The sequence below is a fragment of the Pelophylax lessonae genome, assembly GCF_965119305.1.
Source record: "Pelophylax lessonae genome assembly, chromosome: 7".
Classification (NCBI taxonomy): domain Eukaryota; kingdom Metazoa; phylum Chordata; class Amphibia; order Anura; family Ranidae; genus Pelophylax; species Pelophylax lessonae.
The window spans coordinates 94,763,756-94,835,844 of record NC_138774.1 but is presented as its reverse complement, the minus strand read 5'-3'; the positions used below and the strand labels follow the sequence as shown (position 1 = coordinate 94,835,844).

General features: G+C 44.4%; 1 protein-coding gene across 1 annotated transcript; it reads right to left on the bottom strand.

Annotated features, from left to right (window-relative positions):
* Positions 1 to 35,572: 35,572 nt before the first annotated feature.
* LOC309560980 (uncharacterized protein) lies at positions 35,573 to 68,362 on the bottom strand (the record flags this gene model as incomplete). The annotated part of the gene is made up of 4 exons (XM_082264685.1): positions 35,573 to 35,648; positions 49,587 to 49,668; positions 65,821 to 66,354; positions 68,314 to 68,362. The coding sequence occupies 3 exons, from the start codon at positions 68,360 to 68,362 to the stop codon at positions 49,610 to 49,612; spliced, it is 642 nt and encodes a 213-aa protein (XP_082120811.1). The 3' UTR covers positions 35,573 to 35,648; positions 49,587 to 49,609.
* Between the last annotated feature and the right edge of the window lie 3,727 nt (positions 68,363 to 72,089).

Sequence of the window (72,089 nt, the reverse complement as noted above, 5' to 3'; positions counted from 1 at the left end):
GGAGGCAATGCACATGATGTGGAAAACTCAAACTCAGATGTGGGCTCAGATGTGGGCTCAGAGGAACTAAAGATTGCTAAAGCAGGAGATACAGTAACATCAATCAGAAGGATGTGTTAATATTATAACAGTAAACAAGTGAATTACAAAAGCATCCTTGCTGATGAATTGTAATAGGGGTCTGCAACTTTTTTCCCGTTGTGTCATTCTTACAAGCATTAGACAACTGTTGTGCTAGTAAACAATAGCGCACCCAAGTTACATAGTTACATAGTAGATGAGGTTGACTAAAGACATCAGTCCATCCAGTTCAACCTGTATAGGTGTGTGTGTGTGTGTGTGTGTGCGTGTCAGTGGCCTGCTCATTTCCCATAACCCTGAATGTTATGATCTGTGAGATGCACGTCCAAAAGTCTTTTAAAAGTAGCCATACTCCCTGCAGCTACCACCATTTGTGGAAGAGAGTTCCACAATCTCACTGCCCTTACAGTGAAAAACCCCTTACGCAGCATAAGGTTAAACCGCCTCTCCTCTAATCTCATTGTGTGGCCACGTGTCTTCTTGCACTCCTTGAGACTAAATAGTTTTCTACCTACGCTAGGATCTCCATTGATGTATTTGTAGATCGCTATCATGTCCCCTCTCAGGCATCTCCTCTCCAAGGAGAATAAATTAAGTGCTTGTAATCGCTCCTCATAATTAAGGTCCTCCAATTCCCTAATTAGTTTAGTTGCCCTTCTTTGTACTCTTTCCAGTTCCAGCACATCCTTTCTCAGGATTGGCGACCAGAACTGGACAGAATACTCTGTGTTATTTATCACCATCCTTTGGACACACCCATGTAACCAGTTTTCTATCCAAGAACAGACCCTGAGGTCGATGCCTGCAGACCTTAGCTTTTATATTAAGCGTTTGTGGGGAACAGTGTTGAATGCCTTAGCGAAATCCAGATACACGACATTCACAGGTCTCCCCTATCTAGCTCACAGCTCACCTCCTCGTAAAATGTTAGCAGATTGGTTTGGCAAGAACGTCCTTTTGTGAATCCGTGCTCATTATTGCTGATGATCCTGTTGTCCTTAGCAAAATTTTGGATGTAGTCCCTTATCAACCCTTCTAGTAATGTACATACAATTGATGTCAGGCTGACCAGCCTATAGTTTCCCTGGATATACCTCCTCCCTTTTTTGAATATTGGTATCACATTAGCTTTCCTCCAGTCACCCGGTACATTTCCTGTCAATATACTGTCTGGGAAGATTAGGAACAACCGTCTAGATAAAACTCAACTGAGTTCCTTGAGTACTCTCGGGTGCAAGCCATCCGGTCCATGCGATTTAGTAGTATTAATGCTATCAAGTCTTTCCTTGATTTCGCCCTCTGATAGCCACTGCGGCAAGTCTTGCGGTGTTGTGCTAACCAGACAGTCCTTGTCTGTATACCCTTCCTTTTCGTGTGTAAAAACCGAGGAGAAGAAAGTATTTAGCACAGTTGCCTTCTCTGTGTTCTCTGTAACCATCCTCCCATCATTCTTAATTATGTGTGCAACGTGCTCTGACCTCGCTTTCTTGCTATTAATGTATTTAAAGAATTTCTTAGGGTTTTTTTTTACTCTCCTCTGCTATGTGTCTTACGAAATCATTTTTTAGCCGTCCTGATTCAGTTTTTACATTTCTTGTTAGATTCCTTGTATTGGTGAAAAGCTGATAATGTCCCCTCCAATTTGTGTTTCCTAAAGGCCATTTTTTTCTCTCTAATAAGCAATTTTACATTACTGTTTAACCACCCTGGTTTGACCTTGGCTCTTCTAAATTTATTTCCCATTGGAATGCACTGTGCGATATTTTTGTTTAATATGTTCCTAAATCATTCCCATTTTTCTTCCGTGTTCAGTGTTCCTAGGGTTTGGTCCCAGTCTATGTTCTCAATTATTGAGCACAATTTAGGAAAGTTTGCCTTTGAAGTTTAGAGTCCTTATATGCCCCTCGTGTCTTATTATTCTATTTTTTACTTTAAATGTAATCATCCTGTGATCACTAGAGCCCAAGTTGTCCCGTATTTCTACATCTGAAATTAGGCCTTAATCGTTCGTAATTGATAGATCTAGCAATGCATTCTTTCTAGTAGGGGAATCTACCATCTGTGACATGTAGTTGTCCTGTAAGACATTCATGAAATGCCTGGCCTTTACAGAGTTAGCTGTCCCCTCTTACCAGTTAATGTCGGGGTAATCTAAGTCCCCCATTACAATGACTTGTCCCTGATTAGCTGCTAATCCCAACTGTGAAAGAAATTCCAGTTCTACCTCCTCGCTTTGGTTAGGGGGCCTATACCATACCCCCACTATTACTTTCCCCCTTCTTTCTTCCTTATGAAGTTCTACCCACACGGATTCCACCTCCACACTCATCCCTTCTATTATGTCACCCCTCTCTACCACCCTTACGTTATTTTTGATATAGAGACATACCCCTCCCCCACTTTTGCCATCCCTGTCCTTCCTATACACAGAATACCCATCAATATTTGCCAGCCAGTCGCGTGACGGCTTAAACCAAGTTTCTGTTATTCCTCTCAGATCTATGTCCTCCTCATGTAGTAACAGTTCCAATTCCTCCATTTTATTTAGTAGGCTCCTGGCATTTGTGTATACCCCTCCTAATGATGTTGGAGTTGATATTGATTTATCATTACACTTATTCCTACTTGGTTTGTGGTTTGTCCGCTCATTCCCCCCACTAGTTGTCATTGTGGTTATATAGTCACTACTGCCCCCCATAGTAGCATCTGTATTTTGTTCTCTACTTTGTTTTTGTTCACTGCTTTGGAGCCCTCCCCCCCCTACACCTATTTTCAAAGCCCCTCCAACTGTGTGGCCATCTTTCTTACCAAAAGGGCTATACCGTCCCCATTAAAGTGCAGCCTGCCCTTGCTAAAGAGCCGGTAACCGACTGAGAAGTCAGCTCAGTTCTCCAGGAACCCAAACCCCTCCTTCCTACACCAGTTCCTCAGCCACCTGTTCAGCTCCCTAAGCTCCTTCTGCCTCTCTGGTGTGGCTCGAGGTACAGGCAGTATTTTAGAGAAAACCACCCTGGAGGTCCTTTTCCTCAATCTATTCCCTAAGTCCCTCGAAATCATTTTTCAGGATCCTCCACCTTCCTCTTACTTGGTCATTAGTGTCTACATGCACCATGACCGCTGGGTCCTCCCCAACCCCGCCCAACAATCTGCCTACCCGCTCTGCAAACAACATACTGTTTGGCGCTCGCGGTCCTTTTGACAGATTGCCCTCTCTGTCCTCTTAATATTTGAATCCCCTACTACCATGACCAGTCTAACTTTTCTTGAGTCATTGTCCCCCTCCCTGCCGGTGCCGTCTCTCCCCTGGCAGCTGAGGAGGGCGACTGCTCCAGTACTGGGACTCCTGAGCTGATATCCCCAACATCATGCAACCTGGAATATTTGTTGGGGTGTACCAGCTCAGGGCTGGCCTCCCTAGCACTCTTCCCTCTACCCCTCCTTCTAACTCTCACCCAGCTGCCTACCTCCATTGCCTGCGTCTCCACATCTCCATCCTCTTCTATGCTGGCCCCTGCCAGCACCTGCTGGGTAATGTCCAAGCTCCTCTCCAGGTTGGTAATGCTGCGCAGTGTTGCGACCTTTCTAGATCTAGGATCAGCGCTTCCAGAGAAACAAGTTGCTCACATCTCGCACAGCAGTATTCACCCTCGATTGATTCATCATCGATTGGCGATATAGCTTGTTTTAAATTTCTGCACTCATTATAGTTATTCTGCTATTGGTACCTTAAACCCATTAATTATTATTCTATTAACTGGTACACATACAAAACATGTTTCAATTTAGACCTCAAATCAGCCCTGGGGGGGGGGGGGGAGGGAATGTGACGCCGAATGTGACATTACTTCCGGTTACTTTACTGGAAGTGGTGCAGACCATAAGGGAAAGAACATTCTGCCACTATGCCTGTGCTTCATGTATGTTTGGATGTCAAATTACAGAGACATGTGTGAACACTCCTGTCCTTGATGCTCAGTGTTGGGAACATATTGCTGAGTGTCTATTATAGTTACATAGTTAATCTGGTTGAAAAAAAAAACTGAAAATTGAATATCAAATACTTACTGCAATTTTCCTTTCCGGACAAGCTCCATGTCAGCCTAACACTGGGTCTGCTCCGTCATACTCCCCACCTGCAGAACCTAACTCAGAAATGTGAATCCCTCCATAACTCGATTTCCCCACCTGAGTGGTAGTTTGTGCTGACATGGAGCTTGTCAGGAAAGGAAAATTGAGGAAAGTATTTGATAATCAGTTTTCCGTTTTCCTGACAGCTCCATGTCAGCCTACCACTGAGAATTAACTAGCTAACCAGGGTGGGATAATGCGGAAACAAAATAGGGTTCATTTATGGCCTCCGGCTAATGAGATCAAAAAATGGTTGCTCATGTTGCATAATCCCCTAAGTGCCACATCCCAGAAAGTCAATACAAAACCAAAAGGAGTTCCCCTTGGGTGGGACTTTATAGGCACCAAGTTAGCACACAGAAAAAAGATATATAAAAAATAGAATCTTTATTAAGTTACACAAAATGAGTAAAAGCAGTTAAGGCAAGCTATAGAATACTTCACATATAGCAGTAGAACTTAGACCACACGGCCCCCGGGTTGTAACCCGACGCGTTTCGGAGTGTAAAATTAATCTCCTTCTTCAGGGGTGCCCTTGGAGGGTGGTCTGTAGATAATTGATATATAGCAAAGTAATTTAAACATTTTCCAACAAGTAACTATACAGTACATTGTAGGTAAAGCATACACAAGCAACTTACATAGTTCACTGTAGTGATAGGTATGGATAGCCTGCCTGGGAATTAAAAACAAATGGTCAGCATACCAATGTTGTCCATCAGGGTTGCCGTCTGGTTGTCCTAGAGAATGTTGGGATCTTGAACAGAATCCTGGATGCAAGGTGACAGAATTTGCATGCTAACTAGTCTCAATTTAGAGGCTAGGTGGGAGCAGCTGAAATCTCAAGTAACAGCAAATCTGCTGAACGGAAAATCAAACAATTGCTAAAGCACAGATTCAAGCAGGGACTATACAATATATGCCCAAATTGCTCAAATGGATCTATAAAATAACAATTTTATATATATAGAGATGTATGAAGCCAAATATTAGATTATAGTGCCAGTAATGTGGCCAGGATTATAAAAAACCGTCGAGGTTGCAATACAGGTAACAAGAATGAGTGCAAACACATCTAATTAAGTGCGGTTTGCATATCTAATACTAATATAGCTGATGGCTATTAACCTGTGTTGAGTTAGCCGTACTGATCAAATATAGTCCGTGGAAAATCTTTATTTTCTTACCTACAACTTCAGCAGTCTGTTATTCCCCAGAGAACATTGGAGCCTTGAGGGTCCTGTGTGTCCGGCAAGAGAGCAAGCAGCTCTGATGCCAGACATGCAGGGCTTAAAAGGTGTAGTCATCAGCTGAAATAGCGGTTAACGGTTCCCACTACCTCCAGGTACATGGAGTAGCGATGGGCACTTGTTGTGCCCCATCCTACGCCAATTTGTACCTGGGGGAGTGGGAACATGCTCTTCTCAACGATGATGCAACCTCGATGTACACAGACCACATTATTATGTGGGTCCGATACATCGATGATGTTTTCATGCTCTGGCATGGATCAGCAGACCTTTTGGATAGATGGATGGACAGGATGAACAAAAATGAATTTAACTTTTGTGAATTTAACTTTAATGAATTTTACTATGAACTGTGATGTACATCATGTCACCTTCTTGGATGTGGAGGTCTACAAGGGCGAGGATGGTGTTCTCCACAGTGGGCTCTATCGGAAGCCCACTGCTGGAAACACCATACTACACGCCTCGAGCTTCCACCCACAAAACTTGGTCCGCTCAATTCCATACGGCCAATATCTCCGGGCCAGGCGGAACTGCACTGACCTAGTCAGCTTTCAAAAAGCTGCTGATGATTTGCGATGCAGACTCCTCTGTAGAGGATACACCAAATCTACCCTGAAAAAAGCATACAAAAGAGCCTTGACCAGTGACAGAGCACAATTATTGGCCCCAAAAACTTCTAAGCCTGTGGACAACAGCCTTAGAATTATCACAAAATACTCGGAACAACATCCTGAAATCAAGAGAATTGTAACGAGATACTGGCACATGCTTTCCCTCGACCCGATCCTGGGCAAGCATGTTTCGGCATATCCCCAATTTACTTATAAAAAAGTACCTGCCCTTAAAGATCAACTCGTACAGAGCGAATTTGTAGCTCATAGAGGGAAAGATCACTGTAAATTTAAAGGGACTTACATATGCGGGACATGCAAGTACTGTAGATACATGCACACTAGCAAAAATCCAACATTACCAAACGGACAGATTTTTAGACCACAACATTTCGCCAATTGCCGCACTCACGGGGTGGTATACTTACTCCTCTGTGAGTGCGGCTGCTTCTACGTTGGTAAGACCAAACTTGAATTTACGAAACGTGCGTGTAGACACATAAAAAGCATAAGAACATGCGACCCAGACTTTCCGTTGGGACGCCATGCCACCTTAGTTCACCCAGGCAGATTCCCAAAGATCAAATTTTTGATCCTAGATAGGATCCATCCAAACCCCAGAGGAGGGGATTGGAACAAGACCCTCCTCCAAATGGAGTTACGCTGGATCTATCGCTTGAAAGCGACCGAACCACCAGGACTAAACGATCTTATATCATTTAGACCATTCCTCGAGGGCTTCACGTCCGGAGGCATGGAAAAATAAACCAAGTCTTGGATGTGGTTGTTGAGGGTTTTTACCATCATATGTCCTGGGGTGAATTTTGCCGCATCTATTGTGATATATATTAGATCAATAACCAAATCTGTCAAGAAATGGGCCCTATTCCCTCATGCTTTTTTCCTTGCCATATTCATTTCCTTTCCTAGTTCCATTTCCCCTTTTCCCTCCCCCCCTCCACCACTTCTTCCTGCCTTTCCCCCCTTTTTTGCTATTTGTATTTTGCTTCAATATTCCTGCACTATATTGTACACAAATGTTACAGCATACCTTTATGGTGTCACATCAGGTGCTAAGCCCGGCTATTATCATTTGTCTGTGATATATCCATGCACTAATATTTTTGTATCCACTGCTTATTTACAAATGCTGTGCAACCCTGGGCAACTTTGCATCCAGTGGAATATTAATTATACAGTCCCATACTACCATATTTAGTGCTTTATTTGTTCCAGCTATGATGCTGCACATCAGATCTTATTGGACAGTGTTCAGTCTTTGTTTCCAGAGATATTTCCATCTCTGGACATGCTTCGGGACCAGCCTGGCACGAAAAGCGGACGCCACCTTGTGGCGCCCGCTCTCACGGCATTCACCATTCCATCCTGATCTCTGTCCGAGGTCGGCGGCGCATGCCCAGTACACTCTGTCTGCGGTTGGAGCCAGAGTAGGGGGGTGGTACCTAGGAGGATAAGCTGCTCTGTTGGTCCATCGCCCTGCCACCTTCTTTACCCGCCCACCAATGTGTAAACGCTGACTGTTTTCTCTATGCATGGAACAACGGGGCGGAGCCCTGCATATCGACCCCACCCTTCCGGACATCAGAGTTTCAATTAGAAAGCTCCACTCATGGAATCACAAACACTCTCATTGCGGCTGTATGCCATGCTGGCTTGGGACTGTTGGGACTCAAGGTATGCTACTCCACAAGTGATGGACAATGGAGGGGAGGGAAGGATGTAGAGAGGAAGGGCGTGCGCTGCTAGAGCGCCTATCTATCCTATAGGTAGCGCTGGCCCTGACAGTGCCCCTGTTGCCGATGGCACCCTGTGCGGCCGCACAGCTCGCACACCCCAAAGGCCAGCCCTGACTGGTATCTTCTCTAGCAGCAAAGAAAGGCTTACTTTTAACCATGATTAGTTGAGCTTCTAATTACAGAAGGACTGTGTAGAGGTCAGATGACCCTGTTCTTTATTCGGTAACTACCAGCATTTATCTTGAGGCAGGAGCCAGACTGTCCACAATCACAGAACCTTACTGTCAATTTAAGCTTCAGCTTCTATGAACAAATGTAGTGAATGAATACTTCCTTGAAGGCCACATCATCTTTTAATGGTAAAGTAATGTACTTGACCAATCCCATAAGGGACACACCTACCAAATGGGGTGACTCCAAAAGCTGGCCACCTTCTTCTTCACAAGGGCATAACTTTGACATTTGCTGTGAAAACATGTTTTTTGCTCCATTCTTCTAGCATAAGCTGTAGGAAAACTGCATAGTGGTCTTTGGAGGCACTTGGAGTGCTTCCACTGCTAGTACTTCCACTGCTTTCCTTCTGTCTTAAAGTGGAGTTCCACCCTATTTTTATACTTACCTCCATCTTCTCGCTCCGGGTCACCTGAAAAAGAAATGGATAATCGCATATTTTTTTTTTTTTTTACTTACCTCGTAGCGAAGAAAAAATACTTACCTTACTTCCTTCTTCCTCCTTCCTCGGCCGCGGCCCGTCGTCACTTCCTGGCTCTGCAATGATTCCTGGGAGCTGGACGTCATAGCTCCCAGGAATCATTGCGCCTGCACCGGCCCCGACGTCAGTTCCGGGTCGCGCGCGTCATCCCCTTCTAAACAGCTTCTGGGCATGCCCAGAAGCTGTAGAGGGATGACGCGCGCGACCCGGAAGTGACGTCGGGGCCGGCGCAGAGCATCGTGGGACCAAAGAAGGCGGAAGAAGACGCCGAAGAGGATCTCGCTGGCTTCAAGCTGCCCACATCTGAGATGGCAGCGCTGGACAAGACGTTTGCAAGGTAAGTATTTGTCCTAACAGGTAAGTGCAACCCGGGACAGATCAGAGGCTAGCCATTGTGGAATGCACTAGCCCTGACTGTCCCGGGGGTATTAAAAAAAAAAAAAAAAAATCCAGGGTGGAACTCCGCTTTAAGGACAAAGGTCATCCTGATCTGCATCTTCTTTTGTGGAAGCGTCTAAAGAAGGTTGGTTGGTCTGAGAAAGCTTTTGAGACCAGTTACTGGCTTTGGAAGGAAAACTGGACCTTCTTTAGACTCTTCCAAAAAAGAAGATGCAGATCAGGATGACCTTTATCCAGTTTGAGCCCTCCTTTGTAACTCTAGTGAGATGCCTTAAGACAGAAGGAAAGCAGTGGAAAAATAGATGACTCAAACCACTCATTTAGAGTGTTTTGACCCATATGCTTAATCAATTGTGACAACCTTCTTGTCCTCGTCATCTTCATCATTGACCGCTTGAACCAAGCAGGATTCATACAGTCATGTTCATCCGCTTCTCCCTCTTTGGAAGAGTTTGAAAAGGGCTGTTTGCCCAGAAAGCAGATGGACACTGTCCTCTACCTTCTTTGGTAGCTGTGGTCTTTATTTGGGTTTGGCATTTGTTTTTCTGAAGAAGCAGAAGGCAGGCAAAAAAATTGAGCTTGTTCGATTACTATTAAGCAGCAGTGCAGTGCCTCAACCATGAAGAAGCTCAGTATCTCCATAATACATAGTTACATAGTTAGTGAGGTTGAAAAAAGACATCAGTCCATCCAGTTCAACCTATGATGTGTGTGTGTGTGTTTGCTTTTAACCGTACATTGTATACCCCTGTATGTTGTGGTCTTTAAGGTGCCCATCTAATAGTTTTTTGAAACTATCAATGCTCCCTGCTGATACGACTGCTTGTGGAAGAGAATTCCACATCCTTACCGCCCTTACAGTGAAGAACCCCTTACGCATTTTAAGGTTAAACCGCCTTTCCTCTAGTTTTAGTGAGTGGCCACGTGTCTTATTGTATTTCCTTACTCTGAATAGTTTGTTCCTTATGCTAGGGTCGCCAGTACAGTATTTGTACATTGATATCATATCCCCCCTCAAACGTCTCTTCTCTAGGGAGAATAGGTTCAGTGCTTGTAGTCTTTCCTCATAGCTGATGTCCTCCATTCCCCTAATTATTTTTGTTACCCTTCTCTGGACTTTCTCCAGTTCCAGCACATCCTTCCTGAGAACCGGTGCCCAGAACTGGACAGCATACTCCAGATGTGGCCGGACCAGAGTCTTGTAGAGCGGGAGAATAATCTCTTTATTTCTGGAGTGAATCCCCTTTTTTATACATCCCAGTATTCTGTTGGCTTTGCTTGCAGCTGCTTGGCATTGCATGCCACTGCCAAGCCTGTTGTCTACCAGTACCCCCAAGTCTTTTTCCATCCTAGTCTCCCCCAGAGGTTCCCCCCCTAGTGAGTAGCTTGCTTTCTGGTTTCTGGCCCCCAAGTACATTACTTTACATTTATCAACATTAAACCTCATCTGCCATGTAGTTGCCCACCCCGTTATTTTGTTCAGGTCCGCTTGTAAGGTTTCCACATCCTGCATAGAAGATATTGGCATGCTTAGTTTAGTATCATCCGCAAATACTGAGATTGTACTAGATATCCCCTCCTCTAGATCATTTATGAATAAATTTAATTAATAATAATAAAAATAATAAAAATTAAAATAATACTAAGGCAAGTCTCCACTCCAGCCATAATATTGCACTGCTTCCCTATTAAAAGTGATTCACACCTCATATGCAGCCCCAGAGACCAGCAGAGGGGCTCCCTGATAGACGATGCATTTAGCATGTGGACTCCGGGGCCACATCCCAGCGAAGCAGGATGGACAGCCCGAACTTTATACAATCCAGGTAGGAGACATGTACCAATTTCCTGGATCCTGGTGAGCGGAAACAACACCTTTAGAGTGTACTAGCCACGTGTTTAATGAATGTGACAGCCTGTTAGGTGGTGTCATCTTTATCCTTGGTTGCTTGAATCAGGCAAGATTCATATAGTCATTTTCATCTGTATCTTCTCTTTGAAAGAGTCTGAAGAGGACTGTTTTCCTGGGAAGGCTTGGAGACTGCTCATTGCCAGAATAGGTAGCCCCTTCACAGGGTGAGTAGAAACACTTCTTAAGAGTGTATGGTCCACATACAGGGCTTGCCTGCCAATCTAGAGAGTGGCACAGGCCCAATTTAGGCGGCGCATGATGCCCGTCAATCCAGAGGGACTCACTGGCAAGAGCCTATAGTTCGCATCTCATACACCTGAAAGAAAAATTCCTACCTTTGCAGGAAAACCGGCAGTATGAAATACTGTACAAGGAGATAATAGTACACAGTTTTACTGCTTGCTGTACAAGGATTTATCTCAGTAAAAATCAGTCCCTGACAAGCAGGAATACTGAGCAAGTCTAAAGAAGAACTCAACATTAAGAATAATATAACATGTACAATGCAACACAAGTCATCGGTAAGTTAAAGAGGTTGTAAACCCTCGAAAGTTTTTTTTTTTTTCTGAAACCAGAAAGAGAAACCCATAACCCATAAATGAGCTAGTATGCATCGCATACTAGCTCATTATGAAATACTTACCTAAGAACGAGCCCCCGCCGTGCCACCCGCTTAGATGGATGTCGCCCGTCTTCCGGGATCGCGGCATCCGGCCATCTGATTGGCCAGAGCCGCGGTGACATCACTCCCACGCACGCGCGCGGGAGCCGACGGTCACGGCATGGGGCTCTGAAGAAACGGCACCAGCGGCCGTTCCTTCAGAGCGCATGCGCCAGTGATGTCACTGGCTGCATGTAAGGTAAATATCTCCTAAACGGTACATGTTTAGGAGATATTTACAGTACCTATAGGTAAGCCTTAATATAGGCTTACCTATAGGTAAAAGTGTCAGAGGAGGGTTTACTTCCTCTTTAAGATAACTAAGATATTTTAAAGTTACCCATCTACTTCAAATTACAGCCCTGCAGACTACAAAAAGCAGTACAAAAACAAATTTAATGCAATAGGGGTGCCTCCCAGACCAGCTCAGACATTTCACCAGGTGATTCATTAATCAAAACCCAGTCATGCCAGAAGCAGGACAATGAAAAAGTTTTATAAAATACAGTTGTGTAAATCAGCACAACTCCAATTCGAACCCAAATCCTACAAGAAGCTGCAATCACTACAAAATGCTTTCACTGCATAAAAAAATCAAAACTCCGCCACTTATAATATTCTACAAGTGAAAAAAAAATGTATACATAAATTCAAGTATATAGAATGAAAAAAAAATAAATAAAATCAACGCAACCTCCTGAATGTGAATATCGTGAGTGAATATATAATGTATGATAATATAAATATATAATGTATTAATCATGCTTTATCATCACACCACAATATATTGAAATGTTAAAACAGTGCTGTGCCAGATCAAAACAGTGACAGGAAATATAATGGGAAATTCATAAAACTAAGCATTAAAATAAAGTGCCTCTGTGAAATAAATAAATCATGTGCAAAATACAAATATAAATAAAAGTCCATAGGCAAAGAGTCCAATCCAATTGACTAATAAAATCCACCATCTGTGTATAGGAACATAATGAGTGCTCTGTGCTCATCCACCACCGGAGCTTTCCAGCCTCTCACCTCACATTCTGACCCCTGTTTCACCAGCGGGTCAGAATCAGCAGTTCCCCTCTTGGATAATAGCAATCTGGTGGGGCTTTCTGATGGTGTACATAAAATCTTCTGTTTATTGTAAAAATGCATAAAACAACTCGCAAAAATGGCACTATAAAGGAGTGCGGGCTGACAAGGCATGCTGTGTATCTCTCGTAATAGCCGCGATGATGCTAACCAACCTACTGTAGAAGTCAACGTCTGATGCAACGCGTTTAGGGGTGGAGCCTTTTATCCAACGTCACTCTGCGGCCATCCATCGTTGGAACTTGATGTGCTTTGTATGTAAGTGTGTTTTACCTTGGTTCTCAAAAAAAATTCAAAACAGAGAGCACTAGATTCTGTCCTTTCTCTTCCCTATATCTGTACCGGGAGAAATCGGAGGTGCACTGAACACTTTTTTCTGGATTTACATGCGTCTACTGACATCAGGATTGCCTTTTATCCCCAGAGGGGAATTGCTGGTTCTGACCCGCTGGTGATTCAGGGGTCAGAACAGGAGGTGAGCGGCCATCCTTTTATGGTGGTGGAGAGCACAAGCACTTTATTATTTGCACATTTTGAATTATTGTACATTTTGAATTATTGCACATTTTTGTCACTTTGCATATTTTTTCTGGGGGAGTTTTAATGGACCTATTTATTGGTCACAGATGTATTTTTTCACTTTATTATATGTATTATTGATTGTCACATATCATTACAGTTTAGGTTATTTATACTATATACTTGAATTTATGTATCTATATTTTTTTCACTTGTATATTATTATAAGTGGCGCAGCACTGTTATTTGTAGAATGAAACATTTTGTTTAGGACAGAAACAAAAAGGTTGGGACTCTATAACAGATTATAATAATATTCTGCAATGTACACAGTTTACCCAAGGGAATTGTAAATATCATCATTGAACATTTAACAAAAGTGGAGTACACTGCAATAGCCCATAAGCATGGGGCTTTTATTCAACCCCAAGTTGCTGTGGAGCTCAAAAAGCATCCCAGTTGCCATATAGGGAACCATTTAATCTAGAGAAACATCACTGAGTAAAGGAAGAAGCAGCGTGCATCACAGAGACAAAAAAATGCAATAAAATCAGGCAAAATTACATACCAGATAGCTGCACAGCCATGGTACCACCCTTGAGAGCAGCCGTGCATTTAGCAGGTCAACAATCCCAATGGCAGCCATAACACCCATGGAAGAAGCCTAGTTATGGGTCTATACAGTGGGGTCTGCACCTGGGGAGCAATAGGTGGACAGCTAGAAGTTTATTGCAGCCAGGTAAGGGGTGCTGCTTGGTCCGACGAGGTGAAGTGGAAAAGAAAGTAATGCCGGCCAGCTCTTACTGTGAAGAAGCCTTTCCATATTTGGAGGTTAAATCTCTTTTCCTACAGATGTAAAGAGTACTCCCCTTCACCTCTGTGATGACCTTAAAGTTAATAACTCAACACCAAGTTCACTATTAGTTCTGCACCCCTTTGACCAGTTTTCAGCCAACAGCAGGCTAAAGTCTACTGTCAGCTGACATCACAGAGCTGGTCCAGGCTCTAAAAAGATCCCAGCCATATGGTCAGAATCCACCCAGAAGCCTGGACTGACAGCATGCTCAGTCTCTCAGCAAACCACTGAGAGCCTAAGCCAACCGCTCCTGCCCCCTCCACATGCCAGCACTCCATTGAGCACTGGAGGGGCAGAGCAGAGAGCTGGTGACTGACAGGCACCAGCTCCCTGCAAGCTGAGAGCTGACTGATCAGTGGTGTTTGATCGGTCATTTATCGGTCTTAGATGTGACGGGGGGACAGATGTAGCTGGGATAGGTGCTGCAGTCACCTGGGTGAGTAAGATTTTTTGGTTTTTCATTAATAAAAAAAAAAAAAACACACAACAACCTGGCAGATAATCCTCCCTTACTCTATCCAAAATGAAAATAAAAGTTTTTTTATACCCAAACTCCTCATTTATTCAGTTAAGTGTGAGTACCTTATGCCCCACATATTGGTGACTGTATAGTGCATCTGGGATGTCTGAACGATTGGTGTAAGAATTGGTCGATGTTTCTAACTATGAAGATAGTCCTTGTAGGAATTTTCATGGGCATTATCATACAATTGCAATATCCATGTTATTGCATCTATTGGGTAGGCTTATTACTTATATTGGAATTGTGAGTTCTGGGGGGGGGGGGGGTGTATTAGGTTGAATGTATCTATATAAAAATATTTTCTAGACCTGATAATATAATTCAAGTAACTAGATGGTGACGATGTTTTATCCCCCAAAGCGATGATCTGTGCCTCTAAATCATTATCGTTTGAGCTATGATTGGGCCACATCCTAGTCAATCGATTACCTCCCTCCCCCTACTGCTTGGACCCTATATCACTAAGAGGTACTTTTTTTTTTATTTTCCCCTTCCCAGTTGTTCAAACACTATTATTATTTTGTCTGCAATGCAAGTATGATGTTGGTAATATCTTGCTATTTTTTAAAAGAAAAATAAATATACTGTATATGCTCTATTTCACATTGCTGTATTATTATTATCTTGATAGCTAAACATTGGTTGCATTTATAATGTGAATCCTGAGGAAGCAAGTCTACTGCCAAATGTGTTGATCCATTATTCCATTTTGGAAGCTCTATATTTACACCAATCTATTATGATCACAAAAAAACAACTGTGTTGTGGTTTTTATGATGTTTTTTTATTTGTGTAATAAAGATTATTGAAGATGTTTTATTGATACTTTAGTGTATATTAATAGGGCATTTGACTTTCTCCTCTGAACATCTTTTACTTCTGGCAGAAGGGAGCAGTTTAAAAAAAACGTGCTAAAAGCCACATAATGCACATCAAGTGTTTTTGCATTAATGGATTCCATTGGCCAGAATGTTCATTTATTCTTGCCTTTGGAATGAATGAACCCTCAAGCGCTAAATATGTCTAGCATTCAGGCGCGTTTACACGCATCTAGTGTTTTTTTCTGCTCAAAAGCCCTTTTCCTGAACATGCTGATGATGTTTTTTTTTTCATCCTGTAAATGCTCCTTTTCTAATATGCCTTTGTGTGCATAGAAAAAGACAGAGTAGTCCATTGAGTCTTTATTTTTCCGGGTTTTTTTCCCGCTAAATTTTTTGTCAGAGTATAGATCTATGTTTTTCCCAAGCATGTTTTTTTTTTTTTTCAATTACTTTCTTTATTATAATTAATTACAAATTTTACAATCATCACCACATTTATCATCAACAAGGAAAAAAAATTATAATACAAATTACCCTTTCATCTACTTGGATCTGTTCTATCTCAACCATTTTTTTATCCTAGATGATTGTTTATATCAGAATACGCTATGGCCTCCATTTTTCTTTTATATATATGGAACAAAATTCACATCAAATCATAAAGACAGACTTATAACAAAACTAAACGAGACATGACAAACAAACATGTTTTGAAGCCATTTACTGTTGACTGACTGTCTCTCTACCCCTGCTGGAGATTCAATGTCACATAGGCTAACATACAGTAGAGGTGCTTTTACAGGCTGAAAAAACAATTTAAAACACCTGTGTGCATGAACCCTAATGGAGTTAGTTGGATATCTTGCTCTGAAAGTAAAACCGCTCTGTGAATGGCTAAATCAGTAAAATAAATTGTGAAGTAAATTTATAGCGGAGTTCCGGTCACAAAAAAAAAATTTCAATGAACATCTTCCCGGGACAGTCAGGGCTAGTACATTCCACAATGGCTAGCCCCTGATCTGTCCCGGTTCGCACTTACCTTTTAGAAGAAATACTTACTTTTAAAATTTCTTCTCCAGCGCTGCCATCTCAGGTGTGGGCAGCTTGAAGCCAGCACGATCCTCTTCCGCGTCCTCTTCGGTCCCACGATGCACTGCGCCAGCCCCGCCGTCACTTCCGGGTCTGCAGCGTCATCCCTGCCCAGAAGCTGTTTAGCGCTTACACCGGAACTGATGTCAGGGCCGGTGCAGACGCATTGATTCCTGGGAGCGATGACGTTCAGCTCCCAGGAATCATTGCAAAGCGGAAGTGACGGTGCCGGCCGTGCGGCCGAGGGAGGAAGTGGAATAGAGGTGAGTATTTTTTTTTTCTGCAATTACAAGGTAAGTAAAAAAAAAAAAATCCTAACTACCCATTTCTGTTTCAGGTGACCTATAGCAAGCGGATGGCCCAAAATCGACTATGTCGATTTTGTGGCCGGAACTCCGCTTTATGGAGGGAGAAGGAAAAACATACAGATGGTACACTACTACTTTGGAAAACATTCTACTCTGCCTTCTATAGTAAGTATAAGTGCAGCGCTATTGATTATGATTGGACAATCTAATGTCTCAAATAAAAACTAAATACATAAAAAAAAAATGTGAGGTGATCAAAATATAAAAATAATCCAAAAACAAGTCCCAATATATGTATAGTAATGATAAGTTCATTGGCTGGTCTACCATAAGATAAAGCAATTCCTTCTGTGACAAACAGAGGTTGCCAATCCACTCACCAGACATATAAACAAACATCAACCGTAAGATATCAATCGTGAAACACCTTTGTGTGTTATAAAGGTTTCTTCGTTGTGCTCTCCCTTCACCATTCAAATGCACTCACCAGAAGCTGGAATAAAACAAGCCCTGCATTGATGTCAATCATGATGTTATGAACATGGCCTGTGATACCGGTCCTATGGTCACCGATCATGTGGGGTGCGCTGCATTAAAAAGCTCACCACCGGGAGCCACAATAATAGTAATATAGTGTAGTATTTATTTAAAAACAGGGTACATGTACAAGTAAAAAACTTTGGCGAGAAAAACTCATGTGAAAGACATGAAAGACTGCCGCTCCTGTCACAAAAATGCAGCGGTTTGAGGCGTCAGCGTGTAGGCCCCTTCCCGATGTGTTTCATGTTCAAACACATTGTCAGCGGCATTCGCCTATTTTGATGAGCGGATCCCTATGACAACGTGTTTGAACATGAAGGGGCCTACACGCTGACGTCTCGACTGCCGCATCCTTGTGACCGGAGCGGCGGTCTTTCATGTGAGTTTTTCTGGCCAAATTATTTTACTTGTACATGTACCCTGATTTTAAATAAATACTACACTATATTACTATTATTGTAGCTCCCGGTGGTGAGCTTTTTAATGCAGCGCACCCCACATGATCGGTGATCATAGGACCGGTATCACAGGCCATGTTCATAACATCATGATTGACATCAATACAGAGCTTGTTTTATTCCAGCTTCTGGTGAGTGCATTTGAATGGTGAAGGGAGACCACAATGAAGAAACCTTTATAACACACAAAGGTGTTTCACGATTGATATCTTACAGTTGTTGTTTCTTTATATGTCTGGTGAGTTGATTGGCACCCTCTGTTTGTCACAGAAGGAATTGATCAATCTTGTGGTAGACCACCCAATGGATTTACGATTACTACACATATATTGAGACTTGTTTTTGGATTATTTTTATATTTTGATAATTTCACGTTTTTGTTATGTATTTAACTTTTTTTATGTATTAAGTTTTTATTTGAGACATTAGATTGTCCAATCATAATCAAAAGGGCTGCACTTATATTTATTATACACTGCTATTAGGAGGTTGTTTATTCATTTATTTTTTTTTTGTGCTAGCTGCTATCTATAATATTTACATCTAGCGCTCACTTCACATTTATATATTGTATCCAGCTCTGCCTATCTAACAAGAGCCATGCGTCATCTCTCCTTTCTCTGCAGTCAACATGTAGCAAGTTCACGTTAGATATTAGTAATTAGCAGGGCTTTTTTTCAGCGGGAATGCAGGGGAACGCAGTTCCGGCACCTTCAGTACTGAATGGTACTGTATTTAATGGCAAAGGGTGCAGGGGTGTGCTGGATGGTCTATTGATACTGGCTGCTGGGGGATCTATTGTTGCTGGTGGGGATCTATTTTTGCATGGTTGTTTATTGTTTCTGGGGAGGTCAATTGTTTCTGGTTTGCTGGAGGGGGTCTTATGATGCTGGGGAGTCAATTGTTGCCGGATAGGACCTGCTGTTGAGGAAAGGGTCTGTTGATGCTGGCTGCTGGGCGTTCTGTAGTTGCTGAGGAGGGTTTATTGGATGCAGGGGATCTATTTTACTGCTTTTCTTGCTATCATTACCAAATTCCATACAAATTACTTAGCACCACAAAATGATACTTGGCTCTGTATTCTGTAAAGGGGGTGGCACTAAGAGGTAGTGGGGGGGGGGGGAGGGGGGGTTGAATCAAAAAAGCTCAGAGGTGGGTAGGGGGCATAGACAAGAATTGACCCAGAAAGGGGGAGTTCCTACACCTATTCTCTGAGAAAAAAAGCCCTGGTAATTAGACTCTTAAACCCCATACACACGTACTGATTGTCGGCCGAACGATCGGCCGTCTTTTGTCCGGTGCTGTCCTGTCGGTTGAAAAGTGCTAAAGACTGCATACGAATTTTGTCGGCCAACAACAGCCGACTGCAGAAGTGATGTCATGTGATGGTTAACTTTCCGTGTTTTTTTTTCTTCTCTGAGCATGCCCAGTCTTGCTAATCTGCTGTTTGCCGGCCGAATTCTGTACTGACTGGCGAACAATCGGCCTTTCTGGTGAAGGCCAATAAAAATTTTAAAGTCTGCACACCAGATTCTGTTCGGCCGAAAAGTCGCAGTCGGTTGTCGGAAGCATCATACTAACAAGCCGACAATCGGCCGATCGGACGGTGGCCGAATATTTACGGCCGACAATCGCTACGTGTGTACGGGCCTTTAGTGGCCTAGATTTGTTCCCTGACTGTACAGGCTTTTTGTTTTTTTTGTAATCATTGTGAAAGCCAAGACTCACAATAACAATGTGATAATGTTTCACAAGCTGGTGTCAAGATGTGTTGCAATACTAATTCCAGGCGTTGTTCATTGTGTCATAATCTGAAGTATTAAAACTTAAATTAGATGTTCATCTCCCTTTTTATTATTATTATTATTATTACTAATAATAATATTAGGAGCCTTTGGCACAACCTATATATCACACTATATAAAGAGCACTTCCCAATGTTAGCTGTTCAATTAGGGCTCGTTTAGACTTTTGGTTGGGTGGGGACAGTAAAATTGCGGTTGAGATGTGTTGTTACTAGTACTACCCCCCTAAATGCACCCCTCAAGCTGCAGAGGCAGCCAACTGGATTGTTCTCATACCACGGCTGCAGCAAATATGATCTCCCTGTTGCGTTCAGCAGCCGGTAGCACTGTTGAATGCGACCCATTTTAGAATGGCACAGTGGTGTGGCATTTTCAAGATCAAAATGGGCAGAAAGGAGGCAACATATCTCCTCCTCACTGCCTGTCAAATGCCTCTGAAAACCAATCTGAATATGGATTGCTTTTCAGAGGCACAGCCATCTTGTGAAATTAGCTTTTAACTAGTGATCGACCGGTATCATTTTTTTGATGCCGATACCGATATTTTGGTCATCGGATATCGGTATCGGCTGATATTGGCCGATATTTTCAGTTATGTAAAAACACAGGTACTCCTTGTGGAGGGATCTGGGGTTCTAAAAGACCCCAAACCCCTCCTCAGCACTGAAAAGCATTCAAAATGCTAAGTTTGACTGTTTTTTTAATTTGGCGCCGTGTACCTGGAAGTGATGTCATGACATCACTTCTGGGTTTTTACATGAGACTCGATCAGAGCCGAATGCGGCTTTGATCGGGTCATCGGCTGCCATGCAGGTAGGATGCCTGGGTCTCCCGGTGGGACGGGAGACCCGGGCGAGCCACGGAAGCTTCTCTAGCTGCAGGCATCATTCCGGTACAGCACTTTCCCGAAATATTGGCAATTTCGGTAACCTCAGGGGCCGATTCTGATAAATCGGGGAAAGTGCATATCGCCCCCGATATATTGGCTTTGCCGATAATCGGTCGATCCCTACTTTTAACACCCATCAAGTACACACTAAATACAGCATGTACACACTAAACGGTCAATTCACTCCACAATTTCTGTGTTCCGGTTGCATTTCTGCATGGATGTTCTTGATTTTTGATACATTGTGGAATGTTTTAGAAGCGTTTTGCCACAAGTCGTTCTCCATTATTTCCAATGAGTACCATTCATATCTGTGCGACTTGAAGTCGCACCGACTTCAAAGTAGTCCCTGTACTTTGGCACGATTTTGAAGTGTTTTAAGGCCAAAGACATTCAAGCCCAGTCAAACTTGCATCAAAATCACGTCAAAATCGCTGCAAAATCGTGGTAAAATTGCACGACTTCGAAGTCGCACAAGTGTGAAAGGGGCCTTAAACATTCCCAATAAAAACAAAATGTAATGTAGCATTATTTCCAGGCATTGGGCCTGATGTGGGTCTGCCATGGTTACCATTACCATCAACAGCACATTTAAGCTTGGTCCTCAGCACACCTGGATCCTTCTCTGCAGCTCAGCTCAGCCCTGTATCCACTCAGGCAAGCCACCTGGGACACCCGATTCTTCCTGACAGGAGGAGAGACAGCCGTCACCTCCCTCATGAGACTCTGCTTCCCTCCAAAGACAATCTGTCATGTGCTCCCCACAGACTTATACCCTCTCCCAGAATGCTGTGCGGCAGAATCTGCCCTTCCAGGATGGATACAAGCCCTGGTGTGCTATTGGTCAAGTTTCCTCCACTGCCCAATGAGAGCCCTCATTGGGATACAATGGGGAGACTCCCCAACACAACAGGAACACCTGGGAACACATGCCAGCCTAGCTGAAAAACATGGCCTTGCTGATAAGCAGACAAAGCCCACTATATTTTACCTAGCACCTACCTTGGAGGTTGCTACATCCACCCCCCACCAAATTGAGTCATGTCCCCACTGACTCCCCACGTCCTATCAAAAACTTCAGCCAAAACTCAGGGGTATCCCACAAACCTGGAAAGGGGGAAAAGGGAAAGAACGAATGTACAAATAAATTAGGTGGAAAAATATAGATATACATTTCTCTGCTGTACAAATATATACACAATTTTAAGTGCATGAAGATGATGCACCCCCACCAAACAAACTCGCTGGGTGGGGATTTCAAATAATACACAATTTACATTCCCTCACTGTCTATCTCTACTGTGAGCCCAGCTGTAGAGAAAATGGAAGAAAAAGTTAGTCAACTGCATACATGAAGAAATACAAGACTAAATAACTGAGCAGTTGAGTGAGAAGACCCTCCTATCCAGGGCGACCTTCTTACTCACTTCCCTGACTACCTCTGCTGGCCAGTGTCTTGACTCGCCCAGTCCACTTCTCCCTTCTTCTGGGGAATCTGTACCTTAACACTGGCTATCTATGCAGAGTCCTTTCTTTGAAGTGAGACACAGTGCCTCCTGGCTGTTTCTCAGAGCACTTCTTATTAGGAAGCAGGGCAAACCACTGAAGCCTAAACGGCCTGCAGTTCTGCTGAGTCAGGGGAGTAGAAAGGGGTCTCTCAGGGCACCCCCCACCAAATCTTCTGAATACACCATCACTTGGGTCAATCACTTGTCTTATTTTCTTGCTTAAACTGTGTAAAGTCTCTCACACAGTATTTGTAATCCACACTTAGATCCTGGCCCGATTGCCCAAGGGATCAGACATAGCAAAGTATTCTCCTTAAGACCCTGGCCCAATGGCCAAAGGGGTCTGCAAATGAACATAACATCTTTTAACCACTTTACCACCGGAGGATTTTCCTGCTAAAAGACCAGGGGCTTTTTTGCGATTTTTTACTGCATGACTTTAACGGACAATTGCGCGGTCGTGCGACGCTGTACCTAAACAAATTTCAATTTTTTTTGCGGTACTGCGACATTGCGGCGGACAGATCGGACCCTTGACTGACATTTTTGACACTTTTGGGGGTACCAGTGACATTACTGCAGTAATCAGTGCTATATATATGCACTGTTACTGCAAAAATGACACTGGCAGGGAAGGGGTTAACTGTATTGGACAGGGAGGGGTTAAGTGTGTCCTAGGGGCGTGCTTCTAACTGTAGTGGGACATTCCTATTGGTGTAAAAAAAAAGATCAACGGTTCTACATAGTAGAACCGTCTGATCTTCATTTTTACACAGGGAGAATGACAGGCGGCTTGTTTACATAAGCCGCTCTGTCTTTCTCCCGCTGTACCGGCGATCGTAGTGTGACCGGCGAACATCGGGTCCGCCAGTCACACTCCCGCACTCCTCCGTGAACGAGCCGAGGCGGGCGCACGCTCGCCCGCTATTGGCTCTAGAAGGAGTGACAGGTGAGCGACGTAGACCTACGTCACTCTGCCTGGCCGGGGCCGACTGCCGCAGTAAATATACTGTGCGCAGTCGGCAAGTGGTTAACAGGAAAGAACTGTAGAATTCAGCATTATATTTTTCTTGCACAGTCTTTTTGGTCAGTTGTGATGGCCAGCCATGAATGCACAGTTTGAAGATTTGAGAAGAACTTTTCTTGTTCAAATATAATAGTCGGGATGAGGAACCCAAACATAAGCACCTTGTTCAACCTTGACTCTTACAGACCAGGCCTGGCCTGATCCATCTGGGCGGCTGACCTCCACCCTGTCTATGCAATTTGTACGCCCATAGTTCCATTGTGCCTTAACAGCAGTAAATCTCTCTTTCAGCTCATCTTCTGGTGAATCTCTATAGGACTTCAGAATAAAGAGAAAGTCCCATATAGCCTCTTCGCACCAAAAGTCTCTTTGCTTTTCTATCAGTATCATGACTTCTCTTGGGGCATAAGGGTAATCGTACCCATGCTCCAGTGCCACCTTGCGCTGCATCCACCTCTGCATTCTGGACAGTCTGGGAAGGGTTTTCCTGTTGCCCCTCCCAGGCAGAGATGGCCAGCGCGTTCTGAAGACCAGCGCTACAGCTGTAAAAACGTCTGACGTTGCTAAACGTGGCTAAACGCTGCATGCAGCATTAAGCCACGTCAATTGTTTGTTTTTTTTTTGACATGTCATAATCAATGATTCCCCGAGAGACCATCTTAACTGATCCAACTTTCATGTAAAGAAAAGGAGGGAAATGGCGCTGTCTACTAACAAAGAGATGCAATCAATAATCAATAAAGTGATGTCAGATAATTCAGGGCAATAGTAATAAATACTGTATGTGGCAATTATAATGTGCAAAGAATCCAACAGTAAGTTAAAAATGGCTGGTATAATGGTAGGTAAATGATAGTAAATAAATAAATGCACAATACAAAAGTTAAGGTGTCACGTGCTGTGAAATGGTAGTGCAAATAATAAATGGAAAAGTTAATACCACTTGAAAGTGCTTAGAGACAAAATATATGTATACGTGGTAATGGAATATAAAGGAATATAAAGGAAAATATGGAAAAAACTGAAAATATGAAAATAAAGTGACAAGGTGCACACATAAATATCAAATGAAGTGATAAGGAGCGGGTAAGGCATAGGAGGTATAGAGTGGGTATATATAGTGGCAAAAACGATCCCTCTGGTGGATCCTGGTTCCCTCAAGGGATCCACCAGAGGCATAATTTTTGCCACTATATATACCTGCTCTATACCCCTGTGTAGGGTGGGTATTTGTGGTGAGTTTGCTACTTACCTTAGGGGGTCACCAAGCACCTCACCATACTACCCACCACGGGGTCACCACTGGTATCGCTGCATGAAGATTGTTTTCACCTGTATACACTATTTATGAACTGCTTCCGTCAGCTGACACCCAGTCACTTTATTTGATTATATGTGCACATTGTCACTTTATTGGTTATACCTTGTCCAGCTGACATATCTCCACTTTATTGGATACTTCTATGTGCACAGTGCCACTTTATCATAGTGTTTATATTGTTTATTTCTTACCGTCCGATTGCTCCTTATCACTTCATTTGATATTTATGTGTGCACCTTGTCACTTTATTTTCAATTAATTATTCCGTTACCACGTATATATATATATATATATATATATATATATATATATATATATATATATATTTTGTCACTAAGCACTTTCAAGTGGTATTAATATTTTCCATTTATTATTTGCACTAACATTTCACAGCACCTGACACCTTAACTTTTGTATTGTGCATTTATTTATTTACTATCGTTTACCTACCATTATACCAGCCTTTTTTAACTTACTGTTGGATTCTTTGCACATTATAATTGCCACATACAGTATTTATTACTATTGAATTATCTGACATCACTTTATTGATTGGATCTCTTTGTTAGTAGACAGCGCCATTTACCTCCTTTTCTTTACGTATGTAGCACCCTACAGGTAGGTGCTAGGTAAACATATAGTGGGTCTTGTCTGCCTAACAGCAGGGCTGTGATTTATTTAGTCAGGGTGTCATGGCTTACAGATGTGCCTGCTGAAGGGGGAGTCTCCCCAATGGCTCCTGTGAGAGGCTTCTCATAGGGCAGTGGAGGAAACCCAATCAGGGGACACATCCAGGCTTGTAACTACCCCAGAAGGCAGATTATGCTGCAAAGGATTCTGGGAGTGGGTATATGTTTGGGGGTGGCGCATGGCACAATGTCTTTGGTGGGAGCAGAGTCTCAGGAGGGAGAGAATGGCTGTCTCTCCTCCTGTCTGAGGAAGAGGATCTCGGGGTTTTGCCTGTAGATCCAGAGAGTGCTGAGCTAAGCTGAGGGGATCTGGTGTGCCGAGAGCCTGCGGAGAGTGGGAGGGGTCCAGTCCCAGGAAAGCCTACACAGGTCGTGAGTACTGAGAATTGCCCCTGGGGGTCTGCCTGAAGTTAGAGGGGACCACTCCGGTGGAGGTTCGGGGGTCCAGTGCCAGCTAGTGATGAAAGGGGGTACCTAGGTTGAGGACCCTGAAGTGACAGAGGGGGTACATAGTCAGTGGACCCTGAAGAGTTCAAGGTTAACGGGGGCTCCTGCAGTTGGGCCCTGAATTGTACACAGTGTGCCAGTTGGAAGTTGCAGCTTTTCAGAACCCTGCAACATACTACCTCAAGCCAGTGCAAGGCGGGCGGGAGGGAAGTATTTAGTGACTTTGCAGTACAGCAGTGTCAGCAGTTCTACAATTCGCAGTCCTGGATCTTCTGGACTTCAAGTCGAGGATTCAGCACTTCTATTGAGTGACAGAGTGCTCTCAGAGTTAGTGAGCGTTGGTTGGTGCCGGCTGGCGTCAAGGAAGCGCCAACGGGCATTTTTCAGGAACAAAGTCCCAAGTGTATATTGTTGAAGCCTAAAGGAGTATCCCACTCATTCACTTCTCCCATCCCCTTTAAATCAAATAAAACAACAAAGATGCCGGAGTTGTTGATGTCTCAGTGCTCACACCCAGGGTCGCAGCTCACATGGGCTGGAGAGGTAACCGGTACCGATGGCAGACCCAAATCAGGCCACAGGCCTGGAAAACCTGCTACACGTACATTTACATAGCCTTTTGGTTATAGTTAATGGGAGGTTGCAGCCTACTATTATCACACCTCTTCCTTAGCGTGGAGTATATTCCTTTTGTGATCCAACTTTCAGCCCATTGATTTGGAAGTCGCATCCAAGTTGGATCATCATGATCCGACTTGCGGCATGTGACTTCTGCTCTGAGGATCTTGAAAAGGAATCCCACGCCAAAAAAAATAAAAAATAAAATGCGTGGGTCCCCTCCAGATACATACCAGGCCCTTTAAATCTGGTATGTATTTTAAGGGTAAACCCCACGCCAAAAAAAAAAAATGGCTTATCCGAGCATGCAGCCCGGCAGGTCAGTAAATAGGAAGGGGGGGAACAAACGAGCGCCTCCTCCTGGACCATACCAGGCAACATGCTCTCAACATTGGGGAGCAGGTGCTTTTGGGCAGGGGGGCTCTGCACCTCCCACCACAAAGCACCTTGTCCCCATGTTGATGGGGACAAGAGCCTCTTCCCGACAACCCTGGGCAGTGGTTGTGGGGGTCTGCAGGCAGAGGGCTTATCAGAATCTGGAAGCCCCCCCTTTTTACCAAAGGGGGCCCACCCAGATCCTGCCCCCCCATGTGATTGAGTATGCTGTACCCCTATTCATTCACCCCCAAAAAAGCAAATGTAGTGTATATAAAAACAAGAGACAAGCCCTTTATTAAAAATGTTCAATGTGTCTTCTTCCTCGGGTCTTCTCCCTCCAGTGGTGTGTTCTTCATCCGGTCTTCTTCCTCTAGTCTTCTTCCCCTGGATATGTGTTCTTCCTCCAGTCTTCTCCCTCCGCTGCTGTCTTCTCCGCCTCCAACCCGGTTCTCCTCCAACGCTGGCTCCCATTGTTGTGCCAGCTCCGTTCTCTGCTGGTTCTTATATAGTCATGAGGCGTGGCCATCCAGTGACATCACCATGAGACTCTGCCTCTTGTGATGGTTACGTGCCATCAACATTGGGACATGTTTAAAGTATGTGGCCTGGTATAGGGGTGGGGGGGGCACTCGCTCGCCCTCCCCTCTTTCCTGACCTGCTGGGCTGCATGCTCAAATAAGGGTCTAGTATGGATTTTGTTGGGGAACCCCACCCCGTTTTTTTCTTTTCATTTTTTTCAATATCCATATCAGACTCAAAGGGCCTGATATGGATCTGGGGGGGGGGGGGGTTATTTTGGTGTGGGGTTCCTCTTCAAGATCCTCAGAGCACAGGTCGCATGCCACAAGTCGGATCATGATGATCCAACTTGGATGCGACTTCTATTGAAATCAATGGGCTGAAAGTCGGATCAGTTAAGATGGCTCTCATAGGGAACCATTGATTTTGACACGTTTTGACAAGTCGCGTTTAGCAGCGTCAGGGGGGAGGCCTTAAAGAGTAGCTCCCCCTTTTGTTGAGAAAGAAAAACATTCCCCTCTGGATGATCTGTGTACATTGCAAGTTTTTTAAGTAAATTTGTTGCAGAATTCTACATTTTGTTAAGCCGAAGGAATAGTTGTTTGTCTGTGTCCATGTCCACAGTCAATCTGTATGGGAGTGTGTATAAAGAAAAGTGCGCTGGATCGGGTAAGTGAAAAAGCTGCAACCTTAGAACCAATAGGTGATACGAAATAAAAAAGAAAATCAGGTGCGCTAAATTCACATGTGTCACACGCCAAGAATTGGGTGTGACACTATATTAAGTGACCACCCTAACTCTGTAGTGTGTACCTGGGTTGATGTTCACTAAGAGGGTATATAGTATGACCACGTACCCTGGTGCTGGCAAATGATGGGTGATGAATAAAATATTGGTGCATCAATGTGATAATAACAACATTATCAATTGTGCTCACAAATCATACAAAGGAAATAAAGTCCAATAATCCAGTGTGGACCACCTAAGGTGTATATAAACACCTGGGGGTGCAAAAGTCCCAAATCCCACACAAATGGTGATACAATCCACAGGGTGTGTACGGGCTAAATCTGTGAGGGTGCAATGGTTCCACCACCTTATGGGGATTAGCCTCTTACCATGTGAAAGAGGTCAAGGGCGGATAGTCAACCCAGTGATGTCCTAGGGGTCCCGGGGGTCACCTTGGGATGTGCAGACAAAAGTAGCCTCTTACCAGATCACTCAATGTATGGGCAAATTGTCTCACTCTTGATAGTATGTCCCAATCCCGGTCCTCTGTCTTTCTGGGAATTCTCTCTATTATCCCGAATGGAGGCTTCAACTTGTGGCTCATGAAAATAAATCAGACCATAGTGCAGTACCTTGGATGGTTTTATTAACAAAAGTAAATGCACTTACATTTAGACGGTCCTTTTCAGAAACACAAAAACCAATTCCAATAATAGAGAGGCCGTGGCCGCCTGCAGTGCGGTCCGGCGACTAACGATGACGGTGCAGCGCTCCTCTCTGATGCGTTTCCACTCAATAGTCGTCTACGGAGATAGGAGTATGCCAGCACCGTCATCTACCACCCTTAAGAAGCTGGTGTGTGACGCACCTCCGGTGCCCGCAACATCCGTCTTCCTGTGCGCGCACAGGAAGTGACCTCACACACGAAGTCCATCCCAGCCTTTCCTGTCATAGACGGTAAACATCCGGATCAAAGTCCATGATGCCACTATCCTGCAGCACGATCGCCACCTATGTTTTGGGGACCGATCCCGCCGCCACAGGAAGTTAAGGTCTGGACTGGCTTGTACCGTACATAAAGGTGAATGGTAAAGTGAATGGTAATACATAAATGTCCATTACAACTCGGTACAGTGCAGAGTTAAAATGTCACAATGCTGAACAGCTGAATGCAACAATAATACAGTAAAAACAATATAAGACACTGCCATCACTATGGGCAAGTGAATAAATCATACAAAGTCTTAAATGATATTAAAATCACATGATTAAAAAATAAAATCAATAAAATATTACCTCAAAATTTACAATAATTTGGGCAATAAATAAAAGAGAAAAAGAAGAAAAAAGAAAGCCTTTGGGGACACAACCTGCCTGTTTCCTGGACAAGATGTGCCACCAGATATAAAGAGGAAAAGGGAGCAATGGGTTTTGTAGGTCTCTCAAAACATTCACCCATTATTGATAAATGAATCAATGTCGAGATCTACGTTGTGTCCTAGGGGGCGGGAGCTCTTCAACTGATAAATCCAGAAGGTTTCCCTTCTGGATATCGTTCTTTTCAGATTACTACCTCGACAGTGGGGGGTGTATTTCTCTATTACTACCACCTCTAGATCATGATGTTTTTTGTGGTGGTATATAGCACAATGTTGGGATAAGCTGTGACCTGGAAAACCCTTCCGTATGTTTGCCAGATGTTCACAAACGCGGATACTAGCTGTCCTGATGGTCCTGCCTACATATTGTTTTTTACAGCTACAGGTCACAAGATAAATGACCCCTTTAGTATGACAGGTAATGAAGTCTTTTATGGGAAAACTTTCTCCAGTGACAGTTGATGTGAAGGAATTCTTCCGAATCGCCCTATACACCTCAAGGGCCTAGGTACTCAATGCCTAATAGGTATGAATCATTAAGTTATGAGGATTCAGATGAGGATGAAAGGTATCCACCAAAAAGAGGCCTACCACAAACCCCCATTAATTCCAAACCAAGGGGTTTTTTAGGCCAGGGACCAGGCAAAGCCAAAAGAAAAAAACAAGCAGAGGCTGCAGGGGGGGCAGCGCACGGAAAAAAGAAAAGTAGACACCCCTGGAATTTTTAATCTGAGTGGAGTGGTTTTAACAGAAAAGGAAAAACACACGCTCAATAAGGGACTGAAATATGCCCCAAAAAAAACACTCAATAAATTCCAGACCTTTGTTGACGTGCACAAATTCATACGCAAACTCAATGTAAAGCGACACTTTTTGGACAACGCCAAAGAAAGGAATTATGTGTCATACAATCAGACCGCATGTATACCCACCAACCTCAGGAATGCTTCCCTGTTTAATCCTGGAGGCAAGTCCAGTGATCATGTAAAAATTTTCAAGGAGGTTGTCCTGAGGGAATTGGAGGAGAAAGACATAAAAATCAAATCCCAAAGAGATTTATCTTTAGGGATTAAAGCTATATGCGACAACAAAAATCTGATTGTCCGACCGGCTGATAAAGGGGGGGGGGAACGGTACTCCTTAAGAAAGAAGATTACCTTGAAGAGATGCAAAACCTTTTATCAGACCGAGACACTTACCAAATCCTTCAGGAGGACCCAACTGGGACTTACAAGAGGAGACTCGAAAAGATTGTGAAAAGAGGCTTTGAAGATGGTATTATTAGTGAAAAGGAAAAAGAATTCCTGGTTCCACTGGCTCCACGCATACCAATCATCTATTACCTCCCAAAAGTTCACAAGAGCTTGACTAGACCGCCAGGAAGGCCTATAGTGAGCGGAATAGATTCCGTAACATCTAGGATAGGCAAATACGTTGACTTCTTCCTGCAACCTCTAGTTAGAGAAACTCCGGCCTACCTGAAGGATACTTCCCAGTGTATACAGGAGATCACCAATATAGAAGTAGAGGGGGACACCCTACTAGTCACCGCGGACGTTACGTCCTTATACACGGTCATCCCCCATGATATGGGGTATGAGGCAGCTAGTGTGTTCCTGGACCAGGCATATGAGATTCCATTACAACAGAGGCGATTTATCTTGGAATTACTCACATTCGGCATGGAACACAACTACTTCCACTTTGGAAACCAGTTTTTTCTCCAAAAGAAAGGCGTGGCGATGGGGGCTAAATTTGCCCCCAGCCTCGCCAATCTTTTTATGGCACTCTGGGAAGACAGGAATATTTTTTCCGATAGGATACAGGAATTCCTGTTCTGGCGACGTTATATAGACGATGCCATCTTTATTTGGAAAGGAAACGAGGAGAGTTTACACCAGTTTATGGTTAACCTTAACCAAAACAGTTGGGGAATTAGGTTTACCTATTCCTGGAGTACTGTGTCAGTACATTATCTTGATTTAGTCATCTCAAGAAGAGGGAATAGATTCGTAATAAGTGCCTACCACAAACCCACAGATAAGAACGGGTTTATCTCACTCGATAGCTGCCATCATCCAGCATGGCTAAAGTCCATTCCCAGAGGGCAATTCAGGCGGATACGAAGGAATTGTACAGAACGCTTGGATTATCACGCTCAAGCAGAAATTCTGAAACAGCGCTTCACAGAGAAGGGCTATGATCCTGACAAATTGGACAGAGAGATGAAGGAGTTGGAAGATTGCACACAAGAAGAACTAACTGCTCAACGCGATGAAGGAACAACCAAGAAAAGTTTTGACTTTGCTTTCATCACGCAGTTCTCGGGCAATTATAGGTGGATGAACCATGTTTTTCGTAAACATTGGAACATATTAAGGCAGGACAAAGTATTAGGTCCAGTCCTCCCTACGGGTCCGCAGATGATTTTCAGGAAGGCTAAAAACCTGAAGGAGACCATAGCTCGGACATATGTAGAACCACCTGTAACTCCAACCTTTTTTCCCAACTTCAAAGGTTATTACCCATGTAAGAATTGCAATCTCTGTCGAAGTGCTAGGACCAGAAGAACCAATTCCTTCACATCAACTGTCACTGGAGAAAGTTTTCCCATAAAAGACTTCATTACCTGTCATACTAAAGGGGTCATTTATCTTGTGACCTGTAGCTGTAAAAAACAATATGTAGGCAGGACCATCAGGACAGCTAGTATCCGCGTTTGTGAACATCTGGCAAACATACGGAAGGGTTTTCCAGGTCACAGCTTATCCCAACATTGTGCTATATACCACCACAAAAAACATCATGATCTAGAGGTGGTAGTAATAGAGAAATACTCCCCCCACTGGCGAGGTAGTAATCTGAAAAGAACGATATCCAGAAGGGAAACCTTCTGGATTTATCAGTTGAAGAGCTCCCGCCCCCTAGGACACAACGTAGATCTCGAAATTAATTAATTTATCAATAATGGGTGAATGTTTTGAGAGACATACAAAACCCATTGCTCCCTTTTCCTCTTTATATCTGGTGGCACATCTTGTCCAGGAAACAGGCAGGTTGTGTCCCCAAAGGCTTTCTTTTTTCTTCTTTTTCTCTTTTATTTATTGCCCAAATTATTGTAAATTTTGAGGTAATATTTTATTGATTTTATTTTTTAATCATGTGATTTTAATATCATTTAAGACTTTGTATGATTTATTCACTTGCCCATAGTGATGGCAGTGTCTTATATTGTTTTTACTGTATTATTGTTGCATTCAGCTGTTCAGCATTGCGACATTTTAACTCTGCACTGTACCGAGTTGTAATGGACATTTATGTATTACCATTCACTTTACCATTCACCTTTATGTACGGTACAAGCCAGTCCAGACCTTAACTTCCTGTGGCGGCGGGATCGGTCCCCAAAACATAGGTGGCGATCGTGCTGCAGGATAGTGGCATCATGGACTTTGATCCGGATGTTTACCGTCTATGACAGGAAAGGCTGGGATGGACTTCGTGTGTGAGGTCACTTCCTGTGCGCGCACAGGAAGACGGATGTTGCGGGCACCGGAGGTGCGTCACACACCAGCTTCTTAAGGGCGGTAGATGACGGTGCTGGCATACTCCTATCTCCGTAGACGACTATTGAGTGGAAACGCGTCAGAGAGGAGCGCTGCACCGTCATCGTTAGTCGCCGGACCGCACTGCAGGCGGCTACGGCCTCTCTATTATTGGAATTGGTTTTTGTGTTTCTGAAAAGGACCGTCTAAATGTAAGTGCATTTACTTTTGTTAATAAAACCATCCAAGGTACTGCACTATGGTCTGATTTATTTTCATGAGCCACAAGTTGAAGCCTCCATTCGGGATAATAGAGAGAATTCCCAGAAAGACAGAGGACCGGGATTGGGACATACTATCAAGAGTGAGACAATTTGCCCATACATTGAGTGATCTGGTAAGAGGCTACTTTTGTCTGCACATCCCAAGGTGACCCCCGGGACCCCTAGGACATCACTGGGTTGACTATCCGCCCTTGACCTCTTTCACATGGTAAGAGGCTAATCCCCATAAGGTGGTGGAACCATTGCACCCTCACAGATTTAGCCCATACACACCCTGTGGATTGTATCACCATTTGTGTGGGATTTGGGACTTTTGCACCCCCAGGTGTTTATATACACCTTAGGTGGTCCACACTGGATTATTGGACTTTATTTCCTTTGTATGATTTGTGAGCACAATTGATTATGTTGTTATTATCACATTGATGCACCAATATTGTATTCATCACCCATCATTTGCCAGCACCAGGGTACGTGGTCATACTATATACCCTCTTAGTGAACATCAACCCAGGTACACACTACAGAGTTAGGGTGGTCACTTAATATAGTGTCACATCCAATTCTTGGCGTGTGACACATGTGAATTTAGCGCACCTGATTTTCTTTTTTAATCTGTATGGGAGTGGTCTTATAATTATCAATCAGCTGGTGCACCTGCAGGGCTCTAAGGAGGAAAAGTGCAGGGTCTGCAATTCTTTAGGGTGTGATTCCAATTTAATAGTATCTCACCAAAAATGACATTTTTGTTGAAGGGAATGCTTAATATCTGATTTGTATCTTAGTGCAGACTTCTGGCAAAATCAGTTAGCCAATCACACAAGAAGGAAATGACATATCTGGGGGGTGGGGCGTTCTGTATATCATCTGTGTACAGAACACCTCCAGGTAGCCATATTGCATTGCATTTTACAGAAAATTACAGAGCTGCAGATTGAAAAGAAAAGGTAATTTTTAATAACATTCAAGTCCAATATGACTTGTGTCACAATTGTATATGCTATATATTTGTTTTATTTTTCTACTTTTTTTTCCCCATGAAAGTGGGTAAAGTTTACCCTTTAAACCCAAAAGCAAACCTTTATTATACTTCTAGCTTACTAATTCTTTGATGTGATCGGCTATATTAGTTTCCTTTTTAAGGCTTTTTTTCTTCTATTTTCATCTGGTGATCCAGCCAGCAAGTTTGTTGTTTTTTCAACAGAAAAGCTCACTTGCAGTTACAGGGATGAGACAGACCATTTAACACTGACAGGGGTGCTTACAATGATCTGCTTTTCTTTATTTATGTAAAATCTTTATCCCAAAAGGAAAAACTGTTTGCTGTAACTGATTATAAAGCATTAGCTGGAGTTCAACTTCAACTTGTTAGTGTATTTAAATCTGCTTGCGCTTCTAACACTCCCTCCCTCCCAGATTGGTAATCCTGCTGGTATCTATGCCTCCTGTGCCCATTCCTTCAAAGTGGTGTCTGTAGAATACAGGAGGTGTGTTACTGGCCAAATCACCAGGTGAAAACAGAAGGGAAAAAGCAGAGACGTAACTAGAACCTTCAGGGCTCCGGTGCAAGAAACTATGAAGTGCCCCCTGGACCCCAGGCTAGGGCCCTTCCCTTCAAGCCTGGGGTTCTTCCCACTGATCCTGGGGCCCTTTACTCTCGTTGCAGGGCCCTATATTATGGTCCCCCAACTGGACCCTTTTACAAGTTCTGCAGTGGGCCCGCTTCCTGCCATCTTGGGGCCTCTCCACGGCAGAGGAATGCCAGGGCCTGATCGCAAGTGCGACCTTTGCGATCCTGGAAGTTCACCCACTGATGTCAGTAGTTTTTATTTTTTGCCATTTTAATTTGTATTATTTTTTATCATTTTATTTTATTTTTTTACAATGTCACTGACTATGACTCTGTCCATTCAGAAAAGGAAGGAGCTGGTAAATTACATATTTACCAACCCCTTCCTGGTTCTCTATTGTGACACATCCCCTGCAGCAGCCGACAGGAAAGGGGAGGGAGCACAGTGGGTGGGGGAGGGGACAGCACAGTAGGTGGGACCAGGGGAGCACCCAGGGGCCCAGAGACAGCAGAACACAAGTGAACTGGATAGGAGGAGTGGCGGGGGCAGCATACAGAGGAACCAATCTCCTCCATTTTCCTCCTGCAGCTACAGGAGGAAAAAGGTGGACAGTGATTTCTCTACATGTTGCCCCCCCCTCCTATACAGGTGTACAGAGGAGCTGCACAGGCCCCCTGGAGCATGGGGCCTGGTTGGAATTGCAACCCCTGTAGTTACGCCCCTGGGAAAAAGCCTAAAAAAGAAAACGAATGCAGCCCCCGCATCTAATGATTATTAAGCTGCAACATATTACATTTCTGGTTTTTGGTGCTGTTATTCATTTCCTATTATTACTTTGGTATTACAGAATGCTCATGTTTGAAGTCCAGCTTGTGTGACAACCATGGCTGCCTCCAATAGATGAATGAGTGTAGACACAAAGGGAAATGAAGTGCATTACTGGCAGGTTCACTATGGTAAAACAGAGGAAGAAACCCCTGTAAAATAAAAACTAATGCAGCCACCACATCTTAGAAAAGGTAAGCTACAATATATAAAATTTTTGTTTTTGGATTTAAATACATCATGATTCCAAAATCAGAATGTCAGTCCTAATGCACAGAAGAGTTTAATTTTTTAATCATTCAAAAGAAATAAGGTATATAAAATAATGGTTGCAATATAGAGATATGATAATCAGAATGTATCTTTTGATTGTAGTGAATGTGTTGAAGTCTGCAAATAGAAATAACAGAAATATGGTTAGTAGGGGTACAAACCAAACAGTGAAGATTTATATGACTTATGCAGCCAGTTTAAATCTAACTCAAGAGTGATAAAAAATAAAAATCCAATGCCCTGCAGCAGTAAAAATAAAAAAGGAGACCTGGCTGCAATAAATCCCTATCTCTGGCACTGTCCCCCACAGAGTCATGGCTCTGCTGTCATTACAGGCCTTGCAGCATTGGAGCAAAAGAGGACAGAAGAGGGGCAATAGGTCCTGTGTTCTCATGTACCCAGATCGAAGATCCAAAGGAAAAAGTGTAAGGGCCGGTTCACACCACTTGCAGTCCAGTGCGTTTTTTTCTTGAATCAGAAATGTATGTATAGTAGGTTATATGGTTTCCAATGACAGAGTTCACACCAGTCAGTTCCAGTGCATTCCAGTTCCATAAAAAAAAGTAGAACATGCTGCATTTTTCCTGCACTGGACTGAACTGGAACACGGTAAAAACGCATTAAAAACACCCTGGAATGCACCCAACTGCACCAAAAACGCACGGGGACACACATGTCCATATTTAAGGTGAGGAAAAAAAAAGGGGGGAAAAATGCATCAAGAACGCTTCAAACAAGTGTAAAAAGCGCATCAAAAATGCATATGCAGAAAAGCACCTGGAACGCATCCGGACTGCGTTTCTATAGTGTGAACTGGTCCTAAGAAAAAAAAGGGGGAAAATATGCACTAGACTGCATGAAAAAGGCACCAAAAACACATCAAAACGCACCGAACGCATCAAAAACACACATGCAGACAAAAATTATTCTATGGTGTGAACTGGTCCTAAAGGTGAAGAAAAAAAAAGAGGAAGAAATGCACCGGAAAGTATCAAAAACACATGAAAAACGTATCAGAAACACACATCCAGAAATGCATCCGGACTACGTTTCTATGGTGTGAACTGGCCTTACAAGTGTGTGTGTGTGTGTTGGGGGGGGGGGGGGGCGCAGCTCCAAGAGGGAAAGGAGGAGGCAGAGAATAGGAAAGGGAGCTGGAGTTAGGCTTTAACTGGTTGCCGACCGCCCACAACATTAAATTTTTCCCCCCATTCGCTATGAATTTGTTTTTATGCTACTATAACTTTTATGTTACTTAACTGTTTCCCGACCGCCCGCCGCAGATGTCCTGCGGCAGGCAGCCACTCCCAGGCCAATCGCTGTACATGTCCGGCGCTCACTCTGGGGAGTCTAGGGGGGGGGGGCGAGCAGTGGGCAGGCGGCTCAGATTGTCGCCTGATGCCCGCAATCGTTCCCCACTGAGAGAGAAGGACGGTCAGCTGCAGTGGCGGCTGGTGCTCAAAACTTTTTCGGGGGGGGTTCAAACAGAAAAATCTAATAGGCATTGCTTTGCGGCAAAATACGCGGCAAAAAATTGCATGACTTTGAGGTCAGAAAGTGTGAAAGGGGCCTTCAGTAATAAAAGTATACAGGCATACCCCACTTTAAGTACACTCGCGAGTAAGGACACAGCTTGTTCAGCTTGGCATGACACTCCTCCCGGTTTTTAACATTGGCGTCTATAGGAAATCTTGGTCAGCTTGACATGGCACTGCTCCCAAACCATAAGTGACAGGGATACCAAACTCAGGGAGCACCGAGAGGGGACCCAGGACTACAACATATCATGTTTGTGGCTGGCCAGCTTGCCTAGGTAATCTACTATGTCATAGTCCTGGATCCCCTTAACATGCTCCCTAAGCTTGGTGTCCTTGTCACATGGTTTGGGAGCAATGTCATGTCAAGCTAACCAAGATTTCCTATGGTATTGCTTCACTTTAAGTACATTTTCGTTTTACATACATGCTCTGGTCCCATTGTGTACTTAAAAGTGGGGTATGCCTGTAGTGTGCCCCCATCAATGCAGAGTGACCACAGCGTGCCCCCATTCAATGCAGTTACCACAGCTTGCCCCCATTCAATGCAGAGTTACCACAGCGTGCCCCCATCAATGCAGAGTGACCACAGCATGCCCCATTAAATGCAGTTACCACAGCGTGCCCCCATCAAGGCAGAGTGACCACAGCGTGCCCCCATTCAATGCAGTTACCACAGCGTGCCCCCATTCAATGCAGAGTTACCACAGCGTGCCCGCATTCAATGCAGAGTTACCACAGCGTGCCCTCATTCAATGCAGTTACCACAGCGTGCCCCCATTCAATGCAGAGTTAGAACAGCGTGCCCCCATTCAATGCAGAGTTAGCACAGCGTGCCCCCATTCAATGCAGAGTTAGCACAGCGTGCCCCCATTCAATGCAGAGTTAGCAAAGCGTGCCCTTATTCAATGGAGAGTTAGCACAGCATGCCTCCATTCAATGCAGAGTTAGCACAGCGTGCCCCCTTTCAATGCAAAGTTACCACAGCGTGCCCCCATTCAATGCAGAGTTACCACAGCATGCCCCCATTCAATGCAGAGTAACCACAGCGTGCCCCCATTCAATGCAGTTACCACAGCGTGCCCCCATTCAATGCAGAGTTACCACAGCGTGTCCCCATTTAATGCAGATTTACCACAGCGTGCCCCCATTCAATGCAGAGTTAGCACAGCTTGCCCCCATTCAATGCAGCGTTAGCACAGCGTGCCCCCATTCAATGCAGAGTTAGTACAGCGTGCCCCCATTCAATGCAGAGTTAGCACAGCGTGCAGAGAGACCAGTGCACTTACCTGATGCAGCGGCGGCTTCTCCTCGGTCCTCCGCGTCTTCCTCCTCCTCCTCCTTGGCCAATCGCAAAAGTTCGCCTTTTGGCCAATCAGGAAACGGGTCTCGGACCCGCTTCCTGATTGGCCAGGAGGAGGATCCATGTGACAATAGCGAATTTTCATTCGCTATTGTCACACAATGGGTGGGCTCGGGGCGCACTGCTCTGCGCCCCGGCTCCACTCTTTTCTGAAGCCTATTAGAGCCTTTGGCTCTAATCACGTGCTTCAGAAGAAAAAAAAAACCCATTGAACTCCATGCGTCCAGTGCCCTGCATGCAGATAAGGGGGCCGGACGCATGGATGGGGGGGGTCGGCGCCCCCAACGCATCGGCCGTCACTGGACAGCTGTCTCTATGATCATTTCACAAGTCACGCCCCCCCCACAGTTAGAATCACTCCCCTAGGCTCACATTTAACCCCTTTATAACCAGCAGCGTTAACCCCTTCCCTGCCAATTTTAGGACTTTTGACTATGCTGAGTGTGGCAAGGCCGCTGCTTCACCTTGCCACTGAAGTGAAGTAGTGAACAAGCGAACTGTATAGTAAATTACTCTTCGGTGTCCCGCTTGGCACCCCCTTTACCCCTACTCTTCAGGGTTCTACTTGGCACCTCCTTTACTCTTGCATACGGTGTGACTGTGAGCTGACCTTCTATCCCCTGACTTCGCTGGAGTGGTCCCCCTTCCTGGGCAGACCTCTTGGAAAGCCCTCTGGTACTCACGGACACTGTTTTTCCCAGGTGACTCTGCCAGCAGCTTCACCATCAGCTTTCCAGGATCCTTTTGGGCTCAGCTCCACACCTGGCTCACTAGGCTGACTGTCTGTGACCACCTTCCTCTGACTGCAGGAGGAGAGACAGCCATCAGCCTCCTCCTGGGACTCTGCTTCCCACCAAAGACGCCCTGTTACATGTTCCCCTGGCTTTTATGAGCAATCACAGGATGCACTGCGGTTGTGCCTTCCCACTGGGACCGTCACAAAAGCCTATGTGTCCCTGGCTGGACTTCCTCCACTGTCCAACAGGCTCCCCTATTTGATACAGTGGGGACACTCCCTCAGACCCAGTGAATCACACCTGGAAACATGCAATAGACAAATTTAACACATCAGACTCCCCTGATAAGTAGATGAGCATAACAATGTTTCTTTTTCCTAGCACCTATCTAGGAGAGTGCTACAATTACAATACCTTGAACCAATATTCCTCCCATAGGTGTGCACAGCCTATTACATTAGGGTGTGCACCCCAAAGCTCAAACGCACATGCTTTTCTCTGCAGCCTCAGCTGCACGGAGCAGTGAATAAATGGGAAGTGTTCTGTGCTGAGCGGCTGATTACTATGCTTCAGTTATGAATGAAACAGTGAGTGAGTGTGTTTGTTTAGAAAAGAAAGGGGCCGGTGAATGACATATTTATTTGCCCCTTCCCCCAATCTCCAATCTGAATCATCCCCCGGGAGGGGGGGGGGAGCCAGCAGCACTGTGGGGGGCACAATTTGGGGGGAAGCCTGGGCAACAGCCCGGGGAATTGGCACTGCACACAGTGGTTAAGGTGTGTCACACCTGGCACACCCCCTGCGCACACCTATGATTCCTCCCAAGAGCTCTCAGCCCTATTGCAGACAGTGGGCCCGGCTCTTGGGAAGTGTAATGCAAATATGAAAAATGCCTTGGATGTCAGTCTGGAGGAAAGTGTCTTTCTCGGCAGGTTGGATTTGCAGGAAATGTGATGTTGAACCTGCTGTGATTGTCAACGTGATTGTAAACTCCAACTTTGTAAAACAACCCATTCAGTTTAAAATAGAAATGAAAGGCAAAACATTTGTCTAAAGATATAAAAACAAAACCCATTATAAATATCTTATTTCCCTTTTTATAAGTGATCACATCACCTCTGTTCTCAGCTGCATAAAAGCTGGTGGAGAAGAAGCAGCAGCAGCAGCACACTGAACTTCCCAGTTGTACGGGGAGGGGATTGTTGGGACAAGTCTGGTCATCGGAGGAGAGTACACTGAGTTCCCGGCACAGAGAGAGAACTGACCACGCTGTGTGTGCTCCTGCTTAGTGTGGTCAGTTTTGTTTGGTCAGGAAAGCAGAGGGACTGGCAGGAACACCAGTGATTTCACGAAAAGGAAGCAATGCAAAGAGAACAGGATACTTTCTCATACAAGTACATGGTACAGCAGGCACAGATAAGAAATATGAAATGTTGGGGTTACATATCCTTTATTTGAAAGAACTGAAATCCAATAAATAAAGGGGGAGGCCTAAGGACAGTAAAGCTGGGGCAGAAAGGATTAGATGAGGCTGGACAGCCTCCATCCAGGAAATGTGGGCTGTATTTGACTTGCTGTAGCTTCTAATGCACACTGTCAATCTCACAATGTGCAGTAGAAACAGTATACAAATTCAATACAGGAGAGGATCCCATACAATTCTGCAAGGCTGAGGGTGAGGCTGTGTTCAGCTTTAAAACAAATTTAAAACCGAGGGTGAGGCTGTGAATGTATCTAAAACAATACCTCAGCCTTTCCTTAAATCATCAACCTTTAGTTTTCTGCACAGCTTGATTCAGACTAGATAAGGCACACCAGGGCTTTTTTCAGCAGGAACGTGGGGGAACGCAGTTGTAGCACTAAATTAATGTAATAGCAATGGGTGCTGGGGTGGTCTGGAGGGACTATTGATGTTGCCTTCTGGGGGATCTATTGTTGATGGGGAGGCTCTATTGTTACAGAGGGGTCTATAGTTGGTGGGGGTTCTATTGTTGCAGGGGGGTATATTTTTGCTGGTGGGGGATCTAGTGTTGCTAGTGGGGGAACTATTGTTGCTGAGGGGGGTCTTATGTTATTGGAGGTCGATCTTTGCTGGGAGGGATCTACTGTCGAGAGAGGAGTCTACATGCAGGCTGCTTGGAGATCTATTGTTGCTGCGGGGATATATTGTTGCCAGGGTTCTAGTGTTGCTGGGGGATCTATTGTTGCTGGAGGATCTGTTGTTACTGGTGGGGGTTTGTTTGTTGTTTGGGGGGGGTCTATTGTTGCTGGCTTGAGGAGACTCGGCAACGGAGGTTCTCCTCCCTCCCTCCCCCTGCAGTCTTCTGGGACACTGACAGGTCCCAGAAGACTGCATCCACCAATCCATGATGCGCCACGCAACTCACGCATGCACAGTGGGCACCCGGCTATGAAACCGCAAGCTGTGAAGCATAGTAAAGAGGCCTGCACCGCCGAGGGAGGATAAAGGATAAAGACGGCTGGGGTGAGCTCACCACTGAACGGTGGGACAGGTGAGTGGCTCTTTTTTAAAAGTCAGCAGCTACACTTTTTGTAGCTGCTGACTTTTATTTTTATTTTTTTAAAGGTGGCTGGAGCTCCTCTTTAAGGTGACCAGATTTTTAAAATGAAATTCAGGGAAAATATTTTTTTTTCTTTTTGGCAAATGGTACAGGACTGCGTAATGCACAGAACGCTGGGCACAGGACTACATAATACACAGAGCGCTGGGAACAGGACTGCATAATACACAGAGAGCTGGGCACAGGACTGCATAATACACAGAGAGCTGGGCACAGAACTGCATAATACACAGAGTGCTGGGCACAGGACTGCATAATACACAGAGAGCTGGGCACAGAACTGCATAATACACAGAGAGGTGGACACAGGACTGCATAATACACAGAGAGCTGGGCACAGGACTGCATAATACACAGAGAGCTGGGCACAGGACTGCATAATACACAGAGCGCTGGGCACAGAACTGCATAATACACAGAGAGCTGGGCACAGGACTGCATAATACACAGAGCGCTGGGCACAGAACTGCATAATACACAGAGAGCTGGGCACAGGACTGCATAATACACAGAGCGCTGGGCACAGGACTACATATTACACATAGTTACATAGTTAGTGAGGTTGAAAAAAAAACACCAGTCCATCCGGTTCAACCTATAATGTGTGTGTGTGTGTGTGTTTGCTACAGGACTACATAAAAGCACTGGGCACAGGACTACATAAAACACAGAGGATTGGGTACAGGACTACATAATACCCAGGTCGCTGATCATGGGGCTGCATAATACACAGAGTGCTTGGCACGAGACTGCATGATACACAGAGCGCTAAGCACAGGACTGCATAATACACAGAGCGCTGGGCACAGGACTGCATAATACACAGAGCACTGGGCACAGGACTACATAATACATGAAGCGCTGGGCACAGGACTGTATAATACACTGAGCACTGGGCACAAGACTGCATAATACCCAGAGCGCTGGGCACAGGACTGCATATTACACAGAGTGCTGGGCACGGGACTGCATAATACACTGAATGCTGGGTACAGGAGTACATAATACAGAGCGCTGGGCACAGGACTACATATTACACAGAGCGCTGGGCACAGGACACATAATACACTGAATGCTGGGCTAAGGACTACTTATTACACAGATCACTGGGCACAGGAATGCATAATACACAGAGCGCTGGGCACTGGACTGCATAATACCCAGAGCACTGGGCCCAGGACTACATAATAAACAGAGCGCTGGGCACAGGACTACATAATACACAGAGCGCTGGGCACAGGACTGTATAATGCACTGAATGCTGGGCACAGGACTACATAATACACAGAGTGCTGGGCACAGGACTGCATAATCCACAGTGAGATCATCCAGCGGGGGGCTTTGGCATCCGAACCACCAGTCTGTTTCTCAGCCAGCATGGGATGCCCTGCCTATGTTAATCCGGCTCTGAATCAGGGGACAAAACCGGGGACAGACTTGGTCCAGGGACAATGTCCTCAGTCCGGGGACTGTCCCCGGAGATTGGGGCATCTGGTCATCCTAAGCTAACTGCCTGATGGGGGGAGAGAGCACGGGGCTGACCCAATCAGCGTTTCTTTCCTTTCACTATCCAATCTTTGGCTTGGGTGGTCCTTGACCAAACTGTGTTGATTTACCTGGAGCAGAGATATAGGAGCTCGGAGCCTTATGAGCCATGTGATAAATATATGCGCAGTATATATATATATATATATATATATATATATATATATATATATATATATATATATGTGCAGTAACACTGGTTGAAAACAATTACAAATCTTTTGGCAGGTAAGACTGTTCACAAATAAGCGATACTCTGTATTGGCTAGCTTAAGTTTTGAGACGAGCAACCCCTGGAAACTCCTTTGATCATAGGGATAAAATTAAACAGGCATAATTTATTTGTTTCCCAAATGTATACATATCTGGTATATAATGCAGCACTTGACAGATTATGTAGAACCAGTCATTCTTCAGTTCCTGTCCTCAAAAGGCACTCAGTGACCCTACCAAATCTTATCTGCCCCCCACCCCCCAATTCAAAGCACCTTGTGCCTTCCTGTCTTTATTTTTGACACTTTTTTTGGTGAATGAGTAGCGGTACAATGTACTCCATACTCAGTCACATGGGGGGGGGGGGGGGGATGGAGGGCCCTTTGTTAAAGTGGGCTTCCACATTCCGATAAGCCCCCTGCCCACAGACCTCCAAAGCCGCTGCCAAGGGTTGTCTGGAAGAGGCCCTTTCCCCATCAACAGAGAACCCCCCTGCCCCAAAGCACAGCCCAATGTTGAGGGCATGTGGCCTGGTATGGTTCAGGAGGAGGGGCAGTCTCTCGTCTCCCCCCCTTTCCTGACCTGCCAGGCTGCGTGTTAAGATAAGGGTCTGGTATAGGTTTTGGGGGGGACCCCACGCCGTTTTTTTTAACGAATGATGGCATGGGGCCTGGTATGCATGGGGGGAGACACCGTTTTGTAAACATTTTTTTATTTTTTTTGTATTGCGGGCAATAACTTCCAGCTGCAATAATTAATTTAAATGTCATTTATTTTCTTTAAAAAATCCAGTTTTGCTGCAGCAGGTTCTATACACAGTACAGATTCACCACTTTACAGGCAGACTAAGGGGACCCCCCAGGCACAATATTTAACCACTTCCCGCCCGCCCTCTAGGCAATTGACTGCAGGAAGGTGGTTGCATTATCCTGACCCGTCGTCATATGACGTCGTGCAGGATAATATCGGTGCTGCGGTGTGTCATCTCCGATCTCGGTAAAGAGCCTACTGAAGTAGGCTCTTTACCATGTGACCAGCTGTGATTGGACACGCTGCATATCAGTGCTACCTATCAGTGCCACATATCAGTGGCCATCAGTGCTGCATATCAGTGCCGCCTATCAGTGGCCATCAGTGCTGCATATCAGTGCCACCCCATCAGTGCCTCCTCATCAGTGCCTGTCAGTGCGGCCTCATCAGTGCAGGAAAAAACGTATCTATTTACAAAATTTTATAACATAAACAAAAAAACTTTTTTTTTTTTCAAACTTTTTGGTATTTTTTTATTAGTGTAGCAAAAAAGAAAAAACCTTGCGGTGATCAAATACCACAAAAAGAAAGCTCTATTTGTGGGGAAAAAAATGACATAAATTTGGTTTAGGTACAGTGTTGCATGACTGCGTAATTGTCATTCAAAATGCAACAGTGCTAAAAGCTGAAAATTGGCCTGGGCAAGAAGGGGGTGAAAGTGCCTGGTATTGAAGTGGTTAAAGGAATTTTTAATTTTTATTGTTTCACTTTAAACATCATTAAAATCACTGCTTCTTTAAAAACGATCTTTTATAAAAGTTTTTTTTACAGTGATACATGTCCCTCAGGGCAGCAGCCAGACCCCCATACCTTTTTATGTCCAATAACTTGCATATAAGCCTTCAAAATTGGGACTTTTGATTTATCATGTTCCAGTCCCATAGACTTTAATAGAGTTTGCGGCTCGGGTCCAAACTTTTCCTCTGTTCGGGAGTTTTGGTGCGAAACGAACCGGGAGATGTTTGCCCCATCACAATGTGTATGGAATAGGGAGTGGATTGCTGATAGGGTTGGCTATCCTGATGTTACTGCACTCAGGGAGGCACACCAGCACTTTGTGTTACCATTAGTCACTGACAACCTTTAGTAATATGTGAGCAGTTTGTCTTTTGGTACAAGCAATCAGTCTCTGACATACATTTGTATAATGTGAGTGAGCAGTCTCTTGTAACATGACAACAGTCTTTTGTAATAGGTGAGCAGTCTGTGATTGTGTTTTATTTTATACAAGCAGTGTTTATCTTTTGTTACAAAGAAGCAGTTTCTGACAGCGTTTTGTAACCTGCAAGCCCTCTCTGAGAGTCTTTAGGACTTAACTACTTCAGCCCCAGAAGGTTTACCCCCTTAAATACCAGGCCATTTCTTGCAATATGGCACTGTGTTTTTTTAACAATTGCACAGTCATTTAGCTACATGTCCTCTCAATAAGTGTATATTTATTGGTTTGTGCAAAAGTTATAGCGTCTACAAACGATGAGATCAATACTGGAATTTACGCAGCTTTTACTTTCTGACTACCTATCTCATTTCATGAGGTGCTATAATTGTGCAGTCATGCGACGCTGTACCCAAAATAAAATATATGTCCTTTTTTTCCCACAAATAAAGCTTTCTTTTGGTGGTAATTGATCACCTCTGCGGTTTTTATTTTTTGCACTATAAAAAAAAAAAAAAAAAAAAAAAGAGCGACAATTTTGAAAAAAAAAAAAATGAAAACCTTTACTTTATGCATAAAACACATCCAATAAAAAATTTAAAAAATCAAATTTGTTTATCAATTTAGGACAATATGCATTTTGCTACATGTTTTTTGGTTAAAAAAAAAACCCCAATAAGTGTATATTGATTGGTTTGCGCAAAAGTTATTGGGTCTATAAACTATGGGATATTTTTAAGGCATTTTTATTTATTTATTTATTTATACTAGTGATGGCGGCAATTAAAGATTTTTAGCGGGACTGTGACATTGCAGCGGACAAATCGGATACGTAGCTGACACTTTTTTGGGTACCAGTGACATTATTACAGTGATCAGTGCTAAAATTATGCAATGTTACTGTACTAATGACACTGGCAGGAAAGGGGTTAACATCAGGGGCGATCAAAGGGTTAAATGTGCCTCTAGGGGGTGCTTTCTAACTGCATAGGGGATGGTCTGATTGGGGGAAGACAGAGATCCGTGTTCCTGTTTAGCAAAAACACAAGATCTTTATTTTCTACCCAGAAAGAATGGCGATCTGCCTTGTTTACATTCGTGAACCATCGGCGGGTCCCGTTGTACATCGGGCCCCAGATCAGGAAAAGAAGCGACGTACAGGTATGCCAATTTACGCATCCGGGCTGCCCTGCCGCAGTAAATGTGTGGTGGGCGGTCCGGGAGCGGTTAAGATAGAAGCAGTTAAAGTGTTACTAAACCCACAACAGTAAAATGTGTATAAAACAGTAAAGTGTGTACAGTATATGCAGTAAAGCATGCTTGTTATACTCACTGTGGAACCTAAGGGGTTAATCTACTGCATTGTGTAAAAAGCTGTTTGATCCTGCTTTCTCTGATCTTCCACTGTCCCCTAACAATCTCCAGATCGAACAGAGCCTTGGGAGCAAGGGGCACCTGCTCAGTTTAGTGTGTATTGCTAGAAAGTTTTTTTTTTTTTCTTGGGAAGGTGCATGTGATCAGCACAGGGCCAATCAGCACTGTTCAGACAGAGGGTCAGGGGTCCTACCGCCTCAAAGGACAATCAGGGGAGAATGGGAACTCCTCCTACAAGCTTAAACCAGTGCTCTGCTGGACATTGATAGAAGTCACAAGACTGCTACTGTATATACTGCTGAAGAGAAAAGGTGTTTAGCAGTTTATATTTACTAAAATAATTGCATTTCCATGTTCTGTGTCCTGTGGGAGACCAGATATAGTAAATGCAGGGTCCTGGGTTTAGTAACACTTTAAGGCTGGTACACACAATAAGAAAATCAGGGCAAAAACTGTCTGGTTTCTTCAATGCTTTCCAGCAAGTCGAGACCGAGGAATAATGTCTGAAAATTCTCGCACGACAAGGTTTTTTTTGTTGGTGTTTATTGTTTCTGATCGCAGTCTTTCATATGTGATTTTTCTCATATGAAAACAGTACACATTAAATGACAATCTTTAATTCTGTTAAAATACGAGAAAAATGTTGGAGCTTGTCCCTTTGGACATTTTAGTTTGCAAAGTTTAATCGAAATGTTGAAAGTCGTGTACACACTATACGGAAATTGAAAGAATCGTGCCTCGTACAGAATTTTTCTTATGATTTCCTCATAGTGTGTACCCCCTTTAACAGTGGATTGCAGGGGTTGGCTACCCTTTTTATCGTCTGTTCTCTCCCTCCAGGATCTGCTTTCCTCTGTCACACCAAGCTAATAGGAGGCAGACCATCACCTTGTGTTGCCTTCACACAATAAGTGACCATAATTCTTGCAACTATGTTCCACTTCAAAAAACCCCTTGAACTATTCATTGCTCCAAACAGATTCTCGTGCAACTAGGAACCCACTTTAACCACTTCAATACTGGGCACCTTTACCCCCTTCCTGCCCAGGCCAATCTTCAGCTTTCAGCACTGTCACACTTGGAATGACAATTGTGCCGCCATGCAATGATGTACCCAAATTAAATTTTTATCTTTTTTTTTTTTTTTTTAGACAGATAGAGCTTTCTTTTGGTGGTTTTAATTACCACTGGGTTTTTTATTTTTCGCTAAAAAAAACACCAGCAATTTTGAAGAAAAAAAAATTTTTTTCTTCGTTTCTGTTTCAAAATTTTGTAAATAAGTAATTTTTCTCCTTCACTGATGTACGCTGATGGGCACTGATAGGCTGCACTGATGGTCACTGAAGAGGCAGCACTCATAGGCACTGACAAGACAGCACTGATTAGGCGGCATTGATGAAGAGGCACTAATGGGCACTGATAGGCGGCACTGATATGCAGGACTGATGAGCACTGATGGCCACTGATGAGCGGCACTGCTGGGCACTGACTGGCATCACTGATGGGCATTGACTGGCTTCACGGCTGTGCATTGTTGGGGCTACACTGATGATCAGTGCCCTAATTATCTTTGCAGATCTCCCTTGTGAGGAAATGCTGCTGATCGGCTCTCCTCACATGCTGTCAATGATGCAATGATGTACCTAAATTAAATTTTTATCAGTTTTTTTAGACAGATAGAGCTTTCTTTTTGTGGTATTTAATCACCACTGGATTTTTTACTTTTTGCTAAAAAAGATTCTGTTAGAAAATTTTGTAAATAGGTACATTTTCTCCTTCACTGATGTGCGCTGATGGGCACTAATAGGCTGCACTGATGGGCACTGAAGAGGCAGCATTGATGGGCACTGACAAGCACTGATGAGGCGGCATTGATGAGGAGGCACTAATGGGCAGCACTGATGGGCACTCATATGTAGGACTGATGAGCACTGATGGCCACTGATGGGCATTGATTGGCAGCACTTCTGGGCACTGACTGGCTTCACTGCTGTGCACTGTTGGGGCTGCACTGATGATCACTGCCCTAGTTATCTTTGCAGGTCTCCCCTGTGAGGAAATTCTGCTGAGAGGCTCTCCTCTCCTCACGTACTGTCAGCGTGAGGAGAGGAGAGCCGATAACCCGCATTTCCTTGTTTACATGTGATCAGCTGTGATTGGACACAGCTAATTACATGGGTAAAGATCCATGTAATCAGCTTTTTACCGAGAACGGGGATGTGCCATGCCCCAGGGACACAACATGCTGCCTATCGCTGCTCGCCAGCACGGTGAGAGTGGGACGACATCATATGACGTTATCCCAGAACAAGAGAGCCACCTTGTGCCCGTCAGTTGTCTATATGGTGGGTTGATAAAATATCATCAGTCACCTGTAACAGTATCTGTGGTCCTTTTGTAGATGGCTTCCCCACATGGAGAAGAATCACATTAGGTAGCAATAATGTCAATTGCAGTCCTAAAGCCTGACGTGTGCCAGTAGTCAAGGTTATCCAGTGCCCAGGGCAAAGATTCCATACTGCGCCCCCTCCCCCACTCTTGATGGGCAAGCTTAGGGCATCCTATACCCAGCAGTCAATTGCTTGTCAAAATCACTGTCGCTGTCACTACTCCTGTCAGCCTTGCAACAGAAGGAAGGTGCCCCCAGTAAACTATTGCACCTAGGGCAGCCGTCCCTTCCACCCACCCCTTGTCCCAGCTCTGGGTTTGTACATTCCTTAACACAACCAACATAACTTACAATAAGAAAGACCATTAACCACTTCAGTTGAGCAGTGATGTGAGCAAAACCAGCGGAATGATTCCCCATACTGCTCCAGCACCTGGGAAGAAAAGGCAGAAACAAGTCTTAAGCGACAACTGTTATGTTAGTAACCTCTCCCTCTGACCTTTAGATCTGAACTTTATATCAAGCAAAGATTCAAGTTTCAAGAAAAAATTAAGCTCTTTGAGTTCATGGACTAAAGTTAATGTACAACATATATAAATAACTTGTAATATCCAGAGCGTGGTTGTAAATAAGGTTCATTTGGAACAGAGACCAGTCATTAGTGCTGTACCACAGGGCTCTGTACTAGGTCCTATTCTGTTTAATCTCTATGTAAGTGATATAACTAAAGGTTTGTTGAGGAGGTATGTCTTTTTTTTTTTTTTTTTTTTGTATCTTGATACAAAGGTGTGTAAAAGGGTTGATATCCCTGAAGGTGTCTAAGACATGGAACATGATTTGGCATTGAACTGCAGTTCAATGTAAAATAATGCACCTAGGGTAAATAATCCCATGACAGAGTACACTATTGGTGGGACAGTGTTGGCTAGCACTATAGAAGAAAACAATTTGGGGTACTTATCTTGGATTATTGCAAAACGAGCAAGCAGTGTGACTAGGCAGTGGGAAAAGCGAATAGAATTCTAGGATACATCACTAGAGGGATCACCAGCAGGAGGAAGGAGGTCCTGATTCTCCTATATAGATCTTTAGGGAGACCTCATTTAGAATACTGTGTACAGTTGTGGGGACCTCACTTACACAAAGATATTGATAAAATAAAACGATTCCAGAGACGGGTAACAAAAATGTTGAAAGGCCTGGGGGATAAAACATATCGAGAGCGACTTCAGTATGTCTGTCAGCAGGCTTCCCCACTGACAGATGAATATAAAGAAAAGAATGCCGGCAAATGCCCGGGAATAGAAAAATATTTTAAGAAAAAGGCGTAGGGCCCCCCCCCTCCCCCAGTCCATACCAGGCCCTTCGGCTGCATGCCTGGATAAGTGTCTGGTATTGACTTTGGGGGCAGACAAAAATAGCCAGGTGCTGGCAATTGTAACCACAAGTTAATTTAAATGTGATTTGACTAGTTTTTTCTCTTTAGAAATGTCATTTTTGCTGCAGCATGTGTTATACATGCTACAGATGCGCCACTTTTCAGACAGACTAAGGGGACCCCCCAGGCACTATATGTAAAATATTTTTTTATTTTAATTGTTTCACTTAAAGTGGGAGCCCTGACAGATGGGTTGACAGGGGGCAGACCCCCTCAGATACTTCGGGTTAGGCCAGGTGGGGCAGGGTGAGTTCGGGTGGAAGATGAAATGTTAGGCTGCTAGTGGCCTTTGAGAGTAGCTCCCTAGTCTGGGGGGGTGTAAACTCAGGCCCGGGCTTGGCTGCAGAAAGGGACCCCTTCTCATGACACACAGAGGGATCCTGACCAGAAAGCACGGGAGCAAGGAGAGGACAGCGGGCGGACACTGCTGGGCAAATCTCTATGGAAAAAGACAGCCAGGAGGTCTGGTGAGTGTTAAAGTCAAAGGACTGAGAGACCTGCCTAAAGGGTGCAAGAACTCTGGGATGGATGCAGAGTCAGTCTGGGAGGACTGTGGAGAAGTAGCCCCTCCAAGTTCTATTCCCCAATAAAAAAAACAACAAAGCTGCAAGGACTGATCCTTGTCTTCAGAGTATGTAGAAAATTCATGTGCCTGGTTATGCAGGGAGTGAGATACCCATATTCACCAGCGGCTGCTATGGGTAGTGCTACATTTGGGGGCATCATCCAGGATATCTGCCCACGGTCAACCTGCTAGCTGTTGCTCCTAACAACCAGAGTTTGGAGCCAGGGAACTGTGCCTTGTTTCAAAGACCACCAGATGGATTGAACTAGGGAAGGACTTACAGTATGTCCTTTGCCTGTTTGTGACTTCAAAAACCAAGTGCCATTGTCAATAGCAACCAGCAGGAGCTGCCTTTCCAGTTCAAGTTATTGCTGCCCTGCATACCCAGTTGTCCCAACTTCAGCTGGGACATGCACTTGCATTATTTTCCTGCTATTCAGTGAACTTTACCATGTTCTGTCACCCGTGGCAACCACAGTGGGCAATCGTGTCCATGGATTACAAATATGTCCAGCGATCTGTTAATGCTGGACACTTTATGCTTCAAACTCCTGCTATCTACAGTAGAGTGTGCCCGAAGATGCCTACTGTTGCCCATGCTGACCAAGGCAACCCAGTGGGTGCCTGCAGAAGGGACTGTCCTAATTCTGCTCTGTATAGTGGAATATGTGCCTTAGACTTTTTTTGTTACCCCAGGCAGCCACAGTACAAGTAAGCTGCCACCTGCTCCCAGTTGCTCGGGCAAAGTCGGTGAAAGGTTGTATCAACGTGCCTTACAAAAAGTTATATTTCATATTACATTTTGTTAGGGCTCATTCTACGATGGAATGTGGTCCCCTGCAATTACAGATTTAACAAGCCAGACTAACACTCATTCATAACACCCTGGACAGCAGACAGCTGCATTTTGCATATAGATTACAAGACGTTGATATGTTAAACCACCTTTCCATTCATTCATTTGAACACTTGACAGTTGGACATTTTGCATATTCATACAATACAACTCAAAGAGAGGAGGCGGGGCGGAGGCGGGGCAGAGAACAGCCTTAATACATTCATACAATACAACCAATGAGAGGAGGCGGGGCGGAGGCGGGGCAGAGATCGGCCTTAATACATTCATACAATACAACTTAATGAGAGGAGGCGGGGAGGAGGCGGGGCAGGCACGGCTCACTACAGTTCAGCTACTGCGAGATTTCTGGAATAGAATAAATCCCAGCAGACACTGAGAATCGCCGAATGACGTCATCGCCGATCGGACCCGGAAGTGAGGTGAGGAGGAATAAAGCAGAAATTAAGGTATTTACTAGCAAAAAAAAAAAAAAAGTTTCCATTGGTAAAAGCCGTTTTAAAGGGGATTACATACAGCTATGTATTCCAACCTATTAAAAATGGGTGGAACTCCGCTTTAATGAGGTGCTATGCCTTAGATAATTAAGCATCTCTTATAAAATTTTCTTTTATTATATTGGAAAAAAAAAAAAAAAAATAGGATAGATAACTTGTTGATAGTGTGCTAAGAATTATAATGAATTTATGCCAGCGTTACTACTTTGAGATGTTACTACTTTGATATTGTTAAAGATTTAAAATTTTAAGGTAACCTCCTGCGGTGAATTCAATTAGTTGCCAAGCCATCTCTTTTCATTCTAAGGTGACTCATTTCCCAGGCTTTGCATATAAATGGTCCTTGAAGTCAGATCCTGTGTCTCCAAGGCTATTTGGTTTCAATTTCCTGTTAGGTGTCACCGAGCAATTGTGCAAACCCATATAAATTTATGTTTGCATGAGTACTTACTTCTAGCTGTTTTGTGTGTCTCTATGTGTCCATGTACACAAGACAGCTTGAATTTTACTCCCTGCTGCTCAGTGATCAAAGCATCTTAGCCATGCAAGGGATTCTCAGTTCTAGGTAGCTGCCTGCTTGGGTGAGTCAGAGGACTGCAAGTTAACCCATCTCCACCTTTGGAGGAATACAAGGCAGTTCAACCCCTCCAAGGGCCCTCACCATTGTTGCATGCGTAGACATGCTGTGTTCTCCCAAAACAGTGCCATTAGGTATCCTTCCTGTCTTAAAATTACCTGCCTTCCTGTAGGCCCTAAACCCCAGTGCTGCGAGTAGTTTTTACTAGCATTTATTTTTGCTGCCTGCCTGTAGGCCAGAAGCCCAGTGCCGCAATATACTCCTGCCATTCTTGTAAAACTTGCATTCTTGTCTCTGTGCTTGCCTGCTGTTCTTGCTGGGGTCGGAGTGACCCCAGTATCAAGCTATCTCCCTTTGAAATTTTGATGGGGAGACCCGTCCAAACCCCATAAGTCCATTTATTCTCATATCTAGAGATTTTGCAAGAGGAATATGTGGCAGAATAAATTGAAAAAAATTAAACAGTGATTATGGTGATATTTCGCTCTCGTTTCGTTTGCCAACAGGTGCACCAACCCACCCATTCAAGCCTGGAGACAGACGGAAGCCCCACCCCTGGACCCCACAACTGCGGACCGGAGATTGTGACGAGCAACAGATGAATTCCAGTTGGATCCAGACAGACGGAAGCCCCACCCCTGGACCCCACAACTGCGGACCGGAGATTGTGACAAGCACCAGATGAATTCCAGTTGGATCCAGACAGACGGAAGCCCCACCCCTGGACCCCACAACTGCGGACCGGAGATTGTGACGAGCACCAGATGAATTCCAGTTGGATCCAGACAGACGGAAGCCCCACCCCTGGACCCCACAACTGCGGACCGGAGATTGTGACGAGCACCAGACGAATTCCAGTTGGATCCAGACAGACGCATTGGTACAATGCCAACGGACACCCCTACTCCTGAAAGACTTCGCATTCGTACAACAGTGGTACTCTTTGTAGCAAGCTTAGCACTAGTAGCCACTGTCTGGTTACTTGCAACATGTGCTCACCACCCCGAGAACCTCTCCTCATTTTGCCCTTGCTCACCCCAGGAAAAGAGAGAGACACGAGACATTCATGTCTCCACTTTACAGTCGAAGTCAAGCCTAATGGACAAAGGACATTGTTTTACGTTGTAGCCGCCAGGGATTTAGTCTGACCACTCTGATGATACGGGGGTCGAAAGGGAATTTTTTCCTCCCATTGAACAGAAGGTTTATTTTTGCCCTTTCCTGGCAAAGGCTTTAGGACATGTTGAAAAATCACATGCCATAGTCAACAGGTGGTATGTGCTGCCATGGTCTATTTGTCGCGACTTTATTTCCATAATATGGAGTTGGATTTTTCAGGCCATGGATTCTTGCAAGCTATGACCCTGCCCATTGAACATGTCTGTTTTTGATTTGATAGAATTCTAAGAAGTTATATCCCTATGTGCACACAACCAAGTCACCAGCCTACATACACTTTCGAATATAATATCACCTGTTTTTACGAATAGTATGCACTCATACACTAACACAACCCAGGTATGTCAAGAATGTCCAGCTCATTCATAATTGGACATATATCCCAGGAGGGCACATAGTGCTATTCACAGACTCTAAGTGATCCCACCATTATGAATAAAGTTGGGATCAAAGGTTGGGTTGAAAGGTTGTATCAACGTGCCTTACAAAAAATTATATTTCATTTTACATTTTGTTAGGGCTCATTCTACGATGGAATGTGGCCCCCTGCAATTACAGATTTAACGAGCCAGACTAACACTCATTCATAACACCCTGGACAGCAGACAGCTGCATTTTGCATATAGATTACAAGACGTTGATATGTTAAACCACCTTTCCATTCATTCATTTGAACACTTGACAGTTGGACATTTTGCATAGAGGTTACTGACACCACCCATAAACAATTGACAATTGCTTACATTAACACATCAGGCAAGCTGAACACAGACGGACCGACTCTCTAACAAAACACAGATTCAGATACAAGACACCTCATATTGACACAAATGCATAGGGAAACAAAAGCCTTTCATGTACTGTTTCTGTGAGACATGTTCTATTGTCAAATTGACCAGTAAATTGTAAACCAGTTTAAAGACGTTTTTTCCCGCTCAAACTTGCCTTAAATATGAGCTAAACTTGAAATAAAATCAGATGTGTCTACACCTTGCTTCGGTGCGCTGTGTCCTCGCATCTCCCAGCTGGAAGAGGGAAAATTCACTATCCGGGAGGGTTAGCAACTGAAGGGTCTTATATCATCTTATAATTGCCTCCTGACGAGATTTGAGCTAACAGTCGGTGCTGAGCAACATGTCCGAAAAAGTTTTACAAGTATCAGTGTGCCTGCAACCTTCAGTACAGCTAACGAGGGGTTACAGCTGAGAGCATGGGAGAAGGCCTGCTTATCAGCATTGCAGATGGGTGGAGCCACGCCCCTGAGGAGACCCAGAATTTCCTGCTCGCAGAGAGGAGCAAGAGGGCGGAGTATGCTCATGTGTATACAGTGCTGACCTGGTTGCCTTATCTGCAGGAGCAAACCCTGGTGGACACCGGTGTCTGGTTGGAGCTTCGCAGGGGATTCGACTTTATGATGATCAAGGGGACTGAGCGACTATGCCTGCTGTGTTCTGAATGCTGGATACCAACCATGGTGGTCAGTGCCTGGGTCCAGTGCAGGCATTACGACGAGCCCCTTCCCCGGCTAGTTTCCAGCGAGCAGGGGCCATAGTACTATCGAGTGGACCTGCAATCAGTACTGTGCCAATTAGAGCCGTGGAAGTCCTGGAAGGCTGGTGTGGGCCTTGGATCATCCGAGCAAGGTAGAGTTGAGTCAGAGCCTGGTGACTTCTCTCTGAAAACCAGCGACATTAGGGAAGAGAGTTGGAGATCTGCCATGGCCTGCAGCTTGGTCGGGGACCTGGTAACTGTAAGTAATGCTCAGCAGGAACCAGACATTGTCCCTGAAATCCCGGCTGCACCTATGTGCTCTGCTGACCCCCCCTGGAAGGAGCCAGTGCAGGAGGGAGATGTGCCCTCAGGTGGGCAGGAAGGGGAAAGTGGAGACAGGACCATAGATTAGGGTTTCCCCAGACTGCAGGCAGAATTCAGGTCACTGGAAGATGAGAAAGCAGATTGGTTGTCACGCTATTGCTCGGAGGAGAAATGGGAGTTGGGAGGCTCCTTGGTCCAGGAAGAGATCCAGTCCGAGGTGTTAGATGTAACAGATCCTGCTGGGAGAATTGGAGAAGCTGCAGGAATCCTTGTCAGTGTAAGAAAGATCTTCTGTAACAAACCCTTCATAACCCAGACCAGAGCAGCTGTATTCAAGCAGTGAGTTAGGAGGTCCCCCAACACTTGTATCCTTTCAGGAAAAGAGAAGCCAAAAAAACTGCTGAGATTCCAGCGGGAGATTCACAGCAGAACAGCTCTGGGGGGAGATCTGGACTATCCCTATGTCCCTCCTGTTATAATGGACATCGATACTCCCAGAGAGAATGGGAGGATGAGCTGGTGTAGGAGTATATGCATATCCCTAAGCCTCTGGGGATGCCAGATTGTGAGGAAACCTGCGCCCGGTTTCAGGACATTCGGGAGGAATGGAGCCTTGGGAGAGCAATCCACCAAAACAGAGTGGTGGCCGTGAAGGCAGGACAGCCTTCTAGGAGCCACTCTGTCTCAAATAGAAAAGCTCACGGCCATGTGAGGAGACTGCCGAATCCAATTCTCTACATCTGAAGGCCTGCTGGAGTGAGCAGCTTACAAGTGGAGATTGTCACATGGAAAGCTGGGAGATTGCTGCCTGTGTTGTTTTTCTGTTCAGTTTGCAGACTAGGCTGGCCTGCCACCCTAAACCATGCCAGATGGACTGTCCCTTCTGATAAACTCGGGTGAAGCCTAGATCCGGACATTTTACTCTTTAAAAAGAGCCTGATGACAAAGGGAGGGGCCCCTCCCACCAGGGACTCTAAAGAGAACTGTTCACTTTAAACTTTTCATTTTCTGTCAGCAGGATCATAACCCCAAAAATGTGTGCTTCTTTGTTGTCTTTCTTCCAGTGGGATCAAAACCCCCTGCTGGTGGAATCTGTGTATAGTTAGCTCCAGAGCTTTTTTTCTCAGAGAATAGGTGCAGGAACTCCACTTTCTAAGTTACTTTGTGTCTCTGTTCCCTACCCACCTTTGAGCACTAACATTTGGTTCCACCCCTACCCACCTCTGAGCACCGACCCTTGGATCCACCCCCTACCCAGCTTCCATTACAGCCCCTTTTAGAGAATATAAAGCCAAGTATAATTTTGTAGTGTAATGTATGGAATTTAGTTATGATAACAAGAAAAGCAATAAAATTGACCCCCCACAGCCAGCAGCAAAAGACCCCCCCCCCCAGCAGCAAAAGACCCCCCCCCAGCAGCAATAGACCCCCAGCAGCAGCAAAAGATCTCCCAGCAGCCAGCATCAATAGACTCTCTAGCAGCCAGCAACAGTAGACCCCCTCCCTAAACAGTAGATCCCTTCCAGCAACAATTAACCCCCAGTATCAAAAGATCCTCCACCAGCAACAATAGATTTTCATGCAAAAATAGATCCCCTCCAGCATCAATAGATCCCCCTGCAGCAAGCACCAGTAGACCCTCCAGCACCCCTTGCCATGGCATACATTCAGTGCTGGAGGTGCCGGACCTGCGTTCCCCCGCGTTCCCGCTGAAGAAAAGCCCTGGTTAGCTCAATTAGTGATATGATGGTATTCTTTTATGTCTCTCTGTTTGTTTGCAGGTTTGGGTATGAACGGTTGTTCATCCTGCTTCGAACAGATTCAAGCATTCCAGCTGTGGGAGGATTTCCCTCGAGGGGGAGGTGCTCCCAGGTGATACTGTATTTTTGTGCTGATGCTGATGTGTTAGCTGCAGGGACCTGTAGCTAAGATGTAGATATTGTGTACATACAGTATCTCACAAAAGTGAATACATCCCTCACATTTTTGTAAATATTTTATTTTATCTTTTCATGTGACAACACTGAAGAAATGACACTTTGCTACAATGTAAAGTAGTGAGTGTACAGCTTGTATAACAGTGTAAATTTGCTGTCCCCTCAAAATAACTCAACACACAGCCATTAATTGTCTAAACCTCTGGCGACAAAAGTGAGTACACCCCTAAGAAAAAATGTCCAAACTGGGCCAAATTAGCCATTTTCCCTCCCTGGTGTCAAGTGACTCATTAGTGTTACAAGTTCTCAGGTGTGAATGGGGAGCAGGTGTGTTAAATTTTGTGTTATCGCTCTCATTCTCTCATACTGGTCACTGGAAGTTCAACATGGCACCTCATGGCAAAGAACTCACGGAGGATCTGAAAAAAAGAATTGTTGCTCTACATAAAGATGGCCTAGGCTACAAGAAGATTGCCAAGACCCTGAAACGGAGCTGCAGCATGGTAGTCAAGACCACATAGCGGTTTAACAGGACAGGTTCCACTCAGAACAGGCCTCACCATGGTCGACAAAAGAAGTTGAGTGCACTTGCTGAGCGTCATATTCAGAGGTTGTCTTTGGGAAATAGACGTATGAGTGCTGCCAGCATTGCTGCAGTGGTTGAAGGGGTGGGGGGGTCAGCCTGTCAGTAGTCAGACCATACGCTGCACACTGCATCAAACTGGTCTGCATGGCTGTCGTCCCAGAAGGAAGCCTCTTCTAAAAAGCACATGCACAAGAAAGCCTGCAAACAGTTTGCTGAAGACAAGCAGACTAAGAACATGGATTACTGAAACCATGTCCTGTGGTCTGATGAGACCAAGATAAACTTATTTGGTTCAGATGGTGTCAAGCGTGTGTGGCGACAACCAGGTGAGGAATACAAAGACAAGTGTGTCTTGCCCACAGTCAAGCATGGTGGTGGGAGTGTCATGGTCTGGGGCTACATGAGTGCTGCCGACACTGGGGAGCTACAGTTCATTGAGGGAACCATGAATGCCAACATGTACTGTGACATACTGAAGCAGAGCATGATCCCCTCCCTTCAGAGACTGGGCCGCAGGGCAGTATTCCAACATGATAATGACCCCAAACACACCTCCAAGGCAACCACGGCCTTGCTAAAGACACTGAGGGTAATGGTGATGGACTGGCCAAGTATATCTCCAGGCCTAAACCCTATTAAGGATCTGTGGGGCATCCTCAAACAGAAGGTGGAGGAGCGCAAGGTCCACCAGCTCTGTGATGTCGTCATGGAGGAGTGGAAGAGGACTACAGTGGCAACCTGTGAAGCTTTGGTGAACTCCATGTACAAGAGGGTTAAGGCAGTGCTGGAAAATAATGGTGGCCACACAAAATATTGACACTTTGGGCCCAATTTGGACATTTTGACTTAGGGGTGTACTCACTTTTGTTGCCAGTGGTTTAGACATTAATGGCTGTGTGTTGAGTTATTTTGAGGGGACAGCTAATTTACACTGTTATACAAGCTGTACACTCACTACTTTACATTGTAGCAAAGTGTCATTTTTTCAGTGTTGTCACATGAAAAGATATAATAAAATATTTACAAAAATGTGAGGGATGTACTCAGGTTTGTGAGATACTGTGTGTTGTAGACATTTACTGTGAAGATATTGTGCATATTTTTGATACTTTTTGTAATTTATTTGTAACATAGCCCCATCCAAGTTGTTTCCCTTTTCCCCTACTACTTTAATTTTATGAGGGACTATATGGAGGAAATATCCATTGGAGTAAGGCCCCTTTAACATGAACGATCCGATCAGATCCGCCTGTCAGTTTTTTAGGCGGACTTGATGTGATCCTCCATGCATCCCTATGGGGCAGTGGATGTCAGCGGAGACATGTCCGCTGACACCCACTGCTATCCAATTCCAATCCTATCCGTGAAATCCGGACGGATGGAAACCCTATTTTCCATCCATCCAGCGTATCAGATCGGATGGGATTGGATGAGAATGGACAGGTGGTCCGTTCTCATCCGATTCCCCCAAAGAGGACAGCAGGGATCAGACACCTCCCTCTCCGCACACAGAGCGGAGACAGAGCTGTCATCTGCCTGCTCAGTGGGGATCGGCAGATCGATCCCCCGCTGAACAGCACGGAGTCCGCCAGCGGAGGCGGACCGTGTGAAAGGACCCTTATCAATCATCAAAGTAGCTGCAGCTGCTTCATTTGGAATATCAAGTTCACATTTTGTGCTCTTCAACTATCCTATGTTCTCGATGCTTGAGAATGTATATTTTTGGGCATTAGCAGTGGGACTGCATATATTGTGGACAAGTGTTGTTGAATATCTATCCATGTGAAGGGGGTATGAAAACCAATTACATAAGTGGATGCAGCTGTATTCCTTTGAAGTATTTAATCTACACTCTGCTCTTCACTACTTTATGACTCATATTTGAAAGCTTATTTTTTTTTTATACACTGGTGCAGATACTGAAGCCCCGTACACACGTACCGATCGTCGGCCGAACGATCGGCCGTCTTTTGTCCCCGGGCTGTCGTGTCCGCTGAAAAGTGCAAAAGACTGCACACGAATTTTGTCCGCCAACAACAGCCGACTGCAGAAGTGATGTCATGTGATGGTTAACTTTCCCTGTGTTTTTTCTTTTCTGAGCATGCCCAGTCTTGCAAATCTGCTGTCTGTCAGCCGAAATCTGTACTGACTGGCGAACAATCGGCCGTTCTGGTGTCGGCATACAAAAATTTGAATGCTTGCACGACAGATTCTGTTCGGCCGAAAGTGCGCTGTCGGAAGCATCATACTAACAAGCCGAAAATCGGCCGATCGGTCGTCGGCCGAATCTTTTTGGCCGACAATCTGCACGTGTGTACGGGCCTTGAGAGTGATTCTGTGTGAGGGAGACATAAAAACCGTTTAATTTACTGCGATTATGAACACATTTGCTTTGGGAATGCCTCCTCTTGGCCACAGATTTCACATGTTGTTCATGGTTCATCCATGCCACTGAAGCTGACTTTACATCTTCAACAAAACTCTTCATTCACAAGAAGGGGTTCCCTAGTTCCATTCTTAATCAGATATACATTTGATGGGTTTCTCTAATCTATCATAATTTAAACCTTTTTTGGCTACCAACTGTACTTGTGGTTGCCAACAATATATATGTATGGTTGTTCTATATTATACATCAGTTCACGCTCTGTGATATTTGTTATATGGTCATGTGTATATACACATTAATGAAAGTTACACATTGGGGATGAGCCATTGTCAGGCCTTGAGAGCTTTTTAGGATGTTTAGTATGTGCTTGTCTTTATGTATTTTAACCATGTGCAATTAAAGCATATATATATATATATATATATATATATATATATATATATATACACACACATACACATATATACAAACCCGATTCCCAAAAAGTTGGGACACTGTACAAATTGTGAATAAAAACAGAATGCAATGATGTGGAAGTTTCAAATTTCAATATTTTATTCAGAATACAACATAGATGACATATCAAATGTTTAAACTGAGAAAATGTATAATTTTAAGGGAAAAATAAGTTGATTTTAAATTTCATGGCAGCAACGCATCTCCAAAAAGTTGGGACAAGGCCGTTTACCACTGCGTGGCCTCCCCTCTTCTTTTTATAACAGTCTGCAAATGTCTGGGGACTGAGGAGACAAGTTGTTCAAGTTTAGGAATAGGAATTTTGTCCCATTCTTGTCTAATACAGGCTTCTAGTTGCTCAACTGTCTTAGGTCTTCTTTGTCACATCTTCCTCTTTATGATGCGCCAAATGTTTTCTATGGGTGAAAGATCTGGACTGCAGGCTGGCCATTTCAGTACCCAGCTCTTCTTCTACGCATCCATGATGTTGTAATTGATGCAGTATGTGGTCAGGGCCGGCCTTAGGTGTTTAGGCACCCTGTGCGAGCTAATCCTGTGGCGCCCCCCCCCCCCACCGCGCACATTTTCTTGCACTTTTCTTTTTTATGATCACTAATAACTTAGCCCCCCTTACATTAGAGACCCCTAACAGAGCCCCCCTTACATCAAATACCCCTTTACATTAGAGATCCCCACAGAGCCCCCCCTTACATCAAAGACCCCCTTACATTAGAGACCCCCACAGAGCCCTCCCTTACATCAGAGACTCCCCACACAGAGCCCCCCCTTACATCAGAGACCCCCACACAGAGCTCCCCTTACATCAGAGACCCCCCCACACACAGCCCCCCTTACATCAGAGACCCCCACCCTGAACCTCCAGGCTGCGGTCGCCGCTTACCTCCCGCTGTGCGGCCTGATCATCTGGGAGCTGTGATGGCCGCACGGCGCCCCTGTTGCCTATGGCGCCCTGTGCGGCCGCACAGCTCGCACACCCCAAAGGCTGGCCCTGTATGTGGTCTGGCATTGTCATGTTGGAAAATGCAAGGTCTTCCCTGAAAGAGAGGACTTCTGGATGGGAGCATATGTTGTTCTAGAACTTGGATATACCTTTCAGCATTGATGGTGCCTTTCCAGATGTGTAAGCTGCCCATGCCACACGCACTCATGCAACCCCATACCATCAGAGATGCAGGCTTCTGAACTGGGCGCTGATAACAACTTGGGTTGTCCTTGTCCTCTTTAGTCGGATGACATGGCGTCCCAGTTTTCCAAAAAGAACTTCAAATTTTGATTCGTCTGACAACAGAACAGTTTTCCACTTTGCCACAGTCCATTTTAAATGAGCCTTGGCCCAGAGAAAATGCCTGCGTTTCTGGATCATGTTTAGATTTGGCTTATTTTTTGGCCTATAGAGTTTTAGCCGGCAACAGCGAATGGCACGGTGGATTGTGTTCACCGACAATGTTTTCTGGAAGTATTCCTGAGCCCATGTTGTGATTTCCATTACAATAGCATTCCTGTATGTGATGCAGTGCCGTCGAAGGGCCCGAAGATCACGGGTATCCAGTATGGTATTCCGGCCTTGACCCTTACGCACAGAGATTGTTCCAGATTCTCTGAATCTTTGGATGATATTATGCATTGTAGATGATGATAACTTCAAACTATTTGCAATTTTTCTCTGAGAAACTCCTTTCTGATATTGCTCCACTATTTTTCGCCACAGCATTGGGGGAATTGGTGATCCTCTGCCCATCTTGACTTCTGAGAGACACTGCCACTCTGAGAGGCTCTTTTTATACCCAATCATGTTGCCAATTGACCTAATAAGTTGCAAATTGGTCCTCCAGCTGTTCCTTATATGTACATTTAACTTTTCTGGCCTCTTATTGCTACCTGTCCCAACTTTTTTGGAATGTATAGCTCTCATGAAATCCAAAATGAGCCAATATTTGGCATGACATTTCAAAATGTCTCACTTTCAACATTTGATATGTTATCTATATTATATTGTGAATAAAATATAAGTTTTTGAGATTTGTAAATTAGTCCGTTCTTTTTTTACTCACAATTTGTACAGTGTCCCAACTTTTTTGGAATTGGGTTTTTGTATATGTATATATATATATATATATATATATACATATATATATTGGCTACTAAGATATTTATTATAACTTTTGGTATTGGATATGCATACATGGAAGAGTTTGAGCTTTAATCCATTCTATGTATTTTTGTGCTAGTTCTTCTATTGTGGAATAGTTCCCCTTTCTTGAGACCTTGTAGGACTTTTGGTGTTTTTTGGTTTATGTTTTTAGAAAGGGTCAGGGAGTGGGACTTTCTTAAATGCAAAACTGTGCTATTTGTATTTTTGGTTCAATAGAATTCAATTGAGACAAGCAGAAAAGCATGTCGTGCATTTTTAGCATGTTTTTGACATGTTTTGTGTTATTTAATCTGCCCAACAACAAATTGGCCATATAAAAAGAAAAAAAGCATAAAAACGCACAAAACGCACAAAACGCATCAAAAACGCTTGTCCAAAAACACGGAAAGTACAGAAAAAAGTACTGCAGAAACTCTCAAAAGCAACATGCATAGGTGTGAATGGAGCCTCAGACACTGAGGGGGGACAAGACCTGTAAGTCTGGGTTCACATCTGTACGGTTGCAGCTGATGCATTTTTCAGGCACGTTATGTGGTGCATTTTTAAACCTGCATTTTGTATGCATTTTTGCATGCTGTTTTCATGCGTTTTGTGTTTTTTTTCCCTTTAAAAACAATGTACAGTATATAGCTGGTTGCTAAAGAGTGGGCTGGGAAGCCTGCCGCCGCTTCCTTAACACAACGGTTAAGTCATCAGCTGTCATCAGCTGATTTCTCTGCTGACAGCTAAATGTAAAAAAAAAATTGCCAGTAAAAAGAAATTGTCAAAAATAAAACGACATGGGGCCTTCGGGTCTGGTATGGATTTGGATGGGAATTCCACGCCAATATAGAAAGAAAATGGACAAATAAAAAATGGCGTGAGGTCCCCCCCCCCCCCCCCCAAATCCATTCCAGACCCTTATCTGAGCATGCAGCCCAGCAGGTCAGGAAAGGGAGGAGCAAACCATACCAGGCCGCATACCCTCAACATGGGGGGGTGCTTTAGGAAAGAGGAGGCTCGCCCCCCCACCCCAGAGAACCTTGTCCCCATATTGATGAGGACAAGGATCTCTTCCCCACAACCCTGGGCTGTGGTTGTGGGAGTCTTCGGCAGGGGGGGCTTATCAGAATCTGGAAGTCCCCTTTACCACAAGGGGTCCCCAGATCCTGGCCCCCCATGTGAATGAGTAGGGGTACATTGTACCTCACCTGGGTGGCCCCGCCCCTTACGTACTTAAGAACTGTCAGACGAAGGAGCGGGCAGTCGGCATTTAGCCTTCGCTGAATGTAGAGGGGGCCCATGCCGTTCTTTTCACAAATTTTTTTGCCAGCAATACTTTTTTTTTTTTTTACATTCCGACATCAGTGGGGAACCCGGCTGATAGCTGATGACTTATCGGTTGTGAAGGACTTTGGTTGACGGCTTCCTGGCCTGCTCCTTAAGCCCCGTACACACGTACCGATCGTCGGCCGAACGATCGGCCGTCTTTTGTCCAGGGCTGTCCTGTCCGCTGAAAAGTGCAAAAGACTGCACACGAATTTTGTCGGCCAACAGCAGCCGACTGCAGAAGTGATGTCATGTGATGGTTAACTTTCCGTGTGTTTTTTCTTTTCTGAGCATGCCCAGTCTTGCAAATCTGCTCATTGTCGGCCGAATTCTGTACTGACTGGCGAACAATCGGCCGTTCTGGTGTTTACAAAAATTTTGATGCCTACACGACAGATTCTTTTCGGCCGAAAGTGCGCTGTCGGCTGTCGGAAGCATCATACTAACAAGCCTACAATCGGCCGATCGGTCGTCGGCCGAATATTTACGGCCCTGACCCTTTCCAAAAACACACCGCGTGAAAAACACATAGATGTGAACGGAACGTGTACCATAGGAAACGATGTTAAATGGACTGTACTGCGTTTCTGCAAATTGCAAAATGCACCAAAAAGTGCATAGGTGCGAAATTGTTAGTTGACTGCAGTGGAGAAACAATTAGTAATTAGCTGTTTGCCTGGTGTCATAATGTCCGTGGGATGAGGTTTTAAATAAATATATCAGATAAAGTGTAGGACACCTAGCAAATATGATATATGTGGAAAATGCAAAAAATTATAAACTTTATCTTTAAAGGGCTTTCTACTTACGCAGTGTGGGCTCTCCACTCAGCACCATGCGATTTTGTGCCTCAGAAGGTGTTGTCTGAACAGTGATAGCCTGAAGATCAAAATAAAGGGTTGTAGCATTGTCAACTTTTTGAAGACCACGTAGACTGGTTGATTTTCTCTCATAATAATAACAGATGTATAGTTTGGCGGTGCCTTTCTCTGCTGCAAGTGGTGCAGTAGAAAATGATAAACCTTTTCCAACATTTATTGTCAACCAGAATCCTCTAATGATGTGGATTTTATAAGTGTATAGTATCCCGTAATTTGTGGTCCCCATTATGGTAACGAACAGGTGTGGATCAGGGCAGGAGGTGTTTGCACTTTCTGAGCCAGTCCCGGTAGGAGTGTCGCACAAAGTTGCGTTCTTCTTAGCTGTAATGGTAACTAGAAGTGGATATTCCTGGGACATCTGCACTAGTGATGATATAATCTCAGTGGTTCCAAGCTGATAGGCAGGTACCATGACACTGGTGAACAGATAATGGATGATCACAGAGTCGTTTCTGGTCTGAGCTGCAGAGAGAAAATGCAATGGGCTTTATGAATTACTAAAATTGTCAGCTGTGATAATGCCTTGTGCCGTGTACCTGGGCTCCAAGTCACATGCACAGGCTTCCTATAGTCCACAGTACAAAATTCTAATAATGGTTCTGATGTTGGTCACACTCAGATATTCACTTAGTTCTGATCTATCAGCCAATAACATTTACCAACTGTATCGTTTGAAGGTGTTTCTGACTTGAAGTGTTTCTAAAGCCAAGAACGGATTTATAATATATTGCAGTTTACCAGTCCTTCGATGGGGTGGCTGAATTTGTTTTCTTTTTCCATGCTTTTTTCGTTTATTTTCACCCAATGATCCTGCCAGTAACACACTTTCTGTCCCTGTGTTCACTTTCTATACTGTATCTATGAAAAAGCAGTGCACTTACCCTAGGGCACATGTGTCAAACACAAGGCCAGCAGGCCAAATCCAGCCCTCCAGGCCATTTAATAAGGCCCTAGCACCTCTCCTGCAGCTGTGGCACCCCCCTTGCGTCTGCCCCTTCCCCTACCCCAGTCTCAGCAGTTGGCAGCGGAGAGAAGGACAGACCTCCTATAACAGATCCTGTTCCCTTCTGTGCAGCCGCAGCACCTCCTGATTTCCGCCTCCCCTGGTTTCAGCAGCTGACTCCATCCCTCCTCTGGTCCTCCTCCAGAACCTGCACTTTCTGCTTTCCAGCTCCACCTCCAGTTTCTTCCTGGCAGCAGCACAAGGTAAGGGGGTGCACTGTGATGTAAGGGATAATGGGGGACACTTAACTTCTGATGGTGGGGGGTCTCTTGACATCTGATGTAAGGAGGGGGAGGGGTGCTCTGGTCATCTAGTCTTGCATATACAACTGGCATAATGCTGATGTGGCCCGCAATGAAATTGAGCTTAACACCCCTGCCCTAGGGCATGGACTACAGGATACCTCCCCCTCTCATCATCTCCATAACCTAGGAGAAGGAGGTGTTATGTAGTCCACAGAAATAGCTGGGAAAATGCTAACTGATAACTATGCAAAGATCATTTGAAATATTAGCTTACTACGTTTCCAACAGCATCAACAGATTTTGTTTTTGCACTTATTAAACAGATTTAACCAATGCCATGTTTTAAAAGAGAAATATGGGGTTTGGCTTTTTTTCCCCATTCATACTTACCTATGTGGATGCAGCATCAGTCAGAAGCTGCATCTGTCCCCCGGCGCCTCTGCACTGAGAACCGAGCGGTGAAACACCGCCAATCGCTCGGTTTTAACAGCTCCCCGAGCAGAGAGCTGCTAACTGTCAGTCACCAGCTCTCTGCTCTGCCCTCTCCTCACTTATTGGAGCGCTGAGCTGTGAAGGGGGCAGAGCGGCCGGCTCAGGCTCTCAGCGGCTCGCTGAGTGGCTGAGCCAGGTGTCAATCTAGGCACCTGGCAGATCCCTACTCCATGGTCATGATGACGCAGTGCCTGGATCATCATCTGTGACGTCAGCAGAAAGCGGACCTTAGACCACTCTCTGCTAAAAAACGGGTCACAGGAGTGCAGAATGAACTGCACTCCTGTAATCCATAGGAGATGTACAGCCAAACGAGCTTTGGCTATACTTCTCCTTTAACTTTATTCCCCTAGGGCTAGGCAGACTATCTAGGCCTTAACAAGCACTACATATACAGTATGTACCTATTTACCTATACAGTATGTACCTATTTACCTATACAGTATGTACCTATTTACCTATACAGTGTGTACCTATTTACCTATACAGTATGTACCTATTTAGATATACAGTATGTACCTATTTACCTATACAGTATGTACCTATTTAGATATACAGTATGTACCTATTTACCTATACAGTATGTACCTATTTAGATATACAGTATGTACCTATTTACCTATACAGTATGTACCTATTTACCTATACAGTATGTACCTATTTTAAATAACAAAGTCATACCCATTACACATAAGTTCAGCAGCGTGAAGATTTTCAGTCCGTGATCCATCTTTGTGCCTTTAGTGGAGACTGTCCCCTTCAGAATTGCTTTTTAGCCAGGGGATTGCCATTTAAATACTTGTATCAAAAGGAACTTCTGCCAGAAAACCGGATTTGCAAAGCTTAGTGAAAACAATTTATATTTCAGTCAACATATAGTGAATGATTTCATTGTGTCCTCTTCAAGGGCCAGAACCTTCTGGAAAAAAATATTACAGGTACTGCAGAGGTAGGCATGGGAATTTTTTTTTAGAAACGGATGAATAGTAATCAATAGAGAGTTGTTCAGCATACGGAGAGTAAATAGGTTGATAGCTGTAGTGCAGAACCTTGGAGGTAGGATGGAATTTCTCATCTTCCTTGATAAATGACGGATGAATACAAAATTTCAGAAGCTGCATGGCACCGTATAATACGCTGAGAGATAACCTGCTCTGAATAATGGAGGGCTCTGATTTAGGTCTTGCACAAGGGGTGGACAAGAGGGACTGCCGCCCAGGGCGCAGCAGTACAGGGAGTCCCCCTACTGCACCCAAACTCTAGATCAATGGTTATTAAACAGGGCCAGGCTGTAGCTTCATGTCTGCTTTGACAGCTACTACTATAGAATTTCAGAAAATGGCCACGAATGTGCAGTTTACACTCCATGCCAAACATGAACAGCCGCTGCAGGGTGGTACACACCCATTCTACGGCATGCTCAGGAGTTGGAGTGAGGGCGCAGTCCTGCATCCTTGCCCAGGGCACTAAATGAACCTCTACCAGTACCAGTAGATTAGTGGAATCTCCATGTGCATCAGGCCAAAAATTGCAAGCACACTGCCATGCAATCTTCAGCAACTAATACCAGTAGAAGGAAAGATCTAATATAAAATACTACCTTTCAACTTGTCCTTTTGTGAAACTTCTGCCCTGCTGGAGCTGCAATGGGGGTTATAGGGTAAGTAGATGGACTTGATTGGCCAGAACAGAGCACTAACCACAAAACAATGGAACGGCAGGGCTTTTTTCCTCAGAGAATAGGTTCAGGAACTCTCCCCTTTTGAGTACCCCCTTGTCTCCGCCCCCTACCCTCCTCTGAGTGCCGCCTCTTGATTTCACCCCCTACTCTCCTCTCAGTACTGTCTCAAGTATCATTTTGTGGTGCTAAATAATTTCAATGGAATGTGTTCTTGTCTAATAACAAGAAAAGCAGAAAAATAGACCCCCCCCAGCAACAATAGAGCCCTCACACAATAATACACTCCCCCAACAACAATGGACTCCACCCCAGCAACAATAAATCCCCCACAGCAACAATAGACCCCACCCCAGCAACAATAGTTCCCCCACACAGCAACAATGGACCACCCACAACAAAATACCACCCAAAGCAACAAAATATCCACCCCAGCAACATTACCACCCCCCCCCCCAGGAGCAGCAAAAGATCTCCAAGCAGCCAGCATCAATAGACCCTCCAGCAGCAACAACAGATCTCCAAGCAGCCAGCAACAATATACCTCTACCTCAACAATAGATCCCTACTAGCAACACAAGACCCCCTCCCAGCAACAAATGATCCCCTGCCAGCCACAATAGACCCTCACACAAAAACAGATCCCCACCAGTTACAACAACTCCCCCAGCACACCCCACAAACCTTGCCACTACATAGATTCAGTGCTGGGGTTTCTGTAACTGCGTTTCCACTGAAAAAAAAGCCATGGTTGCGATATGTACAGATTTACATCTACCTCAATATATAACACTATACCTCTACCTCAACAGTAGATCCCTACTAGCAACATAAGACCTCCCCAGCAACAATAGATCTCCCACCAGCAACAATAGACCCTCACACAAAAACAGATCCCCACCAGTGACAATAGACCAACCAGCACACCCCACCCCCCTTGTCATTACATACATTCAGTGCTGAAGGTGCTGGAGATGTCAGGACTGCGTCCCCCACGTTCCTGCTGAAAAAAGCCCTGGTTGCCATGATACTCTATGTGCAGTATTACTAACACATGTCAAAGTTGCAAAACTCTGTTCAAGTAATTGTTTTTTTTTTTTTTCTTTCCGTCATTAAGCGGTTAAGTAGAACTTTTTAGACCCCATTCAGACTAGCGCGACTTGTCAGGCGACTTGTCAGCCTGAAAAGTCGCGCTCGGTCGCTCGCCATTGATTAGCACAGGACCCATTCTAATAGGAGCGACACAAGTCGCTCCGACTTAGAAAAAGGGTCCTGTACTACTTTGGGGCGACCTCGGAGCGACTTGCATTGACTTCCATTATGTGAAGTTCCTGCAAGTCACGCCGAAGTGGCGGTGCACGCTGTGCACCGCGACTTCACAGGTCGCCCCTCGAAGTCGGATCGCCTCAGTGTGAACTGGCTCTGAATGATAACAGTGTCTATAGAACTCAATCAAAAACTAGGTCTCAGTTTTATACCAACAATTACTCTAGAAAAGTGAGAACTATAATTTTGTTAATTGCCATGCAGACTCTTTTTGTTTCCTGCTATTTTTTTTTTTATTTTATGATTTAACCCCTTTGAACTGATAACCAGTAGCGCTACGTCCAATAAAAAAACAGTGGAAAAGTTGTGGGTAATCTGCTTATCAATGACCTACTATGTTGTGGTTTACTTATCACACATGGATTAAGGTCTGCTGACACAAAGCAAACAGAACATAACACCGGAGTAATCTATAAATATACTCTGCATTGTAGAAGCAAGGATTTCTGGCAATGGACTTTGTTGTATAATTAAAGGTTTCCTTTCCTACTTTACTGTATTTAATTGTTGATGTGTATTTATTAACACATTAACTAACGCTGTCACCTTTATGGAACAAAATACCAGATCCATGATCTCTTTCCCAATAATCACATTGGCAACAATTGGTGCCATTGTTACTGTGATATTTCTCTGCCATGTGCCCTATAGCATTTGCTACTATCACTCCTAACATCCCTCTGGTCCAGGAGGCTGCTTTCCTGCCTCTTAAAGTGGCCACGTTAGTGTAATAAATTGTATGGATGCCCTCCTATATAAAAACCTCAGCATGCATGAGCACTCTGCAACTCATCTGATGTGGAATTCAGAGAAGGGTGGAAGAGGACAGTTTTTGTTATAAGGGATGTCTGCAATTTGGTAACAGTTAACAGTGTAGGAGAGATAATGCTGCTGTGCTGCTTTATAGCAGAACACAAGCCAAAAATAATGAGATAAAAACCCCATTTTATGACCCCATTTTATGTATTCTAAGATATGTTGATTTCAATACATTGGACTCAAAGATAATTGTTTCAGTTTTAAGATCTCTTTTTATTGCAGGAAAACTGATTGCTTCACAATGGGTATCCTCTACTCCACCATTGGTGGATGAGTGAAAGTTTGAAGTGAATAAATATATTTTTAGTTTAGTTTAGTTTATAGTTTGAGAAACATACCTACCTCTCTTGCAAATCTCTACACAAGTTTGCTGCAATATGGTCTAATTGGATAGATGCGACGAGCCTGTCTATTACTCTTTGGTGATACTGTTGTACTTATTAATACTTCTGGAATATCTATTAGTTTGCCAAGTATGATGGAGGTGTACAGGTGATACTAGCTTGAAAAAGGAGCGCGCTAGCAGGCTAGTGCCATACGGCGCATGCTCCGAAACGCGTAGCAAGTCTATGACGTCACTAGCGCAGGGTTGCGGTTCACAGTGCGGTTCAGCCCTCGTCATCTCCGCTCCCCG